General features: G+C 42.1%; 1 protein-coding gene across 1 annotated transcript; it reads right to left on the bottom strand.

The window, feature by feature from the left end:
- Positions 1-21,822: 21,822 nt before the first annotated feature.
- Positions 21,823-58,490, bottom strand: ephb3a (eph receptor B3a). The gene is made up of 15 exons (XM_075483999.1): positions 57,955-58,490; positions 51,319-51,383; positions 48,580-49,252; positions 46,380-46,535; positions 43,662-43,997; positions 42,813-42,937; positions 40,332-40,488; positions 40,029-40,137; positions 39,675-39,727; positions 36,733-36,855; positions 35,794-36,041; positions 31,410-31,625; positions 31,018-31,167; positions 27,560-27,753; positions 21,823-23,564 (listed from the first exon to the last, which is right to left on the bottom strand). Exons 1-15 carry the CDS (start codon positions 58,016-58,018, stop codon positions 23,453-23,455), a joined length of 2,781 nt encoding a protein of 926 aa, XP_075340114.1. The 5' UTR covers positions 58,019-58,490; the 3' UTR covers positions 21,823-23,452.
- Positions 58,491-72,089: the final 13,599 nt, after the last annotated feature.

Raw genomic sequence — 72,089 nt, 5'->3', positions numbered from 1 at the left:
TGTTACACAGTCCATTCAAAGTTTATGCAGCAAATCTACCTATTGCAAAACATTTGATCTCCAAGAACATCAAACCTTGTGGTACACTTGTTAGAGAAATCAAGGGGTCACTCAAATTAGTTGATTCAGTCTGTGGGGAAAAATATATTTATCAAAACTGAAACTTTGAGTGCATGTGTGGATTCATACTGACAATTAAGATATGTAAGCAGCATGCATGCTCATATTAAAATCTTAAATTTCAATTAGTCCGACCACAGATGCAGTTTTCCATTTTGCCTCGGTTCCTTTTAAATACGCTTTGGCCCAGAGAAGATGGTATCGTTTCTAGATCATGTTCACACAGGGCTTCTTTGCATTATACAGCTTTAACCTGCATTTGTGTACGGCATGGTAAAGGGTGTTCAGAGGTAATGATTTTTGAAAGTGCTCTTGAATCCATGCAGTGATTTCCAAGACAGAATCATGTCTGTTTTTAATACAGCACTGCCTGAGGGCCTGTAGATCTGGTGCACAGAGATCTCTCCAGATTCTTGGACATACTTGATGATATCATGTAGTGTAAACCATTGAATATTCAAAGTCTTTACATTTTACTGTTTTTACTTTTTCACTCAGGAAAAACTGTCAATGTGTTGCTGCCATCGAATTTAAGAGGAGCTAAGATTTTTCATTAAATAGTCAAATGTCTCACCTTAAATATTTGATAGCTTTTCTATAATCCATCAAAAAAGATATTGATTCATGAGATCTGCAAGTTATTACACTTTATTTTTATTCAAATTTTATACAGCATTTAAAAATTTTTTTTTTAAACTGAAGTGAATATACAGGGAATACTTAAAGGTGCAGACATACTCCAACCATATAATTTCCCTCCGTGGTTGTTGCATCACATGTTCTCAGTTACTCCAGATGTTTTGAGTCTTTTGCATAATCACAAAGCATAAAGTCAAAGCCAGTCATTTAAAAATGATGGAGAGTAGCCTTTGTTAAACTTATATGTAGTGACAAGTGGTTATTTCACTTTAAAATAACTATCTTAGAAAACATTAGCTTTTTGTTATCTGATGTCAAGTAGTTATTCAGGCTATGCTAAATCATAATTTTTAGCCATTTCATACCACTTCTCTGGTGTTCCGGCCATCTGACGTGAAGCACGTACAGCATTACATATGGCTGGTCGAGGCGGATGGCCACCCTTCCTGAGTCTGGTTCTGCCAGAGGTTTCTTCCTGTTAAAAGGGAGTCGTTCCTTTCCACAGTCGCCTCAGGCACGCTCAGGACGGTAGATTGGACTGAAGACAAGTTTCGGTGCAATTTGTTGGTTTCCTTAGCTAGGAAATTGTTTTTGAATTGGCTCTGTATGAATGAATTGGATTATTTTGTAAATAATTATGATTACAATGAATTGAATTCCAATTGGCTTGAATTGGACTTTATTATTTAAGTGCCTTGAGATGACATTTGTTGTACTTGGCGCTATATAAATAAAAATTTATTTAATTGAATTGCCTCCCCATGAGCTGTCACCTTACCGTGGTGGGGGGGTTTGCGTGCCCCAATGAGTGTGGGAGCTATGTTGTCTGGGGCTTTAAGACCCTGGTAGGGTCACCCATGGCAAACAGATCCTAGATGAGGGACCAGATAAAGAACAGCTCATAAAACCCCTATGGTGATGGACAATGTTGGACACCGTGTGCCCTTGCCCAGACGCGGGTCACCAGGGCCTCCTCTTGGAGCCAGGCCCAGGGGTGGGGCCCGCCGGCGAGCGCCTGGTGGCCGGGTCTGTGCCCGTGGGGCTCGGTCGGGCACAGCCCGAAGAAATTACACGGGTCCCCCTTCTGACGGGCTCACCACCCGTGGGAGGGGCCATGGGGGTCGGGTGCAGTGTGAGCTGGGCGGCAGAGACCTTGGCGGTCTGATCCTCCGCTACTGAAGCTGGCTCTTGGGACGTGAAATGTCACCTCTCTGCTGGGGAAGGAGCCGGAGCTGGTGCGCGAGGCTGACCGGTTCCGGCTAGATATAGTCGGACTCACCTCGACGCACGGCTTGGGCTCCGGAACCAGCCTCCTCGAGAGGGGTTGGACTCTCTTCCACTCTGGAGTTGCCCGCGGTGAGAGGCGTGGAGCAGGTGTGGGCATACTTATTGCCCCCAGGCTGTGCGCCTGTACATTGGGGTTTACGAGAGGGTAGCCTCCCTCCGCCTTAAGGTGGGGGGGACGGGTCCTGACTGTTGTTTGTGCTTATGCACCGAACAGCAATTCAGAGTACCCACCCTTTTTGGAGTCCCTGGAGGAGGCACTGGAGAGTGCTCCTCCAGGAGACTCCCTCGTCCTGCTGGGGGACTTCAATGCTCACGTGGGCGATGACAGTGAGACCTGGAGGGGCGTGATTGGGAGGAACGGCCCCCCCGATCTGAATCAGAGTGGTGTTTTGCTGTTGGACTTCTGTGCTCGTCACGGACTGTCCACAACGAACACCATGTTCAGGCATAAGGGTGTCCATATGTGCACTTGGCACCAGGACACCCTAGGCCGCAGCTCGATGATCGACTTTGTGGTCGTATCGTCGGACTTGCGGCCGTATGTACTGGACACTCGGGTGAAGAGAGGGGCGGAGCTGTCAACTGATCACCACCTGGTGGTGAGTTGGCTCCGCTGGTGGGGGAGGAAGCCGGTCAGACCTGGCAGGCCCAAACGTATTGTGAGGGTCTGTTGGGAACGGCTGGCGGAATCCCCTGTAAGGAGGAGTTTCAACTCCCACCTCCGGCAGAGCTTCAACCATGTCCCGGGGGAGGTGGGGGACATTGAGCCCGAATGGGTCATGTTCCTTGCCTCCATTGTTGAGGCAGCCGACCGGAGCTGTGGCCGTAAGGTGGTCGGTGCCTGTCGTGGCGGCAATCCCAGAACCCGCTGGTGGACCCCAGTGGTGAGGGAAGCCGTCAAGCTGAAGAAGGAGTCCTATCGGGCCTTTTTGGCCAGTGGGACTCTGGAAGCAGCTGATGGGTACCGACAGGCCAAGCGGAACGCGGCCTTGGCGGTTGCTGAGGCAAAAACTCGGGCGTGGGAGGAGTTCGAGGAGGCCATAGAGAACGACTTCCGGACGGCCTCGAAGAGTTTCTGGTCCACCATCCGGCAGCTCAGGGGGGGAAGCGGTGCATCGTCAATACCGTGTATTGTGAGGGCGGGGCTCTGCTGACCTCAACTAGGGACGTCGTGAGTTGGTGGGGGGAATACTTCGAGGGCCTCCTCAATCCTACCGACACGCCTTCCGATGAGGAAGCAGAGTTGGGGAGCTTGGACGTGGGGCCTCCCATTTCTGGGGCTGAGGTTGCCGAGGTGGTTAAAAAACTCCTCGGTGGCAAGGCCCCGGGGGTGGATGAGGTCCGTCCTGAGTTCCTCAAGGCTCTGGATGTTGTAGGGCTGTCTTGGTTGACACGCCTCTGCAGCATCGCGTGGACATCGGGGGCAGTGCCTCTGGACTGGCAGATCGGGGTGGTGGTCCCCCTCCTTAAAAAGGGGGACCGGAGGGTGTGTTCCAACTATAGGGGGATCACACTCCTCAGCCTCCCTGGTAAGGTCTTTTCGGGGGTACTGGAGAGGAGGATCCGCCGGATAGTCGAATCTCGGATTCAGGAGGTACAGTGTGGTTTTCGTCCTGGCCGTGGAACAGTGGACCAGCTCCATACCCTCGGCAGGATCCTGGAGGGTGCATGGGAGTTCGCCCAACCGGTCTACATGTGTTTTGTGGACTTGGAGAAGGCGTTCGACCGTGTCCCTCGGGGACTCTTGTGGGGGGTGCTCCGGGAGTATGGTGCCGGACTCCTTGATATGGGCTGTTCGGTCTCTGTATGACCGGTGTCAGAGTTTGGTCCGCATTGCCGGCAGTAAGTCGGACATGTTTCCTGTGAGGGTTGGACTCCGTCAGGGCTGCCCTTTGTCACCGATTTTGTTCATAATTTTAATGGACAGAATTTCTAGGCGCAGCCAGGGCGTTGAGGGGGTCCGTTTTGGTGACCTCAGAATCGGGTCTCTGCTTTTTGTGGACGATGCGGTTCTTTTGGAGTCGTCGGGCCGTGACCTTCAGCTCTCACTGGAGCGGTTCGCAGCCGAGTGTGAAGCGGCTGGGATGAGAATCAGCACCTCCAAATCTGAGACCATGGTCCTCAGCCAGAAAAGGGTGGAATGCCCTCTCCGGGTCGGGAATGAGATCCTTCCCCAAGTGGAGGAGTTCAAGTATCTCGGGGTCTTGTTCACGAGTGAGGGACGAATGGAGCAGGAGATTGACAGACGGATCGGTGCGGCGTCTGCAGTGATGCGGGTTCTGCACTGGCCCGTCGTGGTGAAGAAGGAGCTGAGCCAGAAGGCGAAGCTCTCGATTTACCGGTCAATCTATGTTCCTACCCTCACCTATGGTCACGAGCTGTGAGTAGTGACCGAAAGAACGAGATCGCGAATACAAGCGGCCGAAATGAGTTTCCTCCGCAGGGTGTCTGGGCTCTCCCTTAAGGGCGGTTTATGGTCGGAAACCAGGTCGTCTGCGTGTGTGTCGCAGTTAACGCAGACATGCCCCCCCCCCCTTACGCAGACACTCTGGTGCACCTCCCCAAAATTGTAACTCACCGCAGACAGTGCCGCAGATATCGTCGCAGGGAGGAGAGAAAGGAGGCCTCTGATTGGTCAACTCTACATCCGCTCTACACTATGCTATGGCAGGTTTGTGCCACCGTGGGTTCCCAACAGATACACAGACCACTGGGTTCGAGTTAACCTTTTATTTTCAACTCAATTCATGCTCACGAGGATGTACTCAGTGGACGATCTCAGTTTCTCCACGCTCTGTCTCCTTGCTCCTGTCCTCTCTCCGCCAGGTCATCTCCTGGCTCTCCTCCCCCCCGCCCGGACCAGCACGCTACTGATAAAGGGGAGAATGATTAGCTGATGATGTGCAGATGTGCCCTTCATCTCCCCTCCCCCTGTCCTCTGAGCCCTTCCCACCTCTCCTCTGCACCTGATGCACCACGCCCCCCTCTATATATGCGTATTTCTGGTTTGCTAACCGGCTAATGGTGACGCTAACCATGCTAACCGTGCTAACCGTGACGATTCTTTCGCCTCTCTGCCAGCTCCAGTAGTAGCAATATTTCTTCTATTTCTAGATCGATCAGCTGCATCTCAATCAAAGTGCGCATTCGTCCAGTCGCCATTGTTGTTGAATGACCTCCGTAACCGGAAGAGAAACACGCCACCCACCACACCCACAATCCTAGCTTGTTCGTGATTATCCCTCTTGCGTTGTGGCGTGGAATTAACATAGCGCAGACCGCGCTTCAAAATTGGGCATAAATCAAAAATAACTGCGTCATGTCTGCGACAAGCTCACTGCGACACACTGCTGCGAGAGTATACACGGCCCTTTAGAGATAGGGTGAGAAGCTCAGTCATCTGGGAGGGGCTCGGAGTAGAACCGCTGCTCCTCCGCATCGAGAGGAGTCAGATGAGGTGGCTCGGGCATCTGGTTAGGATGCCTCCTGGACGTCTCCCTGGTGAGGTGTTCCGGGCCCGTCCCACTGGGAGGAGGCCCCGGGGAAGACCCAGGACACGTTGGAGAGACTATGTTTCTCGGCTGGCCTGGGAACGCCTCGGGGTCCCCCCAGAAGAGCTGGATGAAGTGGCTGGGGACAGGGACGTCTGGGTCTCTCTGCTCAAGCTGCTGCCCCGCGACCCGATCCCCGGACAAGCGGCAGATATTGGATGGATGGATGGATGGATGAATTGAATTGAATAGAAGCTTTCCTCAACTTTTTGTCCAAAACAAGGTTGCGTTCCAAGATAAGTTGTACTGGAACCAAAAGCATTTTTTGAAAGGATCATTTACTATGTACAGTAGTTTGCTATAGAAGATTGATTTCAGTATCTAGTATGTCTGAAAGCAACCCATACCATGCAGTGTTTATATTTTATCTAAATAGCATATGACCTGTATTCCTTTCCTTATTACTTACCTTTCAGCCAGTTCGGCATAAAACTCCCAGGTAAGAATAAATGAAGGATGATCTAACTCTTAAAATTCAGCAGACTTATTTCCTGAAAGGAGCAGAGATAAACGGTCACAACAACAACAACAACAACAACAACAACAACAACAACAACAAAAAAATATTAGTCTCTTCACTGAGCACAATACAAAGATAAAACCTGCTGTGAACTGCAAAGTAACCAACTTGCAGAGATTGAGGAGAAAAAGCAAAGCTGATAAGAAGTTGGGAGGTAATGAGCCACGGGTTCGTCAAGTGAGCAATCACCGCTCAACAGCTGGCTACACCCAAGAGGAAACCAAGACATCCATCCGTCCAATTTCTTTATCCACTTAATCCACCTCATGGTCGCAGTGGAAAGCAGAGACAGACAAGAAAACAAAAGGGACAACAGGAAAAAAAAGGAAGAGACACAAAAAGGGAGTGCAATGAAGGTCTTCATTACTTTCACCAGAAGCACTTTACATTTATCAAAAAGCACTTTAATACAATAACACAAAGCATAAAATTACTGCACAAACAGAGATTGATGTATTTTTTATTGATGTTTAGAAATTGATGTGCTTGGATAGCTGCCCTTCAGCTGGTACTGAAAGCCTATCATGTGGAAGAGGTACATAGATGGAAGGTTTGGCTAAGTCAATACGAATTACTTTTAATGATAAAATCTATGAAATGATTACTTGAAAGAGGTTTTGTTTGAATGTGTAATTTGCAAGTTTCTCACCTCTTCTGATGTTTCCTTTTCCAGGGTGTTCAGGCTGAAAGAGTCCCCAGGTTGCCTGAATGCAATTTTAAGATTCCAGAAGAAACCATGTCTCAGTTAAGGAGGGCGGAAAGCTGTGTTGAGCAGCCACAGCAACATTTGACTTGGCATAATCAGAGTTGGCTTTCTTTGTCAATTTGTTCAGTTTCTTTGAGTTTGTAAGCTTGTTTACATGAGACTAGAAAAAAAAAAAGAATTATTGTGTTGATCCGACCAAATCAATAAAAATGCATTTCAGTCCAACCAAAATTAAACAGAATAAGCTTTCTCAAAACCAAACTAGCACACGAAGAGAATATAGCTTGGGATCAAATCACGTGCAGAATGGACCTTTGTGCTCCAAAGTTCCATCTTTTTAAATCTTTTTGTAAAAACAGTGAAGTGTACATGTATATTGATACAGCTGGATTCTCAATAAGCTGCTCCCATTCACATATTTCTCCGTTTCTCTTGTGAGACGGCGAAGACTACGTGTAAACTTGTGGTCATTTAAGTCACTCTGCTCTAATTTAATCTTCATTGCATAACCGCAGCCTCGAAGATAAGAATTGCCATTAAAGTAACTTCAAGACTGTATCTGTCGCGTGAATTCGGCTACACTTATGTGCACATTGATTTCCCACAGAGAAAGCTTGAAGCGGTAGAATGTCTTAAACTAATTTTCATGGAGTCCACAGTGTCAGTGTCAGATATGCTTTGATTATTAACTCAATTCTGCCCCAGTGCATGTATACTGAGACAAGGACAGTCGTCTGTTAAAATGGTCAAGTAGAGGTATAACCATAGCTCAAAAGTTCAGAGTGACCATAATAGGTAGTGGTTGACACCTATTTCCATACTCAATCCACCAATGGTAGTTTAATCTGATTGGTTAAAATCTGCTCTCTGGTTAGACAAAGCAAACCATCTGGCATTGTCTGAAAATGTAAAAGTGGAAATTGTCTTGACTTCTAAACTGGTCCAGATTTTGTGAAATATTCAGAAAACCATTGAAGCCTTTTAGGATTTCTAGTCTTGCAGTAGAACCTTATTTTATTTCTTCTCCCTATTTATATATCCATCAGGCATGGTGCATACATACAGGCCAGCTGAATTGGATGCTGCATGTTGCTGGTAGGTTCGTATGAAAGATTAATAGTATGCATTTATTCAGAAACACTGGCCACCATGCAGGTGTACTCTTTTCTCATGCAGTGTGATAATATTTAGTTTGGTTCCCTTTGATATCATGAATGTTCATTGTGTGCAAAAATATAGACTTTTGTCACTGGATGACATCGTGCAATAAGCCTACCAACTGATTTGCATTCTTGTCTCACTCCATCAAGCTGCACATCCAGCTTGTTAAATTAGGGAAGACCATAGCACCAAATTGCTGATAGTGCCAAAGTTAAACATATGTTTTGCCTTTGGAGTATTCGAGGCAAAATACAATCCCAGTTATGTTTTCTATGCTCTATTGTGAAAAAAATATTGTTTATGATCCAATCTTTATTTAGAATTTACACAGATTCCCAAATTTGATGAAATTCAGTTCAGTTTAGTAGAATTGAATTAGAGCGGCTGAAGCTAAGGAGGAACTGCAGTCTGCTGCCGGAAGGTCATTGGTTCCATTCCTGGAAGTGCCAAGGGACAAAAGGCAATGACCTATAGGTTGTCTCCGATGCATCCATCAGTGTTTGAATGTGAGTGATGGAGAGAAATGCACTGCTTTGCCTTATACTGTGCAGACCAAGAACTGCAGTGTGACTGTGTGAATGGCTGAATGTGGCTTGCAGTGTAAAAGTATTTTGAGTGATGAACTAAACTAGAAAAGTGCAATATAAATACAGACCATTTAAAGCCAGAAGTCTATTTTTATGCAATTTGTTCTCAAAGGTGTTCTTTGTAGGAAAAAGTTCAAAACATCAAAAATTCAAGTACAGATATGAACAGAATTGGAAAGCAATACTTATGATGTTATATGAAGAATACTAATGTAGCCTACTTTACAACTGGGATATATAATTGAGATACTGTCCTGTGATACTTTTTTGTACTACTAGGTAGAATGAGTCATGTAGTGTTCAGTCTGCCCTAGAGCCAACAGAAGAAGAGCAGGAGGCAATAGCTGGTTTTAGCGGATGCTTTTGATATTGTTGTTTCTCTGCTTTGTCATTATAGCTGTTTTTCTTTAAATTAAAATGAAAGGAGCTTGTAGTGAATTAAGACAAAAGAGTTTGTTTTTTACCCCTGCAGAACACTGCTGTCGTTTTTTTCCCCTCTCCAGATTTTGCCTTGAGTGCATTGAAAAAGTTGGCAGCGTATTGTGGAGAGAGCCGAATAAACAAAGTAGTGTAAAAGTTAATGGACTAACTTGTTACAACACACTTAATCCTTCTGACACTGCATCAAATTAAAGTCTCTTCTAAAAATAACTCCATAGAAACACTCCTGTTCTTAGCAAAGCTTGTATTATGAAAGATGTGCAGACTTTTTTCCTCCTCTCTCCGTCCCTGCCTAGCCCTGGCCAGTATTATCCCTTTGCATCAGTCTCTCATGATGGGACCATCATAATGGTTGCCGTCATCAGGAACATTTATACCTCTACATTGTGTCCTGACATCAGTCCGTGGTTACACCGCCATGGGTGGCAGAAATGCTTGTAGGACACACTGCAGGCTCTAAAACAAGTGAGTCAATGTTCCCATTTTCTGTTTACAACAGCCATGGCTACTCTAAAATGTATTGTGCTGAAATTGGAAGTTGCTAGTTGTTTTCGGCTCTGAAAGACCATAAAAGTGGATGGTGTCCGAGAAGGTGGAATGTTCCGACATGTCAACAATCGGCGGAAAAGTTTAAAGGATGAGCAAGTGAATGAGAAATAAGTCAGGACAAATGTCACCTGTCAAGTTGACTAATGTCTGTGGTCAGTACTGGTGTTAACACACTGTGTCGTCACAATTTGAAGAGGCGCACGTCAGACCACGGCGTTAGATGGGTAGATTGTGTGTTTCTTAGGACAGGACACATTTACTATTGATGGCCAGATAAAACATCATGAATCCTTGAAGCTTTTCATCCAAGCGACTGAAAAAATTGGGACAGTGATTGTGTTTATGTGTCAGGGCTAGTTTAGTGAACTTTAGGCATATTAGACACCAGTTGCCACTTCCTGCGGCTAAACTGTTTTTACATTCAATGATTTTTTCACATCTGTCATACTGTTCTACTAGTTGGTCACAGGCAGGTGTGACCACCATACAATCATTAGTCACTCTCTACAAAATGGCTCTTAAGGTTCTGGACAAAAAGCCAAGAAGGTATCATCACTGTATTATAATTTCAAAGTACAACTTACTGTCCTTTGATAGTTTTATCTGTTTTGCTGATATGTGTTTAATGTATAAAATTATTAATGATCTTGCACCACCACCTCTTAAGCAATGTATATCACTCTGCAGAGATAAATTAAGAGTCTCAAGGTCCTCTGTGAGAGGTGATTGTTATGGGGGTTACAGGAAGACTTCTTTTGGTCAATCAGCTTTCTCTGTTAGTGCAGTTAAAAAATGGAATGTAATTCCAGTTCATATCAGGAACAGTACAAGTTTTAACCAATTTAAACGATCATTAAAGACATGGCTAAAGGCTGATCAAAGATGTGACCATTAATCAATGTGCTGTATTGCAGTAAGCACTGCCATATGGTATGTGTATCATTTTGTGTGTGTATTGCTTGTCATATGATAATGTGATTGTATATGGTTTTATGTTTTAGTATGACGTTGTTGCTGCTTCTAGTGTGTGCCTTGTTGTGGCAACAGTAGGGCATGTATTGTCTATGTTTTTAACGTGTGTGTGTATGTGTGTGTGTTTTAGTTCCCTGCCCAGGGAACAACAGATGTAAATTAGCTTTTTAGCTAACTCTGGTACTAGAACTGTCTTGTACATGGCCCCTGTCAAATAAGCTAATAAACTAAACTAAACTAAACTAAACATGATATATGGGGTGATGATGTTTTTATTAATTTTTATTTTTTTTAAAAAATTGGCAAATTGGTGAAACATGAACACTAACAAGCAAACTTTGAGGAGATCCATTGCACTTTATATATGTTCATAAATCACGGTAACACTCGAACCACTACCTGCACCAATGAGGCTTCAGAAGTCATCACTGACCTAACCCCCTCTTACAGAAGCAAGCCTTGATACGTACTACAGGAGAGACTTCCTGGATTTGTCGACACTCTGAAGGCTCAGCACAGTATGTTCCATCACTAACATTTACTCCTTCTCACCAAACCATGGTCAATTTGTTTCCTGCCAATAACACCTGTTTCCCTCACAGGCAGCTGCCACTCATGCAACCCAGCAGCTGTGTGTTCTGTGACAGAACAGATTGTTAAATTGTTCAACACATATTCCAAGAAGTAATTTAAGAAATCTTGTGTGTAAATATTTACCTTTGTGCAAATCACTGAAAATCTAAAGTGCAACATGTTAAAATGCTAGTGTGACTGAATGAATTGCCTAAAGTGCTGTAAGTGTTTACATGATATATATTTAAATTAACGAAGCGCTCCGTCCTTACAGGCACCTCTCTCGTGGAACCAGATGCCAGATGTTTGAGCTCAGAAAGCAGACACCCTCTCTACCTTTAAGATTAGATTTAAAACTTTCCTTTTTGATAACGCTCATAGTGAGGGATGGCTCAGGTGACCCTGAAACCATCCAGAGTGATGCTACTACAAGCCTAGACTGCTGGGGGACCCATGACACAACTTTCCTCACTCTCACTCTCTTATACACTCTTTGTACATATGACATTATTGTTACCACTAACTTGTGTTTCTCTTTCTCAGTGGGTATCCCTCGGTTGGTGTTATGGTGCTTGTTGTCCCCTTTTCCCTGTCTTCTCAACCCCCAGACGGTTGAGACAAATAGCCAGCCTTTCTATGTCTGTTTCTGCCAGAGGTTTCCTCCTGTTAAAAGGGAGTTGTTTCTTTCCACAGTCACCACGTGCATGCTCGGGATGGGAGATTGGATTGAAGATAAGTTTCGGTGCAATCTGTTGGTTTCCTTACCTAGGCAACTTTTTTTAATCGTCTTTGAATAAATTGGACTAATTTGGAATTTCTTTAATTGGATTTGATTGGACTGTCGTACAATGAATTGGACTGTAATTGGCTTGAATTGGGCTGTATCTTTGAAGGGCCTAAAGTGAATGATTTGGTGCTATCCATCCATTATCTATACCGCTGAATCCGTCGGTCGGGTCGCGGGGGGGCTGGAGCCTATCCCAGTAGTCAATGGGCGAGAGGCGGGGTTGATTTGGTGCTATATAAATAAAACTTAATTGAAGTGAATTGAACTTAAAATGTTATGACCATCTTGGAGGAAAAACTCATCAAAGGCTTGTTTTTTTTTCTCTCTGTAAGAACCAATTATGTGGCAATCCATGCTATATTGTTATGCTAGTTGAGCTCAAGTGGTCTCACTTGTAGAATGAAACAGCTTCGAGCATTTGTGGTAGAGAAAGAATCATCATATGTTACTTATGAGCCATACAACTTACATGTTTTTCTTTCCTGACCAGCTGAAACCAAGACAAACCTTTGTCATGTCTATCTCCACACTTAGTGTGAAGAACTCATGAGAGGATGTGTTCGTCTACACTTTGCAAATATGTCTTCGCTTTCACTCCTTCCTTTCATCCTGTTCCCCCTAAACCACTGACAGATGGCTGATAAAACAGCAAAAGGAAAAAAAATAAGCACACACACGTACATTAAGGGTTATGTGTGCACTCTCATTTGATTTTATTCAGACGCATAGAATTTCCATTTTTGCCTGTGTTTGTGCTGACCAGGCCTCCTATTCCTGAATATTCATCCACTGACGTTGCATTGCACCCGACTGACTGACATAAATTACAGCAATGCATTACAGCCAGATTCATCTCGACAAATTCACTTTTACCTGTCACATTAAGAGTAATGATTGGCAGTTAATATTGAGGGAGGTACATAATGCACCTGGACACGTCTTCACTCTTGCACCTACACACACACACACACGGCAGATATGCACCAAAGCTTAAATAAGATTTGCTTCTGAATGCATCATCATGCACTGACATATTTGGTGTGGCTACTTGTCAGTAGTGGATGTAAAAAGTTGACTGTGTGGCTTCTTGTGAATATGCTAGAGTTTATATGGGCAGCATGATGAATAGCTGGTGTCAGGTGTTACCATGGGGATGATTACTTGAAAGCAGCCGAGGCAGTATAAGCATTTGGGATTTCTAGCCAAGCCATCAAATGCTTGGCAGGCCATTTATTTTGAATATACAGATAGTTTCAGGCGATAAGAATGAGCCTTTCTGCATGTGTTTGTGTCTGAGTGCGATATAGACAAAAAGAGCTCACGTTAAATATCAGTCAAACCGCCTCTTTCCTTTCAATTACAAACCTGTGGTGACATATATCTATGTCACCATCAGCGCTGTAGACCCTGATAACAGGACGAGACCTCTGCTCACGGCCTGGACGGCATGGAGGTGCTTTCGCTTCTGTCTCTCCTCATTTTTCTATTGAAGTGTAAAGCCCTTCACATGTAGAGGGGAGTCCCTATAGCCAGGCAGCCGGCTCACTCACAGCCTTGTTAGTAACACACCCCACAGGCCACAACAAAAGGGGCTCTGAAAACAACCTCTCACAACTTTGACTGGCAGCCTGGTGGTACAATCCGCCCCAATGCTCAGCAGAGATACTTTAAAGATTTAGTGAGCTAGCATTTAAGCTTGAGATCCACCAATCCCGTTGATCTTCTTTGGTATCCCAATTTGGAGCATCTAAAACCCACAGCATTAAACACCCCCACTACCTTTACTAAAAACCCAAAGTCTGTATCTTTTTGCTCTTCTATAACCATTGCCTTTCCCCTCCCTCTGTGAGTATTTGTGATTCAAACTGGATTGGGGGACCTAAACCCCTCTATCTCATCAGCAAACATACAAATGCATAATCTGCTCTTTCTTTCCCATTCACATGTATGCTAATGATCTTTGCTGGCCCCTCTTTTCACACAGAGCTCACTGCTTTAGGGCTTTGAAACATACCCTGGTAGTCAGACTTGGTCTTTTAGAAGCTGCATCAGGCTACACTTTGTTCCATTTTTACAGTGTACAATGAACAGCGTTGCATGTTTTCTATGATGTTTCAGCTCATGGCAGCATTACAGTGTGATCATGGCCTCTCCTCGTTGTACAAAAAACTCCAAGAAACTCAGTAGTGAAATGTCAAATCCCCACCCCGTGAGAGCCATGATTACTAACCAACAATTATTTGAATGACATTTAGGCAAATATACTAATTTGCTTCTTTGACTAGTTCAGTAAGAAGATTGATACTCCATATATCTTGTGTGGCAAATATGTTGCAGGAAGTGACGCTGAAGTGTCTTGGCTTAGCATCAAAACTGGCCTGGCTCTTTTCAAATCAGCTCTCACATCTAAAGTTCACTGAGATACTTAAAAGCCAGATGATGCAAAATATAAATATATATATTTAGCATCATCTGGCTTCAGTATCTATGAGCATAGTTGATGAAAACCAAAACCCAGCGTTTTAGTCTGACCACGAGAAAGAAAAGAAAAACATCAGGCAGCAGCAAGCCAAAATAATGGAATATAATTATTTTGAAGCTGACTTCAGATGTACACATGTGTTTTGCCGCGGGAGTAGTTGGCAGTTTCCCGTCATCGTTAAACTATTGCTTCACCAAAGCCAAATACAGAGCCAACTAAACAGGTTTCCCAGTGCTGCCGAGTCTGCAGTTCCACTCATTTTTAAGGGTCTAAATGTAATTCTGCAGCTGTGGTGTTCTGGGTATAGGTGTTGGTCTTTTGTTATTCTTAATTTCTATCTGATTTTCAAAGTTGAATTCACACGTTTTATTGTCAAACCAGGACTGTAGTTTGTCTAGCTCTGTTGATTAGCATTACCTTGAACTAGCTTGAGGCTACACTAATAAGGTCCCTACGGTGACACTAATTAAAAAGTAAGTTGAGGCCAGTTTCTTTTGATTTTTTTTTTTCTAAAACAATGTCTGAGTCAACAATTTCTCCTGACAACACAAGGTAAACAGAGCTCTAATTTAATTCCTCAAAAGAACCAAAGCAGTTTGTAGTGTTTTAGGCATCCCTTTGCAGCGCATTAGATCTCATGAAGTAATTAACATCTGTACAATGACACCTGAAACTGAGTGAAATGACAACTTTTTTACTGGAGGAGTCATTGTTTTTTCTTTGGCTCACTTTCAATGGGCCAGCTGAGGTCCAGTAATGGTGGCAGATTTGGTCAAATTTTTTGTGGATTTGGGCAATTAATGGATAATATGTGGAAACCTAAAAAGGGCCAGATAATGACCTGGTTCAGTTTTAGCAGCAGAATCATTCCACATAGGTGTGCCAATTCTGGGCTATCATACCAGACCATATCGCAGTTATTTCCTATGGCCTGTTTTAACTTGAACCATACAGTTTATGGCTAGCTGATAATAAAACTCCATGCAGTCACTGATTCAGCATTTTCTTCACTTTTTCTGGAAAAAGATTAAACATGTTTAAATGGTCCATATTCTGGTGTCAACTCAACCACTATCTATAAGACACAGGAACCTTTGTTGATATACTTCGATGGCTAGTTTATGGGGTTCCTCAAATGCAACGTCTTCCACAAAAATTGACAAAAGTAACCACTTTTCTACCCCTTTTCTGGATGAAACACCTGCTCATGACGTCTGACCAACAAAGAGGGTCTATGACTTTACCTCCTCTCCTTTTGCCATTTGCAGCATGGTTACTGTCAGTGTACTGACTGATACACACATACTCAAAACTGCAGTTAAGTCCAATAACTATCATTTCCTCCAGGGGACCACTACAACAGGAATGGATGGCACTGACTATTCTGCAGGCTGTGGTGGATATGCCTCTACAAGAAAAATTGTTCATTATTTTTGACTGAACAGCAGGAGTCTGGACTGAATGCGAGCTGCCAGGCACTGTGCAGGCTGATAAATTAGATCTGTGGGTTTATCTGCGGGTTTGTTCTCCTGTCTGTTTCGGAGCCTTCATCTGAGGCCGCAGTAAACTCTTGCTGTCCAAAGAACAGCATACAGCAGCACCAGATAAAAACCCGCACAGTACGTTTGACACGGGACTGAATGACGATTTTTACCCTAACATGCTGCACACAAAAGCAAGATGCTAGAGGATGGTAGTGTATTTTTAGACCAGTGTTTTAAGAGGTAATCACATTCATACATTATCACAAGCAGAAAACTACAGTAGTTCCTCCATTTTCTTGTCTTTATGCTAAATAAAGTCTCACAGACAGGCATGTGGGTAGTATCAGTCAGCCTATCTAACTCTCTGCAGGCGAGATTGAAAAGCATGTTTCCAGAATATTAATATAAGACAGCTCCACACTAACACATAATTGATTCATCTCCAGTCCTTCCTCGTACTTATAGTTCCTCCTCTCCTAATTCTTTCATTGCTCCCTTTCTCCCCCTGACCTCATTTGCTGCTCCGTCCCCTCTGATTCTCCTCATACAGTGGCGACTGTGGCCTAGAGATCAGCAGTCCTGGCAGCAACAGCCGCGTATCAGGGGCGGTGATGATGGAGGGGGAGGGAGAGTGGCAGAGTGGCTTTAGCAGATTTTCTGCAGCACACTATCCCGTCCTTCAAACCCATGAGGGCACTGACACCCGTTAATCAATGACCGGGGCCTCAGAGGCCATTTAATGGATCACACTCCGAACTCAAGCCTCGGACTGACAGAGGTGCAGAAGCCTCCCAGAGCACAAAACACACTGTTATGCTAATCACCTGTCCCTGCAACACTGAGGCTTTTATGATGACAGTGCTGGAAGGTAAAAATGGGAAAACATTATTTACAATCACATAAGTGTGTGTACATGTAAGCGTGTGTGAGTGTGCTTTTGTGTTGCAGCTCTTTTAATTGAATGTGAAGAAATTATTTCGGGGGGCAAAAATCGCTCCCTTTTTCTTTTTGCAGCTCCCCATTTATATTTTTCATTAGATGTGAAACTGCAGCTCAGATTACAGTTGCATTTAGTGTCAGCTGCTTCACAAAAATGTTAAGACATAATACTTGAAGACCAGGGTGAGGGAGTAATGGATTATCATTAACAGGATTACAATAATCTGGTTACAAGAAATGCTCAATGTAATCCATTAATTTGGATTAAAAGAAGAAGAATGTCTTATAACTACAGAGCCTCATACTGAATGTCAGATTTAAATGTAATATTATGGCTATACTAGAGTATATATATATATGTATATCTTTACTTCAGGTTAATAATGATTATTTATTGTAAATAATAACAATTTAATTATGTGTCTTTACTGCTTTGTGATCTTGTACAGCTGGCGCATCACTGAGAGCCACTTATTACAAACTGACAAATCATTAAAGTATAAAAAGAACACCTAACTCAAGGGATGAAACAGTTTTGTGCTAACAGTCAGCAAAGAACCAATTTCAAATTGTATATTTAGGCACTTTGATACTAGCAGCCTGTTGCAAATACAAATAATTTCTTCCCTTTTCTTAAGATCAATCTATGACAAATCCCAAAGATAACACAGTGTGACGTGCATAAAATCATATTTTTCCCACCAACAAAATGATTCCCAAATAACTACGTATCTCAGCATTGTGAGCAGCGTATCCTTAAAAAATTGAGGAAACTAGACCAACAGAGGACGAAACAACAAGTGGCAAAGAAAAGAAAATATCTGCAGCAGATGAACAGTATCTGAAAGTGATGTCCTTGAGAAATAGGAATAAGTGTAGCAAAGACCTGATACAGGACCTGAGAGATGCATCTGGACTTTCAGTTGATCCATCTACTGTTCACTGAAACCTCATCAGAAATGGTCTCCATGGAAGGGTGGCTGTCAAGAAGCCGTTCTTATGGAGGGGAAACAGGGAGAAAAGGCTGAGCTGTGCCAAATGACACAAGAAGTGGACTGAAAATCAGTGGCAACAGGTCTTATGGAGGGACGAATCTTGACAGAGAATGGAAAAAAAGGCAGCCAACATCCAAAGAAGAGCTTTGATAGAATTATGCCTGAGGCCTACTTAAAGAAATGGCAAAAAAGCTTGCGGGTTCAGACTGTGTTGAGGAATAAAGGTGCTCGTGCCAAATATCGACTTTCAAGCGTGTTAAAAATGTATAAACTGTTTGCAAGTTTTTGTAAATCCATACTACCATTTCCCATTTGGCTTGTAATGTCAAAAGAAATGAGGCTTGGCTCAAGACTTTTGCACTGTACTGTAGCTTTTCTTTTTTTTTTGGAGATCAGTGAGAATTTGCATCCTGTTTACCACTAAACATCTGAAGTGTTTTCAGCAGCTCACCAGAGACAGCGTTCGCAGCCCTCCATCTCAGCAGGGCTTTATGCAGAATATTTTTCATCTTGAAGATGATACAAAATGGCAGCAAACCAAAAGGAAAATATCGTATGATTGTATTACGGACCATTAGTGATGAGAAATCAACTGCGACACGTTCTCACTGAGGTTTTAATGAGTGTGCTCAGCAGAGGGAAAACTGGGGAAGTGATGGCAGCATGAAAGACAGTTTTTATTTCATGGCTGCTGGTTGCTCATCTTTGACCGGACAGTCTGTGGTGCGGCATCAAATCCCAACACCGCCACGGTGATCCTGACGATTACTTTGAGATTAACAGCAGCCCTGGCTGTTAAATACTGGATGAACAAAGTCACGCACAAACACCAGCCAATAGGACGTCAAAGCAAAAAAAAAAAATAAGAAAAGAAAGAAAAGAAAAAGAATACTAAAGCACATTCAAATGCATATCTACCCCCACCCTGCATTCACACACAAATCTGTTGGATTGGCAGTGATCTGTCAGATTTAGCTGCATCTACTGATGCACACTCTCTGAATGCACCCTTCAGTTCTCTTCCAAGCTTAAAGCGCTCATTTGCCATCCTGTCCAAAGCAAGTTTAATGCCTCCAATTACAGGGGGTCTGCAAGCAGGCAGATTTGGAGCGAGGAGGCTTGGCAGGAGAGTTTGCTACGCATCAGGGCCTTTTAACAGAGTAGTGATTTGCTGCTGCTGGTGCTGAAGCTGCCTGTGCCGGCTCATCAATGGAAAACTACCCTCTTTATGGTGAAGGCAGGCAGCACTAAGCCTAAACTGTGAGGAGAGACACAAAAGTCTCTGGCTTTTTTAACGAGTTGTTACTGGCTCTTTTACACTCTGCGTGGAGGAATTTCTGCATCTCTGCATTGCAAGCACAAATGGAAATCAAAGTCTTTCAGCAATCACTTTTTATGTAAAATGGGCTCTATTTTAATTGAATATTCTGAGACATACTGTACAGAAGAGAGAGAAGTCAAGGGCATGGAGGAAGCAAATGAAGGAAACTGTGTGCAAGACGGCTGCAATCGTGCCAAACATAGCACGTGATTTGGTACGTTGGTTATAGTCAAGGGAAAACTTTTTCTCTTCTAAACCTTTTAATTTTCCTGCTTTGATTTCACTTTGACAGTATTTTAAAAGTTATTATTAAAAGCTTAACTACAGTACTGAGCAAAAGTCTTTTGCCACCATTCATTTTTTTTATATATATATCTATTGCAAGAAAAGCAGGAAATCCATCCATCCATATCCCAGCTGCCATTGGGCTAGAGGTGGGGTACACCCTGGACAGACCACATGCCCATCACAGACAAACTGGACAAACAACCATACACTCTCACATTCCATGCTAAGGTAAAATGAGAATCATCAATTGACCTAATATTTATGTTTTTGGACAATGGGAGGAATACCAAAATGCCCAGAGGGAACCCAAGCATGCCATGGAAGAACATGCGAACTCCCCACAGAAAGGCCTCAGCTGAGATATTTGAAGTAACAGTGCTAACCACCCCACCGTTATGCAGCCTTAAAGAGGGATATTGGTGCAGCAATCCCTTAAAACATGCAAACATGAATGGAAATACAGTATATATAAAAACAGAATTTGTGCATCCTAACAAGCTTGAAAGTCGACTTTATTCCTCAACAGAACCCTCTTAGACAAGCTTTCTTGTCATTTCTTTAAGTAGTCTTCAGGAATAGTTCTCCAGGCTTCATGAAGAACTGGAAAGTTCTGGAATGAAAGCTCTTCTTTGGATGTTGGCTGCCTTTTGTTCAGTTCTCTGTTAAGACGATCCCACACTGCTTCAATAATATTGAGGTCACTCCATAAGACCTGTTGCTCCTGATTTTCAGTCCAGTTCTCGTGTCATTTCTCCCTTCCTTAACCCATAAGCAGCCAGACCCATTTTTCCTTAAATGTAAATTATAGGGAATATAAAGTAGACCAAATGGACCACAGAGATCACATTTCTAAAAAAAAAAATTCAAATACCACCACCAAGTGTCAAAGATCTGTAATGTTATGTCTGTTACATTGCCCATTTTGGAAAATTAATTTTAGTTTAAGTTATTTGTGACACCTATGTCACCATGGGTTCTTATGGATTCAGAAGGGACCATTTCTGATGAGGCTTCAGTGAACAGTATATGCATCAACTGAAGGTCCAGCTGCATTTTTCAGGTCCTGTGTCAGGTCTTTAGTGGATTTCTTCCTTTTTCTCAAGACATTGCTTTCTAGAAAGTGTTCATCTGCTGTAGATAGCCTTTCAATCCTTGTGAATTTTCTCAATGCTTTAAGGACACACTGCACACCATACTGAGCTATACCAAGTTTTCAGTTCATACCTCTTTGGGAATCGCCTTGTTGGTGAAAAAAGTCCCATTTAATGTCAAACAGTGTTATATTTTGGTATTTTTTTTAATCGATGCAACTAAAGAAAATGGAAACAAGTGATGTGTCTTTGTGACTGGCTACTAGCAACAAAGTGCAAGTTCTTTGTTATGTGGAGACACAATACAATTTAATTTCCACCCATTTCCATTTCAATTTAATAAAGTAGTTTGGTACCTACTTTAGACTTGAATGATTTATAGTCAGTGTTATGTGACTTCGCAAACAAAACCCAATCCTTCGAAAATGGTCAGGTAGAGATACTGGAATTAAAATGAGTGAAAATGCAGCCAATGTCCAAAGAGAACTATTGCTCAAGACCAATTTAAAGGCTTACAAAAAAATCTAGCAGCTTGAAAGCATAATATAACAAAATGACAAGTGACTGAAGACTTTTGTACAATACTGCAGAAAAAGAAATTTCACAAAATGCAGATTTTTTTTTTGAATGACTTCCTTATTTGCATGCTTGTTCTCCAACGCTGACCATTTTTACACAGAGAAACAGCTGTACCATCAGAAAGTATTTATCTGCTATTTACCTGCAGTTCGCTTTGACACACATGATAAATGCTACAGGCGTAAGTGTTGACCCGGTTGTCGTACATCCTGTGAGAGCGGCGAGGATTATTACAGAACATGGACATGACACCAGTTTTCCCCTTTGGTGGCTCAACATACGTCTGCCGTGTGAGCAAAGAGTCAGAGATGGTTAAGTATGATTCCTCTGAGCACCTCAACAGACAAGTTTCCTCTCAGTCAATAAAAACAGAGGGTGACAGCTTCACTCATCTGTACTGCTGCAGAGAGACCCGCTCTATGTCCTGGCTGACAGATTAAAGCCAAACAACACTGACATTTGGTGAAAAGCCAGATTAACTTTGCCTCCTTGAAGCCTCTCCAGCAGCAACAGAGACTGTAATCCCCAGAACAGTCCTGTGGTCTTGCTAATTGGTGAGCAGCGTGGACCAGGCTTTGATTAATCTTAAATCTTAATGAGTTCACCCGAAGCTGCTGTGATATTCCGACAGAGGAGGTAAAACCCACTTGCTTTTCCCTCTTTTCATCCCGTGGCTGCATCAGAAGAGACCTGGAACTTCGGCCTAGTGAACCCGCCGAGAAATCAAAGAGAATGCCAGAGATCTGTTTAATAATTTATTTGCATATGATTATCGTAAAAATACTGAAGAGAAATGCTTATTTTTGTTCTAGTTTTCTCACATTTTTTTTTAACAATCTAATACACCTTTAATTGTACAGGAAAGTATGCCCTAACAGACACATTTTCTTCTTTCACTGTGACATACTGTATAGTTTCAGATATGCAATGACTGTTAAACTGTAATTTCTCCATATGTTTGCTCCCCAACAATAAAGAAACAAGCAATGAATGAGGGTCATAGAGAGGCCAAAGTCAGGTCAGATAGTTGGAAATGCTCAGTGGATTCGTCTAATACAAATACAGTGTTATATACAGACAGTTGTTTTAAATAGGAACTGCTGTGACAGTTGAAGTTCTGAAGAAAACACTGATGAGGATAAACGATTGTTGATGATTTGTTCTACATCACTGTTTGTAGGTCAATTTGAAGTTCACAAAGCCAACATATGGAAAGCGACCTTTTCCTTTTCCACTGATCTGAGACACATATTCAAAGTAAAATATACAATGCAGCTCTGCCACAGGCGCTTTTCATTTCTGGAAAAAGATAAAAGGCCCGACAGTGATCTCAACACTGTCTGTTCAGTGTTTTAAAGGTAATTAGTTGGTCTGTACCAAACAGTTCCTGAATTCAATCATTCATTCATATCTGTGGTTTCTTAATGTGTAAAAAGAAAAAAAAAGAAAAAAAAACCCCATCAGAATACGAAAAGTTGTGGTAAAAAAAAAACAAAAAAAAAAACACCTCTTTGCATTTAACAGATAATAAATTAGCATTAAAAATGATGCGTGTATGAAACAGTTAAGATTAAGAAAACATGGACATTAAAGCCCATACAGCAAAATGCCACCAAAGCAACAGCTAACATGGAACTCGTTGGTACTTTACTCATGAACGAGTTTCCACTTTGGCATGCACATGACGTGTCCTGCACAGTGTCGGCTGCATCTCCCCTCTGACAGAGAGACGACGTGAAGACTCGGATGCTTTGTACACGTTTGTAACACATAGTTCTCCCAGTACATGTGGAAGACAGTATTTAAGAGGAAGCGGATGAAAAGTCTTTTTTTCTTGTCTCCGAAAAAAAGCAGACTAAAAGAAGATATTTGGTTGGGTTGAAAAAAAAAAGAAAAAAAGATTGACTGGATTGAAGGTATACACAGGTGAAGCTGTCTTGGGAGTTAGTTTTGAGCAAATGTTTGCATCATCTTGGCACTGTTGCGTCATCTAGACACCGAATCATATCATCTTTGTGAGCTCGCCTTCCTCGTTGTGAAGGTGAAGAGAAGAAAAGACTTGATTCCCAACCAGCAGAAAACACATGCAGGCATGCAAACACAACCTGAGAGGGAGCAATAAGAAGTTTGGCTTTATGTCAACAGTCACAAATCCACAAGTGTCAAGTAATGAACACACACATTGCAATGGAAGGTTCTCTTTATACAGACATTAAGTCTCCAGTGGGAAAGAAATCTCCAAAGTGGCCCTCTTTTGCTGCGTAGCCGGAGCTTCCATCTTTTACTTTCCTCTTTTTTAAATTTACATCAGCTTCTCTGCGTCAAGAGTTTCTAGGTAGTTTTTTTTTAATTCATTCTATATCCTTTGCTTTGCTGCAGTTCACACTCTGATGGGGAGAGTTTGGCTCATCTGTTGCCTAATGATTTCCTGACTATTGTCCGGGCTCTTCCTGTTGTGTCCCGGCAGCGTTCCTCCCAGCCGCAGCAGGTCCCTACAAAGACAACATCACACAGGTCAGCTAACAGTTCAAACACACTTTAAACAAAAGCAGCAACTCATTATTACTCCACCATGTGCTGTCATTGAAGGTCTACTCCATCTCAGGTCTGCAGAGTCTGCGTACTTAGATCTCACGGTTGAAACACCTCAAATCAGAAACATTTTGGACAGTACTAATAAACGCATTTATTATTTTTTTTCAACAGTGATTCTTAAAATTTTTCTAATATCCATCAATTTTTGCATTTCAGGCCTTCTACACATTCCAAAAGCAGTTGAGACAGTAAAGCTTTTATCAGTTTGTACCATTACCATTCTTCTCCCAACATTTTGAGGATACCAAGCAAGAAACATTTCAGGCATTATTTTTTTCCCTATTCTTCCTGCAAACATATCCTAAGGTGTGCAATAGTATTACATAATTTTTTTTTCTTCCTTTAAATATTCTCCATTCGTTCTCTATTGGGGACAGGTCAGGACTGCCGGTAAGCTGGTCCAGTACCTGTACCCTCTTCCTCTGCAGCCATGGCTGTGCCAAATGTGTTGTTTTTTTTTGCATTAGATGGTTTCCATGGAAAAGAAAAGGTGAATGTAAATTGAATGTATGGGGTGGCTGTGGCTCAGTGGTTAGAGTTGGTCGTCCAATAACCGGAAGGTTGGCAGGAATCGATTCCCACTCTCACCACTCAAAAAAAGATTGGTGGAACTGACAGCTGGAGGGGTGTCAGTCCACCTCCTTGTCACGGCCGAGGTGCCCTTGAGCAAGGCCTCATGCTCATACCCCCATGCTCCCCAGGCGCTGTGAAAGGCTGCCCACTGCTCCAGGTTGGCATCTGTCTCCCTGAGTGTGTGACCCTGTGCATGTGCATGTTTGTGTCAACAGGTGCCAACTTGGAGGACAAATTTCATGTGTATGCATGTATGCATGACCAATAAATCTGATATTTTTAATTAATTAAAAGAATTGTCTTTGTAATAGTGCTAATGTACAAAAAAGTTTATACACTTATTTAAGCTGGTTTTTGATACTAATCGAGGGGAATTGCAAACACTTTGCAAATTGCGTCTGTCTGGCAAGCTTTAGAATATTGTCACTGACCAGCTGTTTCGGGTCTGATCCGGCAAATGACAAACTCACACGAGTGACTGACATATTCCCAGATATGATATAATATCCTTGATATTCCCTGAGATGAAAGTACTTCCCTAAGGAGAACTCTTTCCACTTTCCGCTTGTCGAGGTTCAAAGCAGTTATTCATTTTTTCTCCCTGAGGTTTGTTTCTCCGAAGGACAACTACTTCTTCTTCTGAATTTACAACCATAAGCGAGGTGTTACTGGAGCAACCAGTCGATGGTAAAGTGTCTGATTGACAGCTTTGGTTAACCTAAGGCTTTTACATTGCACTGTAAAGATTTAAGCAGCATTTGGGAACGTAGCTCTGGCTTCCCACAGTTTCCGACAGCAATCCCTTGTCCATGTGGTCATGTGAGCAATTGATTTGAAACCGTTCTTGTTGGAGTGCTGTCTGAGGGATCAGAGATCACAGGTGTCCACTTTAGGCTTGCCATTTCACATTGAAATTCCTTAATTTGTAAAATAATATGATGCACTATGGCAGGAGAAGAATGCAAATCCCTTTGAAATGCAGAAATTAATGTATATTAACAAATTAAATTAAATAAACAACACAAAAGATTACATATCCTGGGATCATTGTGTCTGCAACAAAATAAAAGTAAAAGTAAATGCAAGACTTAGCTGCTTTTTCTTTCTTTGTTTTTCTATAGCATTCCGAATGTTTTGTGATTTTGTGTTGTATAAAATTAGAAATACAGCACCATGGGAATTAACTTAAAACTGTTATAAACAATTCTAATGCAAGGACAAATCTATTCATCACATTTCCAGTTTTAATAAAGGTTCAACATATTTTTTAGTTATCTTGGGGAACAATGGCTGCAGCCTCTGAGTGTCCTTTGTTCCCTGGCCAGTGTCCTTGTTTTTAAGGCTGTAGTGGTTGAAGATAGTGAACAGATAGTGCTGCATCTCATATCCTCTCTCTCTATCCCATATTTGCCCCAGCATCACTGAGCAGCCAATGAGAGAGGAGCATCACCGAGCGTTTGGGGCCTCGGACGCACACGCAAATTCGGGAGATGCTGCTAAATCGTGCTCTGACAACATGATCCTTTCTCTCCCCTTTTCTTTCCCCCACTCATTCTCCATCTATCACTTACTCCTGCTGCATACGGATGAGGCCATAAATTAATCATTGGCATGTCATCAGCTCACAACGACAGCATAACATGCATATACACACACAAGCATAACACTCACACATACACATATCCCTTTCCTATTCGCTCATCACTGCACTGGGTGTACCCTCCCCTGATGCATTAAAAACCTCATTAGCAACCTAATTAAACACATTCCTCTCTTTTAGCTTCTCCTCAATCTCCCTTATTACTCGCACTTCATCACCTCCTGCTTTTCCACATCAGCAGCTCTGGCTGCTGTCTGTCCTATCACCTACATTCCAGCATCCAGCCAAGTATAGTGGGAATTAAAGCGAGGTCAGCCATTACATTTCCACACACAATTAGCTTCACCGAGACCAAACCCTGGCATTGGAATCGCCCTTGGGGCTCTGTGTTCAAGTGAAGCTGTGAGCCAAGGAGCTGGCACCACACCTGGATAAAACAAGTATGAATCCCTCATGAAAGCCTCATGTGTCCGTCAAAAACAGGATTCAGCCTCCTCAGAAATACAGTGTCGAGGATGTGCGCTTGATTCATTATACATCACTGAAGAGCTAGGGATCTTGCATTCTAAAGCAGTGCTTATCATGTTGTTGACTTGCCACGGTAACAAAATTCAGAACAGGCATATCAGTTGGCCAAAGCATTTAAAGACAGCTTGCTGAAAAACGAAGCTGACAAACAGCTCCTCAAGGCGAGGACAGCTATGCAAGAATAAGTTTACTTTTACTCTTCCACAAGAAAGTGTCACAGACAGAGGCAGACACCGTTCTGGCAGCAAAACCCTCTCGCACAAAAAGGTACCGTCCAAAGTCAATTGAAAGCATAAAACACACAAGCACGAACCTTGTCGTGTTTCTCTTTAGGCCAGCCAAATATTTTTTTCTTTGCTTTGACATCTTATTCCAACAACCCTGAGGCACAGTGCTACCTGTCTCTGCACGAGACATAGTCTTCATCCTGCACTTCACAGCCATCATATACAATACTGATGACAGTTTCCCACAAGGCGAAGGAGAAGAAAAGTGCATCATCGTATTTTTCTGTTAGGACTTTGCTCTTGTTGTAGAACAACTTCAAATCCATTTTGTATTTAGAAGTAAAAGCCAGCAACAAGGTGCATGTAATTTAGATGTTGAACAAACTTGCAGATTAAAAACATCCACAGGGTCCAATTTTTTGCATAAAGGGAATTATGTTAGCTTTCTCTGAATGGGTGCTAAGTCTGGCAGCAAATTTGCCAGGATGGCCACAATGAAGTAAATTTCTTTCAAACAAATGTGAAATGCCCGAGACACAAAAGCAAACATTTTCTTTCCAGTAAGCAATTTCTCTTCATTCACTTTAACACACAAAAAATGCAGTTTTAGGAAGACACTGAAGCAAAGCACCCAACAAAATACAAAAGCTGGCTTCATTTTCAGAAAGTAGTGAGGCTCTAAAAAAAAAAGCAATCGCAAAAAATGCTCTTTGAATGATCAAAGACTCTCCATCCACACCTTTAAACCAATGCATTCCAAATTCTGTGGGACTAACTGAACCATGACATGCTGCTGTTAGTGGAGGAGTGTAAGGGCACAGAGTTTTTCATTTTTAGAACCGAGGCAACATCAAAAATGTCTTCCTCACTCTGGCCCTGGCTCTGACTCTTTGACAGCAGCGGTTGACGTGAACAGGTCTCATCTGTGTCACATGAATGTTTGAACAGACAAATTTAAACTCACCCTGAGTAGGTGCTGGTCACCACCTTGAGGCTGGCGGCGTTACGGAGCAGTTTGTCCAAGGTGCTGACAATACGAGAGAATTTGGGCCTCAGATTTCTCTCCTTCATCCAGCACTCCAACATCAGCTGGTGCAGCACCATGGGACAGTCCATGGGTGGAGGCAGCCGGTAGTCCTGCTCCACTGCCGTCATCACCTGAGGGACAGGAAATAGTTTTTTAACCAGAGTAAGGGTTTGTCACTAAATGATGTGACTCACAGTTCGATGTGAAACAATCTTATTCATAGTGAACAGACCCTCCCTGTATCCATTGCATAGATATACAAAGCCTACATGCTTCTTAGGCCAATGAATGTAAATTGATCCTATGTATCTTGTCTCTAAAAGCTGTAACTTGCTTAATTAATTAACAATTTTGATTTTATTTTGCTTGTTTTAAATGTGATATACTGGACATGCTGGTTACAATTTGGAATTATATCCAGTTACTGTGAGTGGATCTCAACTCAACAGCCATAACTTAATATGGGCTAAGCTCTTTTCACAACATTTTTTAGGATATCTGGAGAATCTCCAGATTCTCCAGATATGCATGATTCTGTACCACCTGGCTGCTTGACAATTTATAAATAGGCTTATTAGACACATAATGAGCCCACTTCTGCAGGCTAGACAGATACCATTACACATACATAGTAGCAAACATTGTTTATCTGAACAATTCTTCTCTTTAACTAATGCCATTAGTAACCAAATATAGTAAAAAGATAAAGTACCTAGGTTTCACAGTTCGACGCTGTGTCACAGTGGTTAAGCATGTGAATCTCAATTATATATTTATTCAGGTTTTTTACATAAGGTAAAACAATACAGAAAAGAGGGGGAAAAAAAACACAGCAACACACACACAAAACAAAATAAAAAACAAAACAAAAAAAAAACTAACAAAACAGCTCTGGGTGAGTATGAAAAGTAACAATACAGATGTGCATCACAAGTATCAATATATTTACACACAAAAAAAAGAGGTAAGCGGTACACTTTTAAGCTTGACTGCAATCATCCTGGGTAAGGTGGTCTAGAATGGGCTGCCAGATCCTATGAAATGTTTTCAGTCTGTTTGACATGTCGTATCTGAGTCTCTCCAGATGTAATACACCAGTCATTTCTGACAGCCAATCCTTAAATGTAGGCACAGATTCTGATTTCCACAGTCTTAATATCAATCTTTTAGCAATAATCATACCGTAAATGAGAGTATTTTGAACAGAGAGGCTTTGGTCCAGTAGTAAGAGAGAGTAACCAAAAAGTGCAATTCGAGGATCTGGCTTAAATTCTTTATCATATATTTCAGAGAACCATTTGAAAATCTCACACCAGAAATTATACAGGTTAGGGCATGTCCAAAACAGATGGGCAAGAGAGCCCTCGGCAGACTTACATCGATCACATAAGGGAGACATAGTAGGATAGATTCTATGCAACTTGGTTTTTGAATAGTGAATCTCATATGGAAGAGGGATCCTCAACTGCTATGTTTTTAGGGTCATGTCAAAGATGCTTTGAAAGAATGGTTCTTTTTTGTAGGTAAATTTTCAACGTTTCTGTGTATCTTCTTTGTTTTCAAAGCACCAACAACCAAAAGGGTGCAGACACAAGATGGGCCGACGTTAGCTTAATTTCCATTTCATTTTTGTTGGTTTGTTGGAAAGTCGTCAGCATTGAAATGTGTTTGGTCAAAGGTCAGCAAAACATAAATTGCCCGTATAAATGTAGGCACCAAACAGTTAGCAGCTATTCAGCAGCCATGCCATCGTCATGACCTATGCTCACATGTTATGTCTGTTTCATTGTGTGTTCTTCCAAGTGCAAGGAAGGACTCTTTCCTTGCCTCAGAAGAATGTGACTTGGGAGTTCCTACTCTCGCTCCACCTTTTATTTTCACAATAATAAATTTGCCACAAAGAAAGAAAAACTTTGATGGCAATCTTTCAATAATATTGTTAATGTGAATACCTTTGGCCACAAAAGTGTTGTTAAAATCTAATATTACACCAGCTCTGGTTTAGCATGCTAATATTAAAGGCCGATGGTGGTAATGGATCATGAACCCAAGTAACTACTGAAAGTGCAAAGATTGCAATAGCGCAAGTGGAAAAGTCAGGGGATCAGTTACATCATTATAATTTTTTCTCTGGAGACTATGAAAATGTCTAAAAATCATATTGTAATTTTACAGCTGTTTATCTAGTAATCATGGTTTTAAAAAATGTAAACACATTTGAATAGACACAAATGAAAATTTTACATTTTCTTTGTTAAACACTGAAGCAACTGTATCCATTGTCAACCATTTGGCTCCGACTAATTAATAAATTCATTAAGATCATGCTGTTTAGCCTTTTTTTTGTGTGTTTTTAGAAGAATAATCATTGTGGAGGTATTATGTCCTGCATTTGACAGCTGCTCAGCTCATGCTGTCACATATTCTAAGCTTCCTTTAAGTGTCTCAAATTTGTCACTTCAAAACTGGCAGGAGTGACAGGAGAAACAATAAGTGAAGGAAGAATACATTGGCTTACTGATTTGATTTTGCCTAGCAACTGCATTGTGCCTCTATAAGCTCTGTATGGGTTGTAACTCCCTACAATAATTTTAAAAAAGTGCCATTTGGGAACAATAAAGCATTTCTGCTGCACTCCTCTTCTCCTGCTGCTTGTCCTTTGATTTTGTGTCGTGCCTCCAGCCTGCAACTACCTCTGTTTATATCTCGTATTTGTTGACTGTGTTACTTATTGAGCGATGACTGTGGTACAAAGGCTACTGGGAACAATAGAGGGGCTCTACTTTGATGCTTTCATTACTGCGTGTGGGTTTTGTTGTGAAAGTTATACATACATTACCACCATTTTTCATTTTGGCTCCTCTTTTGCTTTATTGCTATCAGCGTTACAAGTCTCCTTTTGAAGCGCAATACAGAGCAGATATTCCTCAGAGAATTAAGTGGAGGTGTACACTACACATCGCTTCAGTACTTTGTTCAGCGAGGAGGAACCCAGAGATTTCTGTTTTCTTTCCTACAAGCTCAGTGCTGTAGTAACAATGTCTGTGCAGTACAGATAGCCTACAGGTAACAAGGGCCATAAAAAGCTTTTCCTGAGAACGCCTTTGTGAGTGTGAGGAGGGAGGCTTTGCAGTATGGATTTGTTGGGGGTGGGCGGGCTAGGGCTGTAAATAAGGTGGTAAAAAGTAGAACACAAGCACACAGCTGCACTGGCATCTGCAGTAAGGAGATAAAGACAGCAGAACAGGCCCAGGTCTAAAGTGGCATGCTGGAAATCAAAGCCACAGCAGCTAAGAGGAACTTTCAGTCGGCCCTAAACTTAGACATAAAACTCCTTGAACATGGGTTTGTTCAACAGATATGAGTGTGCTCATGAGACTCTTCAGCAAACTCACATCCTGGTTGCTCATGTCCCAGTAAGGCCTCTCTCCGTAGGACACTATTTCCCACATGACAATGCCGTAACTCCATACGTCACTTGCAGAGGTGAACTTCCTGAAGGCGATGGCCTCTGGTGCAGTCCACCGAATGGGTATCTTCCCCCCCTGTTCCCACAGAGACACACAGACACAGAGGGGAATGGTATCAACTACCTGGCATTCACTGCAATCCTAAAACAACACTCACAGAAGAGCAGAGTACTTGCATGCATCCATATGTACATGCAGAGTAAATTACGGGGATCAATTATTTATGAACTTAATTTACAAACAAACAAGGGAGAGCGCGCACACACACACGCACACACACACACACACACACACACACACACACTGATTTCACTGACCAGGGAGCTTGTGTAAGTGGGGTCAGCAGAAGTGTCATCCAGGAAGCGTGAAAGGCCAAAATCAGAGACCTTGCAGACCAAGTTACTGTTAACCAGGATATTTCGGGCGGCGAGGTCTCTGTGAACGTAGTTCATGTCTGACAGGTACTTCATCCCTGCAGCAATGCCGCGCAGCATCCCAACCAGCTGCGTCATGGTGAAGCGCCCGTCGTTCAGCTGCAGAGACAGCAAGAGAAAGAGCGTGAAGATGGGAGGACGACAGCAGGAGGAGTTTGAATCAAAGGAGTGAAAAATGAGAATGAGAAAAGATGTGTTTGTTATGAAGAAGTAGATGATGGGGAGGAGCACAGGAGATAAGGAGAGCACCGGGGGGGCGGGCTCATCAGTCACATAAACATGACACATGTCATAATGCTTCACAGCTGCTCCTGACACTCACTGACAGCTGACCTTTTCACACATGCTGTCCGATTAGCTGATTAATTAGACTCTTTACTGTCATACTAAAGCTATTGAAGTCCGATACAGACCAAACAAAATAACATGAGAGGGAGCTGCAACACTTGGAATTAAAACTAGATCCTTTTTTTCTTTGGCTTTGTTTGAATATTTTTGCTCATGAACCTGAAAGCAGAATCGGCTTGTCGACCAAATTACAATTGAACCCCATTTGAAATAGTTGCTCAAAAGCCATTTTCCCCATTTGAAAGTCCTCGATCTGCAGAATTTTGCCCTTTTTTTTTGTTAACATTTGAAAGGCATGAAATAAATCTTAGATAAGGACTTTCAGGGTTAATTTTACAATTCTCCACATTAGTACAAGCGTGCCACAAACTCAAGATTATAATAAATCAGCACGCCAACCTGTGAGGGCTCCTGAACCCTGATGTGTGTGGGAGCTGGAACGAATCAATGGAACGTCAATATACAATTAAAAAATGGGTAGAACTTTCTGCAAATCTGCATGAAGCTACGCTTCGAGGTTCTCTCTTGTGACCTGAATATCTAATACAAGAAGACGCAGGAAGAAAAAAAAAAATCATATTTTCAACATAATCATTGCCTTCTTTGACTCCACTGTGAGAAAGCAAAGAACACAAGACATGACATGACAAAGCCATAAACATTCTGCTTTGTAGTCTGCACACTCCAGTGAAGTCTGACAGCCAAACAAGCTGGGATGGATGGATGGATAAACAGCCATGATTCATAACAGACCTTCAAAGCCGTACTGGCGTGAGTGAATGTGTGTTATTTCTGTAGATCTGTAAAGCTTCTATGCGCACATGTCGTGTGTGTGTGTGTGCACGGAATATGTGTCCGTGTCTCCAGGGAGCTGAAGTGCATATTCTCATGTGTGTGAAGCACTAAGACGGCATGTGAATGTGAGTTAACTCAATAGTTTCCTCGTTAGAGTAGAACTCCGAGTTCCTTTGAGTCACAGGCAGCATGTGATACTGGCGGGAGAGCACAGACCAAGCAGTTTTCCTTTTTTTCTGTTCTTTGTGGGACAGCTGGCTGAGAGGAGTGTGTGAGAAGGAGGGAAAAAGCTCCGGCTGGACTGTCAGATGTGGGGCTACAACGAATGATTGTTTTAATTACAAATGAATTGCTTAAAAAAACATCAGAAATAGGGAAGTTATCATCCTTAAGACATCAGGGGAACAATTGGTTATCTAATTGTCAGATTTAAATAAATAATTGATCAACCATTTGAGTCTCATTCCAAGAAAAAAAAGCCAAATATTTGCATCCACTTCAGGTTGTCTTTGTTTGATAAAATTGAATAATTAACATGTGTAAGTTGGACAGAACAACAAATCTGAAAATGTAATCTTGGGATTTGCTTCTGAGCTTCACATTTTCTTTTTTGCCTCTGTGTACAAAATTAATTATTCAATCAAATAAATGGCAGACAATTTGAAAGTAAAAACTGCAGCCCTATTTGTTTTGTCCAAGCAACAAAGCAACAGAAAAGCAGCTATTTGTAAGGGGGCAGCATGAACAATGATGAATTGATCGTATTACAGTAAAAATATTCTGCACTGAATGTCAACTAACAACTAATAACTAACATGACAACATTTCTAGAAGCCATTTTATTCAGGCTTACAAATGGCTGAGTGAAACAAATCATTATCTATAATGATACAAAATAAAGAAAAGTAATAAAATGATTTCAAGAATAAGTATAATGAATGATTATTGACTTAAATAATCAATTATCAAAAGTGCAATTTTTTTTATATAAAAATTAAGAAATAGTCAAAGTCACGTGAAAAAGAAAACACACCCAGGGCATATCAGTATACTCTGGTCATTACCAGGTCTGAAAATGAAGGTAAATACAACCTCAGGATAGTATATACTTATATTTTTATTTATATATTCATCATATTTTTCTCCTTAATACTTTCTTTAAAATATTTTTAACATTCTCTTTTATCTTAAGACTTGTTTTTTTATTCAGTTATTTTACTGTTTGCTTTATTCTGTGCTGTCCGGGAGACTGAGAGCAATTTCAATTACTAAGTATGTCTGTGTCGGTATTGCAGAAATTGACATAAAAGCTGACTTTGACTTTTGACTTTGACAAAAACACATGACATATTACTCTATGTCTTTATTTCTTTAACAAAAACTAAAGCAAAATGCTAAAACTGTGCGGGGAAAACCAAGTACACCCCATAATTCAGTAGAAACTTAAGCTGTTCTTTCAATGTTCTTTTCGGAGAGAAAAGGCTTTCTCTTGCAACTTTGCCAAACAAGTCATACTTTTACAGCCTTTTTCTAATTGGACTGTCATGAACATTAACATTTAACATGCTAACTGAGGTCTGTAGAGTCTGAGATGTAGCTCTTGTTTTTTTTTTTTTGCCGTTTCTCTGATCATTGCACAGTCTGACCTTGGGGTAAACTTGCTGGGATGTCCACTCCTGGGAAGACTGACAACTGACCTCAATATTTTCTACTTGTTAATAATCTTTCTCTCTGTGGAATGATGGACTCCAAATAGTTTGGAAATGACTTTATAACCCTTTCCAGATTGATGGGCAGCAACAATTGCCTCTGTAAGATAATGGCTGATGTCTTTCCTCCTTGACAATTTGTTAACACACCTGAATGCTCCAGTCCAGCAAACTGACAAAAGCTCTGCTTTTATAGAGGTGCTCACACTGCATTTGATTGTGGTAAGGGTGGATGCAGTTTTTTCACATACTTAGATTTTACATATCATGCCGTTTTTCTTCATCTGAAGTTGTATTTACATCATTTTAAGACCTGCTAAGGACCCGATGATTTTTTCTCATGTCTTAATCATTAAAACCCTAGAATTGAAAGAGGGTGTTGTTCAGCCTGTAGTGAGTACAGCAGAGCTGGAATTATTGTCATCACTATTCAATCACGTATCGTGTTTTTTTCAATCAACAGATCCTGTTCCATGAAACAAATAGTAAAACTGCCATTTATTGTTATCCAAAGCCCAAGAGGACAACTTCAAATTGCTTCATTTCACATCTACCATCTAAAGCCCAAAGACATTTCGATATATAAAGATGAAAGACAGATTGAAAGAAGAAAAAAAATAAGCACTCGTACGGAGAGACATCTTTTGTCTTGCATCCATACAAATAGATAATGTAGTGATCATTAGTGGAATACAACATGCAATAAAACCGGAATCAAACCAGTTTTAGCTGCAGTAAAAGGGAATCAAACCCACTAAATGAAATCAGATGAAGCTTGTTAATATCAAGAATCTTTAGTATCATGAACCACGCTGAAAAAAATTCAGCTCCCAAAAGTGCTATCAAAACCAGAAGCATAACACAGATTCAGTAACCTCATTTAGCCTTGCAGCTTCAGCAAGTAGATTTCTTCACCGTGCAGCCATGTGAAAAAATATGTTTTATTGAATGTAAATGGTATGTAAGAGCCCCCACACAGCTGGAAATGTACCTTGTGACACCTAATTTTTCAACCCACCTTTGTTCAGCATTATGTGTAGGTGGTGTAGTCTGAACTGAAAACTCTGAGTGGTAATGTATTCAGTGGTTGTACAAGGGTTCTCTAATACAATGAAGCAAACTAATCCAAAGGTCTGCCTGCGACAGTTTTTCACGTAGAATTTGCGGTTAGGAAAGACAGTCAGCATCAGTCAGCCAAGTCAAACAAAGACATCACGCTTGTCTCCAGGCGTTATATTGCACATTTAATCTCTATCACTCAGCAAGTGAGTGCCTCGGGGTGTTTTAGAGAGAGTAAAAAATTCAGATAACCCAAAGGTATCATGGATGACTCTCTGTGTGTGTGTATGTGTTCCTCTCAGCTCTGATAGAAACAGAAAGCAGATGCTGAGACTTGCTTCTAATGCCATAGTTACCCTGAGGAAGGAGTCCAGTGCTCCATTCTCCATGAATTCTGTGATGATGAGGACGGGGCAGCTTCGTGTCAGGACACCCTCCAGCCGGATGACATTGGGGTGGTCAAACTGACCCATGATGGAGGCCTCTGCCAAGAAGTCCCGCCTCTGGCGCTCAGTGTAGCCCGCCTTCAGTGTCTTGATCGCCACCACCATCTCCCTGCGGCCGGGCTGCTTGAGACGGCCGCGGCACACCTCTCCAAATTCACCTGGAGTGAGAGAACAAAATGGCAGGAAGGGGGGAGGAGGGGTGGGTGATGTGGGAGGGTTCAGTGAGCAGAGGAAAAAAGAGCAGGGGTGGAGGGAAAGATGGTGTTTGGGGGAGTGCAGGGAGAGGGAGCGTTACTGGTCGGATTCAGGAGTGGAGGAGCTAATTTGAAAGAGTTGAGGGTCGGCTTCAACTGTGGGACACTTTTAGAAAAGATAAGAGGAAATGATAGGAGGTCAAGGGTCAAAGATGTTGGGGAGAGAGGGGGTGACCGGTATCGATCGAGTGTGAAACCTGGGAGTGGTGCAGGGGGACAGAGGACGGGACAGGTACTTTGGGGTTCTGCATTTGGTGCCTGAGTACGAGTATGTTTACAAGGGAAAGAAAGAGAGAGAAAGAGAAGATAAGGAGGGAGGAAAACTGTTCGAGCGGGAGCAGACTGTCATTTGAGGTAAACTCAGGACAGAACATGCTGCAGGAGTGCACAAAAAGAAAAAAGAAAAGAAAAACAGTCTGGAGGGCAAAGAGCAACAGTCACTTCAGCACTTTCTACCTTCGGCTTTCATGCACTCTCTAAATGCTAACCCTTTTCTCCTGGAGAGGACTCTATCAGAGCACACTCCAGTTCAAATAAATGATTAATAATCCTAAATGATTCTGTCATCCCACACAAAAATAGTGGCGCTGTTTACCTGCACCGATGACTTCTTCTATTTTCACACAGGAGATGTCTATCTCTTTGGCAAACTCATGAATGGCATCGTTAGGGTCCTCGTAGGTAAAGGGGTCGATGTAGACTTTGACCCCTGGAGAAACTGAGAGAAGAAATACAAAGAGAAATGTGTGATGTGCGAATGGATCTATCAAAAGGAAGGAGTGTGTCAGTATTAGAGAATCATGATTGAGATCGATATTCAGTCATCTTCTTTGGTGTATTGTGCCTTTCATGATGCTCCAAATGGTTTCAGTTGATGTAAGTTCTGAACAACGGGGAAGGACCTGGACCTGGACTCCTCTTCTACTAAGCCATGCTGCTATAGATGGAGTCTGAGGTTTAGAATTGTCTTGCTGAAATATGCAAGACTGAAAGACATTGGGGCTCATGCAACAACCGTTCGTACGAACAGATTTGTTCTTAAGTTGTGGTATGAGTGATTTAAGAGAATTTGCGCATTCACCAATTTTTTTCATATTTTGAGTTTTCTTTCAGGTATGATCAGAATTTACGAATGATCCAGACCTGTCGTAGGAGTTTCGTAAAATAGTTCACTGTTATTTGAATCAAGTTTGCTTGACTAATGGATTTGATATTTAATTACTTTGAAGCAATCATAAATACATATATACATTATACCCCATAATTATGCTGACATTATTCTGTTTGACTTAAATGATGCACTAATTGAAGGTTAATTTGACTCTACAAGGTCAATGGGAAATGTAACCAGCGGCTGACTTGCTACTTTTGGATGCCTTAGCGCGTCAGGCTCAGACCGTGTACATATCCTTGCGGTGACATCGCGATTTAGATTGCCAAGGACTGTGCTGCTGCATATATGCGGCTTGCTAGTGCCACAACTCCAGAGAGAAACACGCCGATCAAACCCAATTCCACACCACAGGTCCTCAACACCCTTGGATTTTTGGCCACGGAAACCTTTCAGAGGGAGTTTGGAGACAGATCGGGGGTGTCCCAGTCCTCTGTGAGTCGTGCGCTCCCCTTGGTCATCAAAACTCTAATCAGTATATCGTCCATGGTACATCAAATTCCCATACACCGCTGTCGAACAAGTACAAATTAAGAGGGACTTTCATGCCATGGCTGGACTGCCAAACATAATCGGAGCAATAGACTGCACACATATACGCATCAAAGCACCCGTGCTGTCGTGGAGTGCACTGAGCTGAAGGCCAGGTGGGTGTGTCTCGATACAGCGGGGGGCAAACTGCTCTATAGCCCAGAGAAGGCATGCCAGGCATACCATACATGCCATGCACAATATTGCCATGAACGAGGGTCTCCACCTGAACCAGCCTAGGCAGACCAGAAGGTGTGGTGCCAAAAGACCCCCCTCATGGACCACCCCATCAAAGTACCATCATGATGAACTGATTGCACGGCTTTAGTTGCAGTCATCGATCGCCTGCCCATGGCGAGACGTTTTTGTTGAACTCCAGGTGACACGGAATTAACAGCACTCGTAATTGCTTCCCATTTTTTTGTTTTAGCAGGTCTCGTAAATCCACTGCTGACACTGCTAAAAACAAGATTTTCCTTTTCTGATCTCTGAAAGCAGAACTTCAATCTCAGAGCCCGTAAAGTTGTTCTTTTTGCGCCTCGATGCCATTTTCATGACTCAACAAAACACTTCCTGGCACAGGAAAGAGGAAGCGTAGCCTTATATGGTATTACTTTGGGCGTGGAGTATGCAAATTTACTATCGTTGTGCACTTAAATACGCACGGGTGGCATTCATCATTTACACTTTTTCTGAAGTTAAGAGCGAAAATGTTCTTGCATGAGGCCCATTGTCTGGATTGGAGCATTCAGTATGTTGCTCGCGAGTCGAGATCGCTTTGCCTGTACTATTTATAGCTCAAATGGATAAATTTGGTGATAAAGACTTTGGTGATCATTCTTCTTTTCATCGAGTGTCATCATAAAAACCAATACCAACTTTCTGTCTAAATACTTGCAAAAAATAAATCCAGCTGGATAGATTTATGCTTCTTAGCATTTACTCACCATAGTCACTATAAAAATAATGACTATGGTAAACACTATCTGCAAAACTTCAGAACATCAACAGTCACTGTGAGCATGTCCACAGGCTTACGTGGTGTTCAGTTCAAATCTGAACTGCAAATCATGACAATGTCACAGCACAGCTGTAGACTCTTGTTCAACAGCGATACCTCCACATAAAAAGCAAAAAGGATTAATCATTAATAATCAGTTATGCTTTATTTATTAATACAGGCATTAGACCTGTAACTGACAGAGCACATCGAGAGCCAGGCAGGAAATATGGGGCGAGTCAGTTCACAATGGACTAACTACAGCTCATGTGATGCGTGTTGCCCTCAGGCTAATTCACAGATATTAGTATTCTGATATCACAATTTGCTTGCAGTCATTCAGTAAAGAGCAGAATAAAAAAAATACAATATCATACTTTTGTATGCTTATTCTGATTCATACAACAGAACTTGGGATATTATATGATAATATTCAATTATCAATAGTAAAATATGTGGATGATTTGTGCATGCAATACTATTTTGGTAGGCTACTAGAACTGTTAAAAAAAATAATAAAAATGAAATATTAGAAATGTAGCTGCTGTGTGCGTGCTGAAATTTCCTTGGGCAAAGACCTTGTGGGTAAAAAATTTGAGATTCCCTGTGTGGATAGCTTCTCCTTACTAAGTAATGCATTATTTCTCTCCTGCACATGCATCTACTTTATATATCTTTAACTCAGCTGATCTGTGTGGTCCTCCAAGCCAAGAGGGAAATGCTTTCTTCACTCAAACAGGTGATTGGATAATTGACCAAATCAGTTGGTTAACTGTACTGGCATGACTATAAGAGCACAGAGAAGACAGTTTTCAGACTGAACACATAAACTCACTGTACTGCTGCAGTTTCTCTGTGTACTCCAGCTCTGACCCGCTGCGCTGCTTCCTGTAAACAAGCAGCACATGAACAAAGTCACATTCACATAATCAATCTTGGCCCTTCCCTGGTACAGCAAATCAAACTAATAACTAACTCCAGTATCAGATATAAACGCAGGCCAAGGAGGAGCAGATCTGTTGTTTTTTTTCTCCTGCAAAGCTTCTCTTTACAGCTTAAGTGGCTAGAGCGGTCTCAAAGTACACACCCTTTCAAATCATCTTAAAATTTAATGAGCCTCTGTGTTCAGTCTAATTAACAAAGTGAAACATGTAGTTCAGGCTGTCAGTGATGGAAATCAAACACTTACTTAAGGCAGACAACAGCGATAACCACCAAGGCAACAATGACCACCAGACCTGCGGACGCCGAGCCGATGATAAGAGGCAGCTGGTCCTGCACAGACTTCTGAGGGTCACCTGGGCCACATGACATACAGACGCAAATTAATAAAAATAATGGCAGCGAGATTAAAGGGCGGCTTGTGCTGCATGTGTAATGGCCACCAATTAAGGTGGTCATAAAAACTATTAAGCCTGAACCATCATTAAAAAAAACTATGGCAGCAGATCATCAAGAATAGACTGCAACGCAGGAGGGAATTTGTCCATACTGTGTAGGCTGGTGCTGAAGTCCATGGGGTTGCTGTAGCGTCCATATCCAGCAACAGTGCGAGCTCTGACCTGCACTACGTAGGGCGTGGCTGCCCTCAGCCCCTCCACCTTAGCAGAGCTGTGCTGAGATGTTACAGTGTGAGACATCCCCTGGTCCTGACATAAATAAACACATAAACAATTAAATAACAATAAAGCAGCTGGGTGTTTGTGTCATCATGAATTTTAGATTGGAGAAATTCCTCTTCTGGTTCTCGGTTAGCGTTACTGAGCAATAAAAAGAGGAAATAACAGCCATCCTCTTAAAAATCAAATACTGTGTTCATGATTCGTGGATAACATTTACCTGCCCATTTCAACAGAATCACTTTGCACCTCTTTATATCTAGCTCTGTTGTTGTACTTCATTTTATTGTCTACTATTAAACTTAGCCAATAGGTAAGTCTTAAAAATACACATAAATCATCATCCTCATGCAACTTGAAGTTTCATTCAGGAGGAATAAAATCTATCTTTGCTCATTAATTTGCATGAAGGTTTTAAAGCTTCACCTTATCTCCACGTATACAAACAGCAGCTCATGGATAATTTTACTCACACACCAGTGAGTTACTAAGTAATATTATTAGGCATACATTTCCATTTGTTACGTAAAGATTGGACTACTATTATTCTTGATTATTGGGCTGTCCCACAAATTCACGAAAAAGGGAGTCGTTTCTCTCCACAGTCGCCTCGTGCATAATCAGGACGGGAGATTGGACCAATGAGAAGTTTCTGTGAAATCTGTTGGTTTCCTTAGCTAGGAAATTGTGTTTGAATTGGCTCTATATATATGAATTGGAATAATTCTGAAATAAATTAATTGGATTTGATTGGATTATGATTACAATGGATTGGACTCTAATTGGCTTGAATTGGACTATATTATTGAAGTGCCTTGAGATGACACTTGTGATTTGGCGCTATGTAAATAAACTCAATTGAATTGAATTAATGTTGGTGCCATTAACTAAATGAAAATTGGTAACTGACAAGCTAATGATTCTTGTCATCAAGGGCTCATTACAATACATGTTCAAATGTTAATGTAAAAATAGTCCCTTGTGAAATAAAGGCAGAAGTCATACTAACATTAACACTTCATGGTAATGATCAAATACAACCCCCTCTTCAGATTTGACGACATCTTTGAGGATGTTAACATGCAAAGCAAATCCCTGTCCAGTAGAAATGTTTACAGTTCTATATTTAACCAGCTGCTGGAGCAAAACTCTATTGTTTGGTCAACTTGGAAGTATTGTAAAGAGAATGTGAAAGAGCAGCACGCTGTGTTGCATGCTGTTACAGGAGTGCTATAGTGTAAGGAATGCTTTCCCTTTACCTCTGCCTACTGCTACTGTTGCCTTGTTAATTTTTCTTTTGTTTGGCTAAAAGCAAGCTAATCTTATGAAGAAGGAAAGACATGGGAAAAAAGAAAGGAGAGATAAGGTAGAACTTACCGCAAGTAATTAAATCGAGTCACTCATTGCAAGATCTGCTAATTGATAAGGCAGTGTTGTGGCCAAAATCTGATCCCCCGCAAAATCGGACACTTTTTTGTGCCAATTTATTAAAGTAAACAAATTATAATACTTCCAAATATGTTCAGCAGTGTGTTTGCATCATAGCCATATGCTGTGTTTTTTTTTAAGTCATTCTATTGACAATAGAGAAGTGTTTTAATTTTGAAACTCATTAGTCATAATTTGGTTTGTTTGTTTTGCTGTGAACAGACGTGTTCAGCATTTGGTTATGAAATGGACTGAGATATGATTTTAGAGGTCAGTCCTACAGTTTGAGTCTTGAAACATTATCCCCACATTTATTTAGAGTCCATACACACAAAAGCGACAGAGCTAGCAATAATACAACATGGTGTCTAAACAAACAAGCGACATATACGTGGCATTTTATATTAGAAATCTGTCCATTTATTCTTAAGAACAGTGAAACCTAATTCATTTATATATATGGATAATTAAGCAAAACATTAAACCTAACTTGATTTCTCCCACAATTACATGTGAACTCCTCCATCATAGCTATCCAAACACATGCAATTTGCAATTTTCACACGACTGGAGTAATTCTACTATTTGCATTACACCTGCTTAGATGGAGATTTAGATAACGGAGAGATGATGTCAAAATGAAATACACTGTAAATGGGTTAGGAATTCTTTTTTGTCTTGTTTTAAAGTTACGATGATAAAAAGTTACAAAATGACTAGGGAACTGTTCAATACTAATGACACAGTGTACACAAATGACCATTTGCTGAGTCTGAGCAACAATTAAAATCCCCACACATCACATTTTAAATTTCAATAAAGAGGAAATCAGTCTTCATCATGCAATTCTTTGTGGGGCTGGGAAAGAACATCTTCAGAGTCAATAAGGCATGCACTGTGAAATACATAAGAAAGTCAGAGCTTACCCTCTCTTGGTATTTTATCTCATAGTCGAGAATAACCCCGTTGGGTTTCTCAGGCGGCAGCCATGACAGGCTGAGAGTGTCCGCAGTGGAGCGCATCAGATGGACAGTGGGCACAGCTGAGGGCGCTGCATGTGGACATCAGAGAGGACAATTTATTGTTCTACTGATACTGTAAAGTTACTGTATTTGCAAGTTGGGGGATCCTGACTCCTAAGCGGCTTAAATTCTCACTTTTGAAATCATAAGCTGTCTCTGTGAGAAATGTATTATTTTAAATTCTCCAGCCTGAACAGTTTAAGAGAAGCAGTAGATGATTGACCTTCACTATTGTGCAGTTTATTGATTTGTGAAACCTGAAAGTGACTCAGTTGATAGTCACTGTGCTGGGTTCATAAACTGCAGTAAGGTGGATAAAGTGCAGGGTAACTGGAAGAGTAATTGCAGTCTGTAAAAGCTGCTGAGCAGTTTGGTTGATGATGACATTGAATATATTAGCAGCGATGCCGAAAAAGTGACATTGACATTGATGTATGATAAGAAGCCTGCTTAGTCTGCTGACAGTGGAGATATAAGGCAGAATTTATCTGCCTTTCCTGATTTCTCTCTTAAAAAACATAGCTCCAGCTGAGCATTTGTCCATCTGTCGCTCTCGCTTTTCCAACAGTGTTTACTCTTCGAGTTAGAACCTCTGTGGATACTAAAAACTCATTAAGGCACTCATCGACATTGACTGGAAGTAGGATCCACTAACCAACGAGTCCAATCGTGATGTTAAGTGGTATTGATTCAAGCTACTCTATGAATTAACTTGTGGACACGTCCAATGTCATTGACAGATCTTTTACTAACCGGCCTGGTTGGTGGTGATGTTGACTGTGGAGTAGCTGGGTGAAGTGGGGTTTTTCCCAGAGACCCCGTTGACAGCCTGCACCTCAAAGCTGTAGCGAGTGTGAGCCTGCAGGTTCCTCACCACCACCTTCCGCTGCCTCAGCCCCAGCCTGCGTGGAGCGATGTCCACGTTGTCATCGCAGCGCGTGCACGGGCTGCGGTCACGCAGGCACTTCTTACACACCACGTTATAGACGAGGTCGCTCCGCCCACCCGTGTCCTCGGGTTCCTCCCACTCCAAGGACAGCGAGGTCTCGTTCACACTAGATATAACGTTTCGAGGTGCTGAGGGGATAGCTGTACAAACACAGACATGCACGTAGGTGTTCAAAGAAAGTGGGCAGGCAGTGTGAAAACACACAAGTGAGTCTTTAGTCATGCTCCCTATGCAGTCCTTACAAAGGAGGCAACAATAGGTAGTATTTAATGCTCAGAAATGAGTGGCTTATAATCCTTTAATTTAAATCAAATAATTGAGCATAAATGACATGCAAAATTGCTTAACATGTCTTAAACAAGCTCGAAGGACTGAGAAAAGAGCATGAAAACAAAGAAACATTCGAAACAAAGCCTGACTCATGCAATGTACACAATTTGACACGCACAAGCAGAAGAAAGCTATCCGCACTCTCAATATTTAAAGCTAGCAAATCTATTCATGAAATAAGTTTAAGACTCAGTCCATCTCAAGGCCACCATGTTTCAGTAAACAGTGCTGTATTTTCAGCGGAGCAATCAAAATCAGGATAAAGTGTGGCAACTGCAGAGGTAAGCAACAAAGACTAGTTCAGCAAAGGTGCTGCTCATCTAATTAAAGAGCTCTGACTCTAAGCGTCCAGCAGCAGAGAATCTAACCTGTCTCACAGCAGCGAGATGGGGGGGGGCTATCATCTCTTGATGACCAAAACTGCCTGTCCGCGAAGTTCAGCTCCTGAGCCCTGAGCTGGTTTTGAGTCAGCCGGTCTTTTCTAATTAGGCAGACGGAATTCAGAGTGGAGCCTCCTCTAATTGGACACCCATCTAAAGCACATGCTGAGTCCAAGCTGCCGCCCATTGACTGGCTTAGCCTCTCATGTGCAACATGCAGTCTCAAACACAAAGCACAGGCTGCCTGGAACAAGCTCTGACAGACCGCAGAGACAGATCTGTCAGGCCTATGTGTTTGTGTGTTTAGTTGAAGGTGGTGCTTGTGTCCCTGACCGCTTGTCTTCAGAGTCCACAGTGTCCCTGTGACAATGATCTGGGGAAGACAGTGGCGGGCCGTGTGTCATTTAACATGGAGAAAGGCCCCTGGGGCTTGACTTTACACGGTCAAAGCATCACATGTCGCTCTAAATCAGCAACACCAAAGGGACTTCTCTCAGAAGCCTGTCTGTGTAGAACAAGCAAAGGCACTGTGGCCAGCACCACAGCATGCTAGTTACCACCAAACACATAATTTCCATTCAATATATTTACAAGCACAGTTATTAGTCAAAATAACTGTGCTTAAGAATTAAGATTCTTCATTCTTAATAGCACAATAAGGATCTTCCTACGATCTGCAGTATTGGTGCAACATTGAAATTCCAACACTCATAAAAAAATCATTAACATTTTTGTTATCACAATAGGAAAATGACAAAAAGTAAGTTTATTGGCATCCATAGCCTTTCCTTGGTCATTTACCTGATAAGCAAAATACTTCCAAATGGGACATTGGCTTTTTTCATTTTTGACTTAAACTGGTTGAGAAGGCCCCTCAACAGCCATATTGTGGCCATGTGTTCAGTTACTAGTATGGGGAGGGCTGTGTGTGTGAAAATGTGTATGAAGATGTATATTAAAACCAACAGTGCTGTTGGTAACAACTGACTGTGACAACTGACTTATCTAATTCGTTACTTATTTTTAGTATTGATTAGTTCAAGTAGTTTGTTTTAAACAACTTAAGTCCAAGTGAGACGTTTGCATCAAACAATCAATGGGCAACTGCTTTGCCCACTTTCTACTTGACTGATCAGCTGACCAATTGGAGCTTTGCTGGAGGAAACTCTAAGGGAGACATGTGCAAGAATGGGGCATTTTAGACAAAATCTTGGCATGATATGCAACAATTTACAGTACAAGTAAAAATGATGAATCTTTGTAACATTAAAGCATGTAAACATATTACAGTAGACATAAAAAAAAAAAATTACACTGAGGATTTGCATTGTACTCAGTACTTCTATGTTCCACACCTGCTGAGTCATTTCCAGCAGCTGCATCGAGTGAGGCAAGCTAGCATTAGCAGCCTCTCTTTCATGGGTCCAGCTGTGGTGAATGCAAACAACCAGCCCATAACCACAGCACTGAATGTGTTACTCAATTACATTAACGACAACATAGAATGCAGAGTCATGCAGCACTCTACCCCCAGTTGGCTAACTTGAGGATGATATTACAAATTATTTTTACTGCCTTGTTCCAAATTACAATATTGTCATTAAAAAGCCCAAATCTGCACCACCTGTGAAATACTTGTACTGGGTACAAACACAACAGGAAGTAAAGCTTTTTCTTTCCTTGGTTAAGTTTTAGGGGTAACAGTGCTCTCACGAGTTACAGTGTTACCGAACCTCGTTGTAACATTTCAAAGCCAACTCAGCCTGAGAAGTAGGACATTAATTTTTTTATGTGCTGTAGAGGATGACTTACTGGTGCAGGAGGACTCAGGAGGGTCACTGTCAGCACGGTAGAAACCATTCTGGCAGGGACAAATATTAGCTCCTCGTGCACTAGTGCGACTGTTTGGTGGACAGGGAGCACATGATCCTTCTCCGAATTTGGATTTGAAGGTCCCAGGGATGCAAGCTGGATGTGTTGGAGAAAAAAGCAAAAAGGAAAATAAGAGGAAAAAAAGGAAGGAAAGACAAAAACGATGTGCTGTAACTTATCTAAGAAACCAGCAGCTGTCACATCTGTCACTGAGCGAAAACTGAACCTGCAAAGCTCAATATTTATGGGGAAATGTTGATATGTGCAAGCGAAATGGTGAACACTTAAACATAAGGGCTTATCTATACATTTGCATCAGCTCTTTCAATTTCAGCCTCTCCACTAACTGACATTAATCTCTCTAAACAGGGAGTTGTGATGACAGCAAAGTTTCATGTTAAAAAGGAGGAGAAGGAGGATAAAGACGAAGACCGACTGCTGACGGGAGATTGCTGTTGTCACACAAACAAGGATAGAGAATGCTTCTGAGTAAAGGGATACACCCCAAACCCATCAATCAGTGTCTGTTCAGTCCTCAGTTCTCCTAACCATGCTGAATACAAACAAGGCCTCCACATACATGCAGAATAGCTCTATTATAAGCCAATAAATCAACCCAAATGAAGGGACATCAGAGTAGGCGTAAATTAGCTGAGAAGAATTATAAGAAGAGTATACAAAGTACAGTATTCTTAGGCAATGTGTCCAAGCGATTTATTTGAATTCCTCAGTGCCAGGCTGAAGGTTGGCTGATATCGAGTCTTAAGGATAAACCAACATAAGCCCCGACTAAAGAAGGATACAGATAAAGGGGATTAGCAGCAAAAGGTCTGGATATATCTGCCTCCAGAGCCCCATGTTTTACTGTTTGCCACATTCCTAACTGGTGGTGTAAAAGTGGAGTCTCTGGCAAACATCTGTCCTGTCTGCATGATGGCTCATAAAATGCAGCCTGGGAGAGAGGTGAGAGTGTGATTAAGTAGTTAGGCTAAGTGGTCTTTCAGTTTGAACTCCAGCTCCACCCAAATTCCAAACAATGGCATATTTAGGAAAATCAGCACAGCTAATGCTGCAGGAGAAGCATTGTTACATAAAAAAACGGAGAAGATGCGTCGAAAATACACCCCTTTTTCTTGCAATCATAACTCTCACATCACCGTTGGGCTCGACACCTTTTGATCTGAGTATTTTTCTCCTCTGGAACAAAGTGCATCATTACTTTCCTTTGTTTGTTATCCTCACTTCTTTTCGAGAGGCTGCTGAATCACCCCACTGTCTTGTTTTAATCCATTAACCTTTTTGGAGGGCACAATGATTCTCCTGATTTTAATCCTATATTTCTCTCTCCATTGTTTCTCCTCTCCTCCTCTTCCTCGCCCTCTCTCCGTCATCATGCAGCGTTTGGCTGCGAGCGAGCGGCCAGACTGAGGTAAGAAATGAAATGTCTGAGTGATTAATGTTAGTGTGGCAGTGTTGGCTCACGTTGGTCTGAATGGTGTTAATGAGTGTGGCCGCCTGTAGATTAACTAACAGGAGGCCGTGGAGGAAATTACACTTCCTCATCACAAGCGCTGGCTGAGGCCCTGGAGAGCTTTTTATCAGGCTTTGGCGGCAAGCTTTTAACCTTGAGCAGCCAAATGGCAACGAATGAGCTCTCTAGCGGATGTTCAACACTATTTCTCATGCCCAGGTGAGAGAAGGCTTCGCTTGTCTGTCTTTGACTTCCCGCAGCCTCCTTCCATTTTCATTCGCCTCCCTTTTAGCAGCTGTTTCCGTCTGCGCTTTGCCAATTTACACCATCTAACTCGCACTATCTCTCTTTGTCTGTTAATATCTCTCATCTCTGGGCTTCATCTTTCCATTTTATTATCTGCATTTTCCTCGTGCAAACCTATTGGCTCTCTGTTTTGCACCTTCCCTCTATCTTCCTCTCCCTCCTTGCCTTGCGTGCACAATATTTGTATGCGGCTCCTCTCTGCAACACCTCATTAATTCATCCTCTCCTCCACCCTCCTTCACCCTTCTTTCAGGAGCCACACAATAAATGCAGAGAAGAGGGCACAGGCTGAGGTGACTTGCACTGAGCATATAAAGGAGCTTTGGTTAAATAAAAGTCCAAACATCTGTTAAATACACATACCCTGGCATTGCGTGCTGTCTGCAGAGGGTTCAAAGCCAGCGACACAGGTGCAGGAGCCCACGGGAACCATCCACTCGCCGTCCCCATTGCAGTAGAGCTTCAGAGGGACGGACACCTCCATAGCATTGGTCACACAGGCTCCTGGCGCGATCACCAAGGAAGTGGCTTCTGCCCCAGTAGCGGTCTCAGGGAAGACGGCAAAATTGGCAATGGTGGTGGAGCACTTCTTGAAGAAGACCCTGACTGAGATGAGAGACATGCAGGCTCCCAGGTCCTGGAAGGCCAGGTAGAAGCCTGCCTTGGAGAGGGGGCCAAAGCTGCGCATTTTGGTGTTGATCCTGCCCGCCTCCAGCAGGGAGAAACTCTCATCCGGAGCAATAGTATCCACCTTCACGTAAGGGTTCTCCCTCCACAGAGGGCTGTTGTCCGTAGCTGTGTCGCCCTCCGACTCATAGTAAAACAGGTTAAAGGTCTCTTTGCAGGAGCCAGGGATGTTGGGGATGCTTGCACAGTCGCGCACAGAAAATTTGAGCTCCACGTAGACACGCAACACACCCCTGCGGGGAATAAAGTCTGTCCTCAGCCAGTTGTTCTGGTTGGGCTGTCGGACATTACACACCTGGTAGGTTCTGATTGGGCTCATGGAGTCGTCGTAGCCACTAACCTCCTCCCACTGTGGAAACAACAGGAACAAACAGGAAGAGGTTTGTAAACAGAATGACTGTGAGCATTAAGGATGACAAACGAGGACAACGTAGACAGGAGTAGAATAAATTTGCGATTTAAGTGAGCTAATGTCTCACGCGTTGTCAATAATAACCAATGCTTCCAAATGCAAACAGTTCAAGCATGGGAGATGTTCAAAACGGTGCAGAGGCCCCTGCTATGAACAGATTACAAAATACAACACATGCACACTGACACACATTCCCACAGCGTGTTGTGTACATGTGGCCTGTGAGGAATAATTTGTAGCTAAAATGCTTCTAATTGCATGAATCATTCAGAAAATTCCAATCATTATGGACTATTAATAGATAACATTTTCCCATTAAAACACATTTCACGCATTGTCACTGTTTGACTAGTTGTGATGCAAACCGCCTGCTGGAAGTCTGCAAAAAAATGTAGGGGAGGGAAATTTTTCAGCCGTGATCATGTGGAATATGTCGGTTATGGAGCTTTATCAAAGTCTACTCTCAGTAGCTGGAACGCAAACTGCAGACATGCCTGCCTTTAGGAAGCGGCAATCACATCTACATCTGTTGCAGAGCAATTGAAACAGCCTCAAGAGGAGATTTGGTCTCTGAAACGAACTGTTCTTTTTAAATGGAAACATTCCCAATATATCTATAATTCATAGCTATCTAAATGCAGCGTTGTCAGTGTGATTGGACTATGGCAGCACGTCTGAGTCCTTCAGGTTATGCAGACTGTATGTATCTATATATCGAGATATAGAAAGACAGAGAGAGAGAGAGAGATTGATATATATATATATATATATACATATATTTATTTATTTTTCTCCAAGCCTACACATTAAGCAAGAGTGCAGATATGTACATATATTGGTTCATAAACCTGCCAGACTGAAGGCTTCTAAAGGCAACTCTGGAGGTAGTGATTTAAGGACTAACATGATGAAATAGAAATGACTTCTGACTGTGTGGGTTCATTTATAAAAAAAAAAAGAGAGAGAAGCATACACAGCTTTATATGTAGTTAACAGTGCTGTTTGTAAATGGTAACTAACATTAGAAGCTTTGATAAATGGATGCATTGGTCCATTAGGAAATAACCTTGTGAGAAGTCAATCTTTTTTTTATTTTTTTCCCCCTAATTCCCAGTTGGACTGAATGCTTAGTTTCCATAACAAATGACTGTCCCCACAATTGATTATTTCAACTGGAGGAAAATAATGCATAACTCATCTCACGTCTCTCCGCTCTTGGGCAATTTATCCCCAAACGATGAGCCCAGGAGTCAGCATTAGACGCCGTAAATCACCGGCAACACGTTGATGCACTACCTGACAAATATGATAATTGCCGCCCCCCCCCTCGAACGTATGGGCTTGTCAGGCATGAGGAGAGGGGCTGCTCGCCTGTCGTGACATATGACTTCATGGATGCCAGGACATTCAGAGCCGGGAAAAGAGGGAGCTGCCGGAGATCGTTTCCATGGCAACCCACCATTTCCATTGACTGGCTTTGCGCTCACGTAGCGAAGACAAATTACACTGGCCGAGTGTGGGGGAGGTCTGTCAGGCTGTTAGCCCTGAGGTCAAATTCATGTTGTTTTATTTTCTCACAATTCCTACAGGGGGTATCAACTCAAAACCTTAATTTTTGCCAGTAATGCGCTCATGGGCCCATACCATAAAAGACACAGACACATTCTTTCAGTTACTAGCCTCTCTCTTTTTTTTTTGGGGGGGGGGGTGTGCACAGTACAGCCTGTCTTATAGTCCTTACATGTTGTGGGGATTTTCTCTGTTTTTTTTTTTTTGTTTAAACTGCATTGTGGAAAGATTCTATGTGCATCTTCAAGGTTTATAAGTGGTCTACACAATGTCACACCGTGCTCTTCTACTGCATTGTACCCTGAAAAGCAAACATTCACTGCGAAAACAAAGATATAAAACAGCAGGTGTGCTGTTCAAGGCAGATTGGGCTCTGTTAACAAGCAAATGGAACAAATGCTGCTGGAGGAAAAAAATAAAAATAAATAACTCACCCCACTTTCTGGAAATGTGGTCCATGCCAGCTCTGTGGTAGCCCACCGACTGTCCATGAGGGTTTCTGCAAATTGAGAGGAGGAGGAAGTTAGATAAAGTGGTGTTAAATGGTAAGACTGTTACAGATCATTAAGGACCACACTCAAGCTCCCTGTTCTCGACGGGAGGCAGGTATTCTCCCTCCGTTTCATAACCTCCACCCACATGCACTCAGTTTTCGAAAGCGCTGACAATCATTGCATATCTGTGATGCCTAATTAAGGCTTTGTGCGTGTGTTTGATACTCATAAAATGTACTCCTTTCAATATTCATTTGTGGAACTAAGAACAAAGCATTGTTAGCTCAATTCTTTCATTGGAAGCTCAAGAACAAGCCGGAGGAATCTCAAGTTAAATGAAGTATTTATTGGTGGTCACACGTGAAGTATATCATCGCTGGACACGGACCGATAGACCTCTCGCAGGAAATCTGTTAGACCGAGCCCCGATTTCCGGGTACATTTTGTATTTATGTGACTCGTTATTTCACATAGGTTGGACTTGACTCTAACGAGTATGATTGGACATGAGTAGGTTCAACATGCTTCGTCATGTTCTCTGGATAAGCCAAACAATGTGTGTGTGTGAATCTTGCACCTGCTTTCCCCGGCTAATTGTTTTGTCTCACTATGCTTAGATCATTTAAGGTCATATATCGTGTGCATAGTGGAAAAGTACAGAGACTATTTAATATGCATTTATAATGTCTAAGACCAAAGCCAATTTTAACAGCATCCTGCAAGACGCCTTTAGAGAGCGGTCGCATAAGCACATGGAACTTTAATTTAACCTATGAGGGGAGATGGAGGGTGGGAAGGTGAAAAAAAGAAAGAAAAATGCTGTTTCTCAGATTAGATCTGTCAGGTCTCAGTTAACAGATGTTTTCTTGTCCAGGCAGTTTACGACTTTGCGAGGAGTCTCGAGCTGGGTGGACAGTCAGAGGAGGGGCACAGAATTACCAACAGGATCAGTGACTACTGTTGTCAGGTTGTCAATCAGGTGTCACCTGGATGGTGGTCCAGCGAGTTCATCACACCTCAGGGGAATGAACCCCTCTCCAGGTTCTCAGATTAGAGCTGTAGCCGTGCTGGCTCCCATTGTTCTGTTGTTGTTTGCACATAATCGCCAAAACAATTCCACTTTCTTCATGGAGACACAGTGACATGACGCCTGCTGTGCACCATTTGCTCACAAGTTGTTGATAACAGTGCAGAAGGAGGGTGTGAGAGGCCAAAACAAATAGCGGGTCCTGTGTAGAACAACAGTGGTGCTCTGTGTTTGGCTTTGTTCTCGTGGCACACTGAAGACTGTGGTTACAGTACTGAGAGTTCTTGCTTTTGTGTTTCAGTAATGGGAGATGTTTGACTGAGTTAATAGATTGTTCATCATTCTTTAACAGCTGGACTACAGATTGTAGCAGCGCTAACAGTGTGTGCACTGTGTTCATTAGGGAAGCCTAGATGATTTTCTTCATTTAATAGGGATGGGAGTCGATGGACAGAGATCACTACATTCATCAGGATATATATTACTAGACTACTGGACTGGTTAACTTTTGTGTCGTGTGTGTAAGTGCACCATGGAAAAAGAGAAGGAATAAATAAAGTAAATATGCTTCTGTGTTGGTCAAGTAGTTCTTGGTGTCTACAATATCGCCCATAATTTCTTAAACCCTGTTTCCAATCAGCAAGACTTTCTTGTAAACTTTTCAGGGGGCTTGAGCAATAGTTCTCTAGACTGAAAGTCTTTGAAATTTTTCTTTGGACATTGGCTGCTTTTTCACTCATTTCCAGTTCAGTTCTTGTACCTGACTGTTTTCAAAGGAATGTGTTTATTTAGTCTGTTAAGGCACTTAACCTGTGAATCGTTTAAGCATAAAAAAAAGGACTTAACGCAAGTGATGAACCAGTGTAAGCAAAGACTAAGCATAGAATCAGTTCTCAGTTGTATCCTCAGACGGGAGCAGCCTGACGCAAGACTCATAATGTTCAGTATCTGAAAGTGATGTCCTTAAGAAATAGGAAAGAAATCCAGCAAAGTCCGGACACAGGACCTGAGAGATGCATCTGGACCTTCAGTTGTTCCATCTACTGTTGGCCCAAGCCTCATCAGAAATGGTCTTCATGGAAGGGAGAAAAGGCTGAGGTATGCCAAATGATACTGAAAATCAGTAGCAACAGGTCTTACAGAGTGATGAATCCTCTCCAGAGCCTAGATCCTCAACATTATTGAAGCAGTGTGGGATCACTGTGGCCGGGGACAGGGACATCTGGGTTTCTCTGCTTAAGCTGCTGCCCCCGCGACCCGATCCCCAGAGAAGCGGAAGATGATGGATGGATGGATGGATGGATGGATGGATGGATGGATGGATGTGGGATCATCTTGACAGAGAACGGAACAAAAGGCAGCCGACATCCAAAGAAGAGCTTTGGAATGTCCTTCAAGAAGCCTGGAGAACTATTCCTGAAGACTAGGTTTTTACCTCGTGTACTGTGTTTCTGTTTGCACATTTTAATAAATTGTTGCATCTTTTTCTTTGGCAGTTTCTAAAAAAGATAGAACAGCCAGTCTGTAGTTGATAGTTGGCACAAAATCATGTTGCATATCAGCTCAAAAAACCAGCGAACCCTGAGCTTCTCTGTCGGCCCATTCCTCTGTGATTTCTTTATTTTTTTTCAAGGCTTACATTGAGAAACACTGTTTACATGGGCAATGACTAGTGATGTTAACAAGTTTTCTGTAATGGCTGGTTCTTGTGTTGTGCACGTAAACATAACAATACAGTTACATCACAGAAGTAACCCCTTGTGATAATATAAGAGCCATAAGGTAACACAAACAAAATATTGTAAAGCAGTTCTGTGGATGATCGGCTACTGATCCTGCTGAGCTTTCAGAAAAGATTGGATACTTCCTCTAATAGCAATAATAAGTATGAAAATGGGTGACAATTTGTCCACCTTAAAAATATCAAGCTGCTTTATCAGACTAGCATCAGCTTTGGTAAAAAGGTGAGACAAAAATGATTCTATAAAGATTCAGTACAGCACAGTTTAGCATAAGACAAGAAACACTGGAGAAGGTGATAAAACTCACAAGTCAATGCTTTATGTATCATGAATTCCAATCAAGTCATTTATGTGATTAGTTACTAATTTGTGACGCATGAGTTACCATGAACAATCAGTGGGCCATGCAGCAACATGTAGATATTTGCTTCATATTCTATTGAAAACAAAGGCTCTGAAAAGCCTGCAGCAAACGTGGTGTTGTACATTTGAATGTGGGACATAAGTGTGAATTAACCACTGTTAAATGATGAATTATCATGCATTCATTAATTAATAACCTTGCAGTGATTCCATCTGTAATCAATGCAGAGTTATACAAGTCATATGTTCTGCATGTGCTTTAAACTGGCAGAATTTTTCCTGTTTACAAATAAGAATATTTTAAGAGGTAGAAAGCAGACAGATAGGTCTGCTTTCTGATCTATGAGCACAAAATGAAAATAGAGGTGAACAAATGTCTGCCTCCCTTACAGTTGACAATGGAAATCCCACGTCCCCAGCATTAGGATTACAAAGTCATATAAATGCACAAAGCAAATGTACATTTACATGGACCCCTGTTGCTCATTTTAAAAGCTTTCACATTCTACCATGCTTGTGTGCATAATGAGCGACGGCAGCTAATAACCTCACTTGTAGATCCAAAATACGCGCTTGTGAACAAGATTGTTTTACTGATTAGCACGACTTGAGCCAGGGAGGAGGAACTAATCAGTGAAATCAGCGGCTGTTGTCTTAGCTTGGCCACACTCGGCCCCCTCGGCGGCGCACAGCTCAGTGAACATCCGTGGCCTGCGCGCTGCTGAGCCACAGCCGCGCACCCCACATGTCCCCAGAGAGTGCCATCCCCTGTCTCCAGGTTCCCGGAGGCAGCAGAGACAGAATCACTCACCCTCGGCTTAACCAAAGGTCTGAGCCGCTGCTTCTTTAGGCTTCATTTCACATTGCACATGCACGTCCAGGAGACCGACCGTCCTGTTTCTGTAGCAGCTGGGCTCAAGACCCCGTGTAAGCAGGGGCTGCACCCCTGCTGAATCGAGATACCGAAACCCGTTTGAGTAGAACTTGTCTGGTGAAATCATTGAAGCAGCAAAAGCATCTTAGCCAACAGAGGAGAGGACAGCGCTGCAAATCCTCGCGTGTTGCTATTAAAATCTCCAACTGCAGCATGAATAAAAAGGTTTTAGTTTGCCTGCAACCCCCCTCCAAAGTGTGCTACTCACTAACTCCCACAGACCGGTTAAGGTTGAAAAAGATCACATTTGTTCCACAGTTCTCCCCCCTTCCCCTTAAATTTACAATACCTCTGAGATCTCAGAGTTGCTGCAACTCCAATCCAGAGAGCCTCCCTCACTGTTTTTCTCTCATAAAAACTACATCAGCGGTGGAGTCATTCTGCCCCTGGGGTAAGAAAACAATGCTGCAGAGGGAACTTTAGAGCATCACCACCCGTGGCATTTAATGTTTTTTTTCCTTCAGCTTTTTTTTTTGGCTCGCCTGCTGGAGCCAAAATGCCACACAACTCTGTATTCTCAGTGTGTCCTTGTGGGAAGCTCACAACACGCTGATGTTTTATTCACTTTGTGAGGCAGGGTGCATCATGAAAGGGGAGGCCTCCTCTTGTAACCACACTGACGCGCGGTGCCAACGAGCAAACACATGAAATATTAACGACCAAATACTACAATCGATAGTATGGCAGGATGATCAAAAATGTGTCTCCAAATGAAACAACAACACTAACAGTAATAATACTTTTAAAAAGCCCGGGGCTGGTTGGTGGTATACGGCTGTGTTGGAATGCGCGTCTCTCCGGTGAGAACTGCTCAGTTTGACGCTTGATGAGCAGCTTTCCTGAACAAGTCGAGCTGACCTAATTTAGTCTTCTCTTCGGGGCTGCTTGCATCTACTTTTAGAAGATAACAAATAATGATTCTTCTTGATATTAGGATGCACAGTAAAGCATCCCCCCCCCCCCGGCAAAATGCACGCATATCCCGTAGATTGCTCTATAAAATGCTTACTGACTACCCATCCATCTAGTTTATTAGCCTGAAAATAAGAGGACAGTAAACGCTGACTGTAAATGAGAGAATTAGAACGTAAAGATGTCACAGCGGCCGCGGTTTGCTTTACTGCAAACGGCAGATAAGACACCGCTGTGGCTTTTGTAAACAGGCAAACACTTCAAGTTGCTTCCCAGCTCGCGTCACAAACACAAACTCTTACCATTCTGAAATAAAGGAATGCCACATGCGTGACCAAGAATATGCAGCTGAACTAATACAAGGTGAAGAAAAAGCCTCAGTCAAACCCATCATGATGACCTGCTCCTCGTGTTTACCCCCAGAGGACAAACATTAGGTAGTTAACCCCTGAGCTGTGAGTAACGGTTCAGGTTTGGGGAAGCAGGGCTGATCATCTCAGTGTGAGAGCCCACTGGGACTTGGAGTGCTGCTGCCGCTGCATTGATTTACTTGCTGACACCAGAATTGATGGGGAATCAAGCTGGCCACGGTCCAGGAGAGGCAGATTGGGCGGGGAGGGCGGGTATACAGCTCAGAGAGGAGCCGCTGCGCAGGGAGCAGCGGTGGCGGGCGAGGGTGGCCTCCCCCCTGGGGGCAACACTCCCCTGTTGACGGAGAGGGCTGCGGGAGCCGCAACACACTTGTTAAGCCATTGACCTTTAATACACACTTGTCATCTAATACGTTTCGCATGCGTGTCCCTGTGGCGAGTCAGAGGCCGAGATTTGTTAGGTGGCTACAGCGCTGAGAGGTGCGAGCAGCGCGTAGTAAAGCTCTGACATGCATCATGTGAGGAGTCGGTGTGTCTGTGTTCTGCGGTGACAGCGGAGGGACGCCCCTCTGCCCTCTCGCTCCATGGTGTGACTCGAACCTCCCCCGGTGCTATGGGGGGGGGGGGGGGGGGGCGATAAGGTGGGGCAGGTGGGCATCCTCACGCGGCTCCTGGGTGTGACAACAAGGACAATAGCAACAGGGCAGTCCTGCCTGCAGCCGCATTGGAAACACTAGGATGTCATCACACACACGCACGCACACACGAACGGGCACAAACAACGAGCTGGGTTTGCCGATACGTGGATGAGAGGCTGATACTCAACACAGTGTTATTTAACAGGACGTTCTGCCCTGTGTTTACAGCTTGAATTACGACAAGCATGAATGAAGTCTTGCTTATCAGATCAAATTTCTCCAGCGCAGGCAACATAGCTACATTAGTGATCGGTTAATTAAACACAGGATGGAATGGCCCAATATTATTTAAATTGTGAGAAACAGATCCCCACACTGTACAGCCGCTCCTCTCCTCTGTGTATTTTTTTCTCTGAATTTATCTGAGCTGTTTTTCTTTCTTGGCGACAGTATCACGGTTTTTGTTGTTGGTGGGGTTTTTTTTTTGTTTGTTTTTTTGTCAAATCAGAATACATCCAAAGAGCCCATTGTTCACCGTCGGGGGCGGGAAGGGGGCAAAAGTAGTCGTGAAAAATATCAAAAGACCTACCTTCCACAGCCAGGACCACGGGGACAACGAGGCTGCACACCCACAGCAAGTAATCCATTGTCATAAAGCAGGCGTTTGCATGAATAAAGGTGTGCAGACTGGAGCCCCTGAGGATGGATGGAGACTCAGACCCAAAGCGCCGCAGACGAGCTTTTTGTTCCTGTCCCAGTTCTCATGGTCTTCAATTGCGATGAGGGCTCTCGTGGCCCCGGTGCAGCCCAAATCCTCTGTGTGGAAGCGAGCGCTTGTGTGTTGTGCATTCAGTCAGGTCCCTTTATTCCTCCACGGTTGTGAACGCGTTGCTACAGGAGCGCTATACTGCGCTCTTTCTCAGTCTCATTCTCTTTGTGTGACTTTACAGACAATGAGCTTCTGTCCAGGGGCGCATCTCTGAGCCGCTGCTCTGCCCGATGTGAGGATGGGAACCCGTGAAGGAGGTCGCTTGTCCCCGCGGAGCAATCTGTCCAACTCCGCGAAGCTGTTGCTCCTCTGTGAGAGATGTGCGTCGGAATGGCAACAGAGACACAGAGGGGGCAGGGGGCGCACAGCAGCGTCAAGGCAAATGTCATTAACGTCAAGCTTCCGGACAAGATTTTCAAAGTAATAGCACATCCATACTCTTCTATTTCCACATTAATTAATTCTACTTTATATACGACTGTTTTTGGGGCAGCCGACAGCCCTGTGCAATATTACTTAAATGTTAATTAATCTAAATTGTATCACCTCTAGTCGATTGCCTTATTTGTTAGCTGACAAGTAGGGAGTTCTCTTTTATTAACAAAAGAAAAAAAACAGTGCTTAAAAAAATATTTTATAGAACATACTGTTTCTAATGTAAACAGAATGTTGGGGCCCCATTGCCTTTCTTACTTTTGGATCCATTGATCGTGTCTACCTGCATCTGTGCCATGTGGAAAACAATAGTTTTTTAAGAATAATTGTTAGACTTTTCAAGGAGGAACGTTTTTACAGAGCGATGTAACAGTGACAAACTCAAGATTACAAAGTACTGTGCAAACGTCTAGAGCCACTCCTCAATTCTTTAGATTTCACTTTTAAGATGCCAGACTTTGTCTTTGAATACTGACTGGATTTTCACTCATTGTGCCAATAATCAGAGCGATAGTGGCTGTCGAAATTGTTTGTTAGTGCAGTACTTGCATTTAATCTAAAAGCAAAAAGCCTGGTGGATATTGAGAGCAATGTTATTTCTAATTACTTAATTGAATACTTAATTAATCTATCTATTTATCTATAGATAACATGATTGATAAAGATACATTTCTTCAAGTTTGATGAGGTCCTGATGTTTGGTATGCACATGATCTAGACTGCCATGGTACATGTATGATTCTAACATTAAAGTACAGAAGAGGAAGTGTGATGATATGGGGTTGGAGGTGTAACATTTACACATGGCATGCTTGAGAGGATATACCAAAATACTGTCTGACAAGATGAGTTCAGGGGAGTCGAAAACACTCCAGGTATATTAGCTGGACTGGGAAAAAACATTTTCATTGCTTCCACAGTAATGAAAAGTGTTCTGACTTGTGTTTCATTGAGCTTCCACTATGTGTTCTTTATTCTATCACAAAATGCATCAATGTTATTAATTTGACATAAAAGTAAAGACATTATTGTTCAACTTATAAGTAACATCACGTAACTCTTTTGTGTTGTTTAGTGCAATATAGTCCTATAGCCAGGCTATGATTTATGTACATGTTGTTATTAATAGTGTCTCACAGTTAATTTATTGTTCTATTGTAATCAATATCTATTATTCAAAGTGACTATGTTCTGTTCGACAAACAGATGGATCAACTGAAGGTCCAAATGCATCTTTCAGGTCCTGTGTCAGGTCTTTGCTGGATCTTTTCCTCTTTCTTCAGGACATCGCTTTCAGATACAGTTCATCTGCTGTTTTAAGTCCTTACGTTTCCTCTTTTGTCCACTTTATTAAGATTTTTTTAGGCTGCACACCATGCTGAGATATGCCAAGTTTTCAACTAAGAGCTCTTTGGGAATCACCTTTTTTTACTCTAGTTGTTAATTTATGTCTGTCAAACTGTGTGTAGGTTTTTTTTCTTTCTTTTTAATATAGATGGGACAAATGAAATGCAACAGGCTGCAAAATGCCTCGATGCTATTAAGAGTTGGTTCTCTGCTAAGTTGTTTGTTATGTGTGGCTCAAGATTTTTGTACAGTAGCAGATTTATTTATTTGCTTATCAATTTGTTTCTTTATTTATACTTTTTCTCATTTATGCTAAACTAACATTTCCAGAGAACATTTTAAACTTTAATTTTGAAGAAGGAACCCCAAACCGTCTAACAATCTCCTCACTATTCACAGCTTGTTGCAGCCTATTGTGTGTGTGTGTGTGTGTGTGTGTTGAGGGGTGCAGGATGAAAAGAGGTGGGATGAAGAGGAGTAGTAGGAGGGGGCAGAAGCTGGTTGATATACCAGCAGACCCGCAGCTGCCACTAACCTACACTGTTTGTTCAGGCTGCCAGCAGGTAACAGAAGTCTGGACGCTCTGCTCACAGCCGCTGTGCCGATCAATTGTGACGTTAAATGGACTGTGGTTGCAATGGTGGAGAATGTCAATATGAGCTTTGTTAACAACGGACAGACAGCCCTTCCTGCAGTTTATTGAGTGGCATTTGAGGCTGATACAGCATAATAACCATCTGTGATTTTAGTTCAGCTACACCTGGTTTAACAAGAGCAAATACACAGATTTGACTTTGTCTCAGCATGAATCACACTTATGGACATAATTGAATATTAATAAGATAAACAAGAATAAATATAACAAAAACAGATGATTGGAAAAATTTCTAATAAAAACCTTTTACACTGAGTAGCACAGATATAATTAGCTCTCTGTGGTCCTACAGAGACTGTGCTGGAACATAAAGTTGTTTTCCTCAGGGGGATTTGAAAGAAGATACAGTTTACAACTTATTAATGTGATATCTTCAGAGCAAAATAGTGTCTTGACAGACTGCCTTCCCTCATTAGTTCTTGTCATAGTTTGACCTTTTGGTGTCTCTGTCTCGCAGTCTCTCCCTTTGGGTCCTTTTTCACCAAACCCACTCAGTCTTTTGTACCCCGATGGGCTCCAGCCGAGTGTGTGTGTTTGACTGTGTGTATGCTGGCTGGTGGTAGCTCCCAGCTCAGGGACGAGGTTCACACTGCTAATTCATCCCTCTGTGAGCCTCTGCTCCCACTGCTTCATCACCCTTCTCTTTATGCTGATACCCACACAGGAGCACACAAGCTCACACACACAGTCTCGCCTCTGTGCCACAAACTTAAGACCCTCCTTCCACCCCCCACACACGAACACTAACACCCACCACTTCCAAGCATCTACCCCCATCACCTACACCTCCCAAAGTTTCTTTGTCTGTCAGGCATTGTGTACTAATTAACTACAGTTCAGTTCCCACCAGGCTTGGGTCCGCCTGTGCTACTGAGACCGGTGATGGACAGCTCTTTTTAATCAGTTACATTCAAATTGAAACAAAAAAAAGGGGAAACAAATGGTGTCATGATTGCCTGCACTAGTACAGTCATCATGATCAGGTGATCTGAAATATACATGAGAGTGGAGGACTTTGCTGCTGCTGCTGCAGTGGAGCTCTTTTTAATTTGTCTTTTATGATATCCCCCTTGGACTACAGATTGCCTGTTTGTGTGTGTTTTCTAAGAAGCTCCTCAGAGAACAAAACTGTTTTTGGACATTTACAAATCTGCTTTTGAATTCAGCTTTGCAGCATCCCTTGAATTCCCTGGATATCTTAAAGTATGCAATGCATGGAATACTTACTATTAATGGGCAAAAATCTAATATCATTGCTAAGACGATCCTTTCTCCGATTGCAAAAGCTTAACAAACCCACATTTGACTGATTGCTTGGTGTGCCAAGTCCATTTGAAAATATATACCTCAAAAGAAAAAGGGCTCGTAAAATCTTGCCAAGTTAATCCGAGCATTACATTCAGGTGTTGTTTCAGTGCAACCTTGCACCCGCCCAGACATGATGAACTGGCAGTCAGAGCCCAAGCTTTACAGTTGCTGGCCAGACTGGGATAGTGAGGGCTTCTGTTGCTGTGACAGGTGGAATAAAGAATTGCTGCTCTGGAGAGTCTTCCCATCCTGCTGCAGACGAAAAATCAGTTTCCAGGCTCGGGAGGAAAAATAGATATTTTACAGAGCATGGAGTGAAGTTGTGAAGAGCCAGGGATGAGGTGGAGGGAATGAGAACGAGCTCTGAGAGGGAGCGGTGTTAACTTGACAAGGAGAGATGACAGAACATCACCACAAAGCTACAATGTCTCCTACAAACCACTTGTGAATTATGGAGTCTGTCCAGTCCGACGCACAGTGTGCCGAACATGTGTGTGTAGTACTTGTGGATTTATGTCAGACGCATGCAGCTGGGTTTTTTTCACAAATCAATTTTACATAAACGCAGCAAGTTCCCCACTAATCTTATAAGCTCATGCTGTGTGCATGCTGTATGTTTCTTTCATGCAGCACCAAAAAAGAAAAACCTCACAATAATAAAAATGCAAAGCATATTAAAGCAAAAATTCCATATTCATACTTCAGATGCATAATTTACAATGATATCAAACTGCAAGCCAGTCGCCAGGGATAAACAGTGGGGGAGAATGGTTTATCTAAGTTAATCAAAAGGCTCTTTCCTTTAAATTCTCTTTCAGTCCACAGGCCTGAAAGAATAATCAGCGAGTTCTTATTTAACAGCAATCTGTTCCATTTAAAATCCACAGATAAACTGAACTTTTTTTTTTTAACACAAAGTAATAAAGCAACATTGCCTGTTTGGCCTGTTATGGAGCCTTTGATCATATTTCTTCAACTGCAGACTGACCTGGCCAAGATGATTGGTACTGTGTTCAGATTTCACCCAATTGTCACCCTTTCATGGAATATTATGAGGAAATTCACGTAATGTTGTCAAAGTCTACTGCCACTGCATCAACTGTCATGCAAGAGATGATCATCACATTCACAAGGCAAAAACAAAACAACATTTGGAGGAGGGCTACACATGGTCAACAACAGGTAGATTTGAGTTAATCTCCCATCATACCCAAAGATTAGACTAATTCTAATTGAAAAACGAAGTTTTGACAATAAGAACTGTAAAGAATTTAGTTTAGGCTTTAAAAAATAATTGCTTATGGTGAATGAAACATCATGGCTTCAATAAAAACAGACATTTTGGTCATTTAAAGCAAAGAAAAAGAAACACGTCTTTTTCTGGTATCCTGGCTACTGTGCAACAGATAGAAACAGGTTTGTTCACAATGGCGACAATTGACAAATGGTGACAATTACGTTCAAAGAATATGTGACCTCTGGTGGTCGTGAGCGCAACTGCACCCAGTGGTGTAGTACAAAGAATGTATGTTAGTCCTTACCATGAGGTTTTTTTAACCAAAGTTTTTTTTATTCCAAACTCCAAGCAAGCAATACTGCCTAAACCCAAGCCGCAAGCCCTTCCTGTCACCTGATAACAAAGATGAAGCGTTTCCGCTCCTGATGGGATCTTATGATGTCAACGCTTGCCATGCAGTAATGTCAACAGCTAGTAGGACAAAAACATTTTACATACAGGGGATGATGGCTGGCAGTAACACCTTTCATTTTTCTACTTCGGTCCCACTTGCTACTGTTTACAGGTAAGTTGAAAGTGAGGTTAGGGTTGCATGTACAGAAATACATTATTAAGGTTAGAAAACTATACATTGCCGAAGACTCCACAGTTTAATACTCTGATCACGGCTCCTGATACATGACACGACACTAGCCTACACGAAACAACGAGAGACTGGACCAGCCAATGGGCTGTTTTCAAGGGTATGAATGACCTATTTGGTCATTTTGATTTGTTGGAACAAATCCTCAGACAAAAATGCATTACCTGTAGTGAGACATTTCAATAAATGTCATGACTCACGGTAAAGCAGAAGCAAGCTTAGGCAGATAATGAAACGATGAAAGGGTTTGGAAAGAAAAACAAGAAAACCACAAAGAGAAGGAATAAAAACAAAGTAACGGCTGAAATACTGACCTCAGGAGACTCACAGACAATACAGAATTACAACAATGATCTGGCACTGAAGAAAGGAAAACCTGGAGGATATATACAGAGGGATTTGATTACAAATGAGGATCAGGTGTGGCAATCAGAACTGAAGACCCTAAACCCATTAGAATACATGTGGGGTAAACTCTACAAAATAAAACGTGAGGCAAGGAAATTAAAGAGCAGAAGTCAACCAAGAAACCAAAAAACACAAAAACTCCATAATATGCCAAAACAAAAGCCTCGAAACCAGAAAAACAATAAGAAATTCATATCCCAAGACAGAAATGAAATGAGTCATGTTTCTAACAGTTTCACAAACTTCTATAAAGCCCTATTCGGACGGGACTAGTTTAATGGGGGGACCTGGGATAAAGTAATAATAACCGGGAAATCTAGTCCCGTCCGAACGCGCCATGTCAGTAAAGATATCGGAGTATGTCGGTAAACTTTGCCGAGAATTCTACCTCCTGTGAAACGGTCCGGAGTATCTACCATAGGTAATACTAATCCCGTGCGAATGCGACCTTCGGTAATAAGTACGGAATATGTCGTCACATCCTTTTAAAGAGAGAAACAATTAAGTGTAAAATAGAAAATGACACTTAAGTTTCGTTGTGCAATCCTTTTTTTAAACTATACTTTACATTCAGGTAAAATAAGTATCCTGAGCAAAACTTTTGGTGAACAGTACTTTACATTAAGGTCAAAAATGAATAAATCTTCTGTTCTGTTATACTGTACAATACGTTTTAGTAATACTTATCATTCAGGTAAACAAACAAAAAAGTCTTCTGCGTTTGTATACAATAATTTTGGAGAAGAATGCTTTATATTCAAGAAAACTCCTCCCATGTTAGATGAATATTACAGGGATTTCTTGTCCCGTCCGAATTGGTCATTTCTTCTCCCTGGCGTCGTCTGGTTAACCAACATTACCATACGTTCCCCCATTGAACTAGTCCCGTCCGAATAGGGCTTAAGACTGTGCTGAATATAAACAGAAGTTGCAGAACAGCTACTTAATGGTCTTTTTCAGGGAAATATTCTACAGTTTGGCAAAGAACACAGTTGCTATTGAGAGAATTCTTTTTTTTTTGTTTTTTTTTATATTTTTTGGGCTTTTTATGCCTTTATTATATATAGGACAGTGGAGAGAGACAGGGGGAATAACACGGAGCAAAGGGCCATCTGATGCGGGACTCGAACCGGGGCCAGCTGCAGCGAGGACTATAGCCTCTGTACATGGAGCGTCTGCTGTACCCACTACGCCACAGACCACCCCAGAGAGAATCCTGTTTTATTGACATGAAGCACTAAAGATCCTCGCTGTGACATGCAAAGCTTCTCCCCAGAAATCAGTGACACTCTGCAAAAGAACAGAAAAAAACCGTTTGTAATGTTTTGCAAATAATTTAGACTCTACATTTATTTCGGTGCAGTACAAAAAATAAGAATTCAAAATATCTGTGAGGGGAGCATATTCGCCACTGTGACGTGTAACCTCTTTTGTAATAAATTGAGGAGACCGATTGCCCTAAGTTTAAAAGAAAAATGTTTAGCTGCTCAACAGTTTCAGAGCATAATTTCTAATGTAGTTCTTTTTTTAAAGATTCATAATGTAGCGACCCTGTGATGGACGTTCGGCCTGTCCAGGGTATACCCTGCCTCTCACCCAATGGCAGCTGGGAAAAAACATTTAGCATTCATTTGGATTAAGCAGGTTTAAAAAAAATGGATGGATGGATAATGCAGCAAGCCTTTGAATAAAAAAAAAAGAAAAGAAAAGATGCCTGGAGTAAATATTGCTTCAAAAGCTGTATACATTGTTCGGCATTAAATTTCCTGTCACAGACGAGCGTGTTAGTCAGTTCATGTGATGTAAAAGTCTATCACAAGAAACTTTCCACTTTAACTCAGTCAATCATAAATAAGACCAGAAAAGGCAGCAGCATGTCTGGATCTTGTCCATATATGTACTCTTTCTTTGTATTTACAGATAGAGCACTGACAATGGCTTTCAGTGTTCTTCAACCACAACTGTATTAAGGCAGTACTGCCTGAGGGCCTGGAGATAACAGGCATGCAGTGCTTGTTTTCTGCTTTTCCCTTGCATACAAAGATTTAGCTGGATTCTCTGAATCTCTTATGTAGGCCTATAATATACTATAGGAAATAAAATCCCCAAACTAATATTGTAACTAACTGTTATCCCTCAATTATTGAACTTCTTGCTTCCACAGTCTTCACAGAGTGGCAACTTTTATCACAGAAAAGCTCTTTTTAAGCCCTATCATGTTACTGGCCTGTTGCAAATTAAACTAATTAGTTGTGAGACATTTCAACAGGAGACAATCTGTCAACGAGAACCAGAAAATAAAGTATATGTGGGATGATGCTGGCAGATAATGAGGGGAAAAACAATCAGGAAATGATTTCCAGGAGGCTCTCATATATTTGTAGATCTGTCATGATCTTTTTGAGCCCCTTGTTTGCTACTCTAACAAGGCCAAAATAAATTGATTGCAGAAGTAATGGTACATGATTGTGCTCAGACGAGGAGCTAGCTGTTAGCTGTAGCTCAAGGCTGCAGACTCTGCTGGGCTTTTCACAAACTGCTGTCAGTGTGTTGTTGTGAGCTCTGCTGATTGATTATGAACTGGTGTTGGTTTCCGTTAGTCTTGCTGAGGCTGCTCCTGAATCGACTCGTGAAGCTGTCACTGCCAGCAGCAGCTCCAGGTTAGGGCGCAAAGCTCCACCGAGCAACGCCTGCACTTCCTCTGCCTTCCCAAGCTAATGAGTGGAAAGCTGTCAGTTATGTTATAGGACTTTCAAAATGGGGGGGGTTCAGGTGGAGCTTTAAGGACTGCAGGTAATCTGGGGCACGCATACTTGTGAAATAATGAGCGTTCATCTGGCGAGTGAGGCAATACACAGCACAAAACTAATTAAGACTATTTCATTTTAGTGGGCACAGACAGTTTTTCAGCAGAAGTCCTTTTTCTTTCAGAATTATTCGGAGGAGGTGTTATTGATGATTCGCCACATTCTGCAATTTTCCCACCATTCTCCTCCTCCATTATTCATCCACCTCTACTTTTTAATCTCCTGTGAGCTGACTCAGAACTCCACTTCCATTTGCAGACTGTTCCTCCTCTATGCTCATGTCTGTAGCATTGATTAAATGGACCCCGGTGGGCTAGGGATTACATTGGGGTCTATTTGAAATGGCGTTTCTACAGTGTTTTTCCATTACTGAGCATACTATTGGAATTTAAATAAACTGGGCAGCCTTTGCTGATTTCTGCGTTTATTTGCCCAGTGCACATGGGGTCTATTTGCCTCATTTTAACAATTACTAGCTTTGTTGTGTTTGCTAATTTTCTGCGCCTACGTCCCTTACCCCGCCTTGAGCGCAGCCAAGCAGTCTCCCACAGGAGGGGGGGGCGGGGGAACAGGGGAGGCAGAAAATGAATACAGACAATTGTTTCTCAACAGCTGAGATAGAGCAGGGGCATGATCAAACAGGACTGAGACAAATTAGATGACATAGGATGGAGACTGCTGCCGTTCTATAGTGTAAATATTTTTGTGTTTTTAACTGTGCGCTGGTTGTTAATGAATGCTCAGCCCTACTTATAGCTTTACAAGAAGAAGCTGGTTTGAGTTTTTTTCGTAGCCAAATCAGATCAGAGTGAAGGTCCCTGTGCGAGCTTGTGGTCATTAAAGTTCGCTGTGTTTACTCATGAAATGCAAATGTGTTGATGTAAACTCTCCGATCATTTCATTAACTTTCTGATCATGCAGCATTTCTGAATCCCATGTATTAAGATGATGAGAAATGTGACAGCTTTAGCTTTTTCTCCATCTATAATTAAAGCTCACCAATATTTTTGTTATGATTGATGTTTTTTTGGTATTTTTTGGTTTCCATGTTGTTTATTTCTATGCCGTTTCTTATTGTTAGGGTTTTTTTCATTCTTTCTGTCTTGTCACAGTTCTGTTCACTTCCTGACTTGTTTCCTCGGTCTTCAGCTCCACTCTCTTCACCTGTGTTATTTCCCTCAGCTTCACTCACCAATCTGTGTATTTAAACTCCTGGTTTCATTCACTCTTTGCCAGATCCTCACCATTACAATCACTTGTGCTGTTCCAAGTTTCTATCATGGTCAGTCTAGTCTCGTCAAGTTTTACTCAGCGTTTTGATTTTGTTTTCCCTTTTTAGTTTGAAGTATTTCAGGCTTTGTGTCTGCACCTGGGTCCTCCTTCCTGAGGGTTTTTGGCCTCTTGATCATCTATTATTCTCCAGATCTACAGTGTCTGCAACACCATCCTCTCCACATATGGAGTAAACGATGTCAGACTATTTCTTATACTTTTCATCAAGAGTAAAAACTGTTCGGTGCTCTGGTGTGTCCCAGCCTTATTTCAGTTACAAGTCCTCACTTTAACAGCACAGTTCTTCACAGGCAGCAGCATCCTCCTCTTCAGGTTCTACTCAAGCAGAAGAATGATTAGAAAGCCTGAGCAGATTGTCGAATTCCCCCGAGGCTGTATTCAATCAGCACAAGATATGCCCTTTTCTGCTACAACTTTGGATAGCTAGCGACCCAGAGTCCCAGGGACAACGCAGACCGTGGCGTGCACAGAGACAAATGAGATTGAAAAAACTGTATCCATACATATGATCAGAATTAAAGGGGGAACGACAAACAAACCAACAAACCACTCAAATGAGCTAAGAGACAAAAGGTGATCAGTATAGAGCTATTTAATAACCTATGGAGTAGGAAAAAAATGGGATTACCCTGTGCCTAATTGTTTACTGGGCGAGGACACACAGGTAAGTCCAGGGAATCAAAAAAACTTCAATGTACTGACCAATCTAGTGTTGTGCAAAAACTAAGGCTAGTTCTTCCAGAAAACAGGGTTTGTACAGTAACGGTGGCAGTAGTGGCTCCAGGTGGCTGTGGCTCAGAGATCCAACACGACTGAATGCTCTGTAACAGGCAAAGCTTTCTGTTGACAAGCAAGAGAAAACACATAAGTTGGTTCCTCAAAAGACAAAAGCTCAAAAACTCAGAAGTTAGGCCGGAGTTATACCTCGTATGGATTACGAACGATTTGGCAATGAGAGAACAGAAGAGTAGAGCTTAAGTACTCAAGATCACAGCAGCCACCACAGGTGAATCGATTGATTAATCAGCCAGAAGTCACAGCAACTGCCAGGAAGTCCAAGGCACAGAACCAGGAACACAGGAAAGACAAAAAAATAAAAGTCAAAAAACACAGACCCTCACAAAAAACAAGTCAAATCCTTGAATAACAATGTAAAAGGTGCTCTTTATGATACTTCCTGCTCATAACCCAAAAAGTCACTTCATGTCTGTATTTGGTTCTTTCATGGTGACTGTTTCATATGGTTTTCAGCTCAGTGTTTAATTCTTTGCCCTTAGCTTTATGTTTTGGTTCAGCTACTTTCATGGCAATGTTTTCAGCCACTGTAGGCGGCTATCCTCACTAAACCACACTAAAACCCACTGTACACAACCTGTCTGACACCCAACAGCAGACAGACACAGAAACTAGCTGGTGAACATGCCAGAGCGTTTGGCAGCTTAAGAGCCTCTTATTTCCCTCAGGATAGGAGACAGAGCTAAGAGCAAACTGAATACTGATCTTACAGCACACAAACTAGATTTCATGTGATAAAGATTCCGGTGTATCTGCAGGATGGAGCTGTTTACTGAGTCATTTAGCTCCTGTTAAGCTGTTTAAATATGATGATGTTTCAGAGCTGTATTTGCAAGTTGTTTCCACTACACTGCAAGTTTTTCAAACCTGAAAGTCTGCACGAAGGTCCAGGGTTCATGTTGTTTCATTTGAACTAGTTGGGTTTGATTTCATATTGGAATTTATGCAAGAACACAAATCTGTGATGATTGGAGATCTGTGTCATGATCTAAATGATCTTTCCCCCGAAACTTGACAATCTACATGGTTACATGCACAATTTAGTGCAAATACAGTGGAAAAGCTTTTACTCTTATTAAACACTGATGTGAGCTCTATTGTTGGACTTCTAATTTATTCCATCAAATGTTAAGTGCGCTCCAGTCATGATCATTCAAGATTTTCTTTCATAGTTCTTGCTTATAGGTAATGGTTTACCACTATCCTTTCATGTTTTGATAAAGCGTTGAACAGTTTCTAACCTAATTTTAGTAGTTGCAGCAACCTCCTTCTTTTATCTGTATCATGCACACCGATAATTTGACCCTTCAGAAAAGGAGCGACATTTTTTCCATGAGCACAGGTTGTCTCTTTCAACATGGTTGTTAAAGAAATAAGAATCTGCATCAATTAAGACTTTTTTTTTTGTTAGCTCTACTTGAGTGTTTGAGCCTCTTTAAGCCACAATGTTTGGCTTTTTGGTACTTGTCCACTTTTGGGTTCTGTCTCCTCATTTACAGTCAATGGTTGGTGTTGCTAGCTGCAACTAGCTTAGCAAGTCTTACAGTATATGTCATATAGGCCTAACTCAGGAGTAGATAATAGCCGCTTTCGGACAGAGCCGTTCTAAGAACAGTCCTTTTGAATTTCGTTCGGATAACTGTCCTTCCCCAGTGGAACTGTTTCAGTCCGCATTTGCACATGAGTCGGGACCAGGTCGGGACTGATGCGGCGCAGCCGTCTGCGACAGTGACGTGTTAAAGGACAAGACCGTTTTTTTGACATTGGGCCCTTGATCTCACATTATAAGATAGGGCTGAACGATCTATCGTTTTTGACGTCGGCAGGTTTTCAAAATTCCGAGTCTAAAGTCGGAAAATTCGAACTGATACAACTTTCAGGTCCCTCCCCCAACCTCTAACAAGCTCCGAATCGCCCCCCAAATCCCTCCCCCTCTGTGGACGAGGTTGTGCACGTGAGTTCACACCAGTGTGAGCGCACACAAGCTGGGGCAGACTCACGCTCAGATGCGTGTGCACAAGCTGTGATTGACAGGTAGGATTCCTCCACCCTAACTTGATTGGTTAAAAACAGCCGGGAGCGCTCGGTTTTTGCAAGCATGATTACAGGCTTCAGAGGGAGCTACAGATTTCGTTATTTTTCCTAAACAGCCTATTTAATATTCTACTTCCAGAATCCCATGACAGTTCAAGCTAATATGACTAAAAAAAAGTTGCCGACCGCAGCTATTTTTTGGGGCTTTTTATGCCTTTAATGTTAGGACAGTTTGAGAGAGACAGGAAGCAGGGGGCAGAGAGAGGGGAAAGACATGCAGCACAGGGCCGCCCGGTGCGGGAGTCGAACCGGGGCCAGCCGCATTGAATTAATTTACACTGAAACTTGATTTAAAGAAAATAAATCGTGGTTGAAATCGAAATCGCAATCTCTGCCAGAAAAATCGCAATTTCAATTTTTTCTTAAAATCGTTCAGCCCTATTATAAGATGATGTTCTACTCACCCCTGCTTGTTGTTGGTCATTTGGAGCTGTTCCGAAGATATTCGAGAGGCGTCTGGCTGCTCTATTGAGATATTCGGCCATGAAACGGTTTCCTATGGGCAACGTTATACAGGCACAAACTATGCTGTTTATAATTTATTAATTACTGTACACTGGCACTGATAACGTGGAGGTGCGTCGCTTACTTAAAAAAATCCGGGTTACTGTAATTTTGAATTTTTGTCGTAAAGTGGGTGTTACTGACGTCATCGTCGTGCTACTACCACAGACAGCCCACAGACAAACACACACAGACTTTACGACAAAAATTCAAAATTACAGTGACCCGGATTTTTTTAAGTAAGCGACGCACCTCCACGTTATCAGTGCTAGTGTACAGTAATTAATAAATTATAAAAAGCATAGTTTGTGCCTGTATAAGCTTGCCCATAGGAGACCGTTTCATGGCCGAATATCTCAAGAGAGCAGCCAGACGCCTCTCGAATATCTTCGGAACAGCTCCAAATTACCAACAACAAGCAGGGGTGAG

The sequence above is a fragment of the Odontesthes bonariensis genome, chromosome 14, assembly GCF_027942865.1.
Source record: "Odontesthes bonariensis isolate fOdoBon6 chromosome 14, fOdoBon6.hap1, whole genome shotgun sequence".
Classification (NCBI taxonomy): Eukaryota; Metazoa; Chordata; class Actinopteri; order Atheriniformes; family Atherinopsidae; genus Odontesthes; species Odontesthes bonariensis.
The sequence above is the reverse complement of the archived record's forward strand: the minus strand, read 5'-3'. Positions and strand labels throughout refer to the sequence as shown.

Excerpts from the sequence above, each read along its gene's own strand:
- ephb3a (XM_075483999.1), bottom strand. The coding sequence starts at position 58,018 with ATGACAATGGATTACTTGCTGTGGGTGTGCAGCCTCGTTGTCCCCGTG. Across the intron at positions 43,998-46,379 it reads TCCTGAGTCCTCCTGCACCA|CTATCCCCTCAGCACCTCGA; the intron begins GTAAGTCATCCT and ends GTGTTTGTACAG. Across the intron at positions 31,168-31,409 it reads CCACTTACACAAGCTCCCTG|GGGGGGAAGATACCCATTCG; the intron begins GTCAGTGAAATC and ends CTGTGGGAACAG.